At 45.3% G+C, this 72,089-nt stretch overlaps 1 protein-coding gene across 1 annotated transcript; it reads right to left on the bottom strand.

Moving 5' to 3' along the window:
* Positions 1-14,391: 14,391 nt before the first annotated feature.
* On the bottom strand, positions 14,392-55,485 carry Eif4e3 (eukaryotic translation initiation factor 4E family member 3). The gene is made up of 7 exons (XM_051154992.1): positions 55,306-55,485; positions 40,309-40,381; positions 28,952-29,046; positions 27,245-27,305; positions 24,234-24,300; positions 20,249-20,404; positions 14,392-15,118 (listed from the first exon to the last, which is right to left on the bottom strand). The coding sequence occupies exons 1-7, from the start codon at positions 55,428-55,430 to the stop codon at positions 15,072-15,074; spliced, it is 624 nt and encodes a 207-aa protein (XP_051010949.1). The 5' UTR covers positions 55,431-55,485; the 3' UTR covers positions 14,392-15,071.
* Positions 55,486-72,089: the final 16,604 nt, after the last annotated feature.

Here is a 72,089-nt window from a genome sequence, read left to right on the forward strand (position 1 = left end):
AATGAAAGTAGGGAAAATCAGAGATAGGAAATCTGTCACTTCTAACAGGATCTGCTTTTAAAACCCTGTACTGTCACAGATAAATACATTCTGTTCTCCAGGAGTTCTGTCTTTGGACTAATTATGTGTATTTGTCTATAACACAGGAGATTTTAAAAGTTTAAAACTAAATAAAGTATCCACATAAAGAGGAGATGAAGACTTGTTAGAAACAGGTCACGGCACAGTCAGAAGTCATCGATGCCACGAGCACCAGAGAACACTTCCACTGACTCAGGCCTGAGGCACATCAATCTTAGTTCTTTCCTTTTTATTGACATCCTAGGGCCACTGAGCCTCCCTCAGCCCATGAGCAAAGAGACACAACAGCCTATTTAGCAGAAAAAACAAAGGGGGGGGGTGGCAGGAGAGAAAAATCAAAGCCATTAACTCCTATTTTTCTACCCTTGGAATCTGACGCATACTCACATAGCCCTGGCTGCCTGGGACTCACTTTGTAGACCAGGCTAGCCTTGAACTCACAGTGATTTCCCTGCCTCTGCTTCCCAAGTGCTGGGATTAAAAGTGTGTGCCACCATGCTCAGCCTTTTTTATTTTCCTTTAGTGTTTCTTATGTCTTTTTGCCTCACCCTAATCCTTCCATGCCTTTATATATTTACAGGACTTCTTGCTTCCTATGAATATAACTTTGGATTAAAAAAATATTCTGGGGGGTTGGAGAGATGACTCAGCAGTTAAGAACACTGACTGCTCTTCCAGAGGCCCCGGGTTCAATTCCCAGCACCCACACGGCTGCTTGCAACTGTCTGTAACTCCAAGATCTAGCACCCTCACACAGACATACCTGAGGCAAAAACAGTGATGCACATAAAATAAAGTAAATAGATTTTTAAAAACTATTCTAATTTTTTGAGCCACGATCTCCTATATAGCCCAGGCTGGCCTTGAATTTTTGAACCTCCTGACTTAGTCTGGCAGGTACTGGAATTCCAACCACATACATCACAAATAGCCTAGGAACTGATTTGAATATTTTGGTGGAAGTAGGTGAGATGTTAGCTATGGTTGTTGTTTCTAATTGAGGAAACAAAAATGTATGATTTTTGTCCTTTAAAAAAATTTTTTTTTTTTTTTTTTAGAAATAAGTGTATGTGGCAGCAGGGTAGAATGGAGGTTATCTGAACTCTGCTCCAGAATATAAGTTTAAAATAACTAGTTAAGTAGCTAACACCTAAACGGGACTGTGACCAGAGAACTGTAGTACCATAGTACCAAGGTTTTGTAAGAAAGGAAGGATGTTCCCCATTAGAGAGTGCAGAACAGGCTTGCTGTGGGAGGTTCTTGCCTCCCCCCAGGATCTCCCTAGAGTCACACAGGTGGAGAGCCAGGCCAGAGCTCCTGAGAGACACAGGGGCTGGATGGCCACAGTACATAACACACATGTCAGAGAACCAGGCAAGATGGTGCTGGAGTTAGTTCCTAGGGAGAGGGAAGCGGAACTCCACGGATTTTGCTCTGTTGGAATCTGAAACACAGATTTAAGGTATTAAGCATCCTGGAATGGCACAAGCATTTTGGGCACTGCTGGCAGGAGTAGAAAGATACTTGGGGAAGGATGTTCAAGAAAAATGTCAGGAATGGGAAGCCTTGGGTCCCTGTGACGTCACTGTCTCCTTTAGGGCTCTCAACCCTCCCTGGAGTATGGATCCCTGCGGTGCCCTCCTGTGCCTGCTGCTGGCAAAGGTTCGGCTGCTACCCTCAAGTCCATCCTATACAACAGGAACTCACTGTTTGTTGTACAGACTTGTGCATTCTACCTGCTTATTTAAGGGAACATCTATAGAACCTTCACTGGGATGTGCTATGAAGGTAGGAACCCCCTTTTTTGGAAAGTCTTTTGGGAAAGGGCATAAAGCACCCCTAGAACAGTCAGGGGACCATATTCTGCGCAGCAGCAATTCTTCTAAATATAGAACACAGAGCAATCACACGAAGGAGGCAAGAGATGTCCTTGGATGCTCCACAGAACAGGCGGATGACAAAGCTGCTAAGAGGGTTTTGCGCTGAAATCCTGTGCTCCCCGATTTAGCAGAAGGCTCCCTCTGCTCCCTCACGTGAGTGGGTTGTGCAGCAGACCTGCAGTGTTCGCATTCTGAGGCTTGCCACTTCACCTTGTCCCAGGCCTGCCTTCACAGGTACATAAATAATTCCCTGGACTCCGGGAGTTTCTTTTTTTAACGCCCCCCCACCCCCGCGCACACCCCCACCCCCACCCCGCCCGCCATGGAAGTAAATTTCCTTATCCAAACTTGAGCTATCTCTAACATTTGCCAGATCTCCCGGGCCGATTTCTTTTCTTTTTTTAAACTCATCTTCGGCAGGAACATAAAAGGGGGCGATCCATAAACATTTCAGATTCTTAATATACTGCTTCCTCTAGGTTGCTCGAAGCGGAAACGCTGCTGCTCTTGAGCCGAGGTGGGCATCTCTCAAAGTCATCGGGAGGGCTCGCCACGCACTTGGCCACAGCTGAAATGTGTTTGAATAAGGCCCCTCCTCTTTACAAGGCCCGTTGCCTTTCAGCTCCAGCCCTCAGCCCAGGCAGGGAGGAAGATGGCTCTCAGACAGCCTTTTGTTACTGTAATCGGAGCCAGAAGGGCCGTATTGACTTTCGGCCCTTGGGGAGGTGTAGCTCTTTAGTATCTATCTCATCCAAGAAATCAAGTTTGATTAATTTGTCATCAAGCAAAATGTGTGATTCACTCAGAGCCAAGCCTTTGATGTCGAAGGATGGAAGTGGGGCTGGAGGCCCGGGGTCAGCAGGCGCATCAACAGTGGTATCCAGCGGAATAAGCACTTCTAGGCACACTGGCCTGCTCACGCTGACAAATGCTGCTTTTTTTTCCACCCAAGTGTTCTGAGTGGGCTCCTCCCTGGCAAGGGAGGGCTCCCTTTTGCTGTCTTCGTTAAAATGGCGTGATCAAGGCTACAGAGCAAGGAAGGCCTAGTAAAATGTTAAGCCGCTCCACAAAGCTGTGGGTTGGTAGGAGGTGACTTCGGCCAATCTTAAAAGCCTGCTGAGAGTGGGAGAGCCATAGGACTGAAGTGGTGTCAGCCGGTGCTTCCGGAATGACTATGGAAGGGGTCTCCCGCGGGGTCACAGCGCAGATGCTCAGTTAGGATGCTCTGGTCTTGTTAGCCAGTTCTTAGTGGAGTTCCTGGTTTGCTCAAAATGCATAAGGTAGTGGCCCTGAGATAGCTAAGCCTGGACTTCGTGTCACGGTTCTTGTTCAGATGCTATATATAAGGTTTATTAAGAGTTATGGGTCTTTAAATTACAGAGTGAGCCATCTTGATACAGTCCACAGCGTACGAAGCCCAGAGTTAACATGTTGGTGCACGGGCCTCTTCATGACTGTTACCCCTCAGGTGTATACATAAAGACCCAGTGAATTAGGGAGCAAAAGTCAGGGGCTCACTTGGCTTTTTAAAGAGGTCTGGGAAGTGCCAACGAATTACAAAGAGCCTTTGTGGTTACCGACTCCAGTGTCAGAGCTGTCATTAGAGAATTCTAAAATACTAATGAGCTCAGTGAAGACACTCAGCTTTAGAAACCTAAGGGTATTTTGAATTGACACAAAAGCACACTTTGTTTACGACAACATTCAGACATTTCAGCGAGTCTGTACTATAGACCAGGTATGTGGAACTCAAAAATGTTTGAGTTCATTTCTTCCTCTTCTTGGAGTTAAGTGGCTATATTTATTTATTTATTTTTAAATATTTATTTATTATTATGTATACAGTGCTCTGCCAGAAAAGGACACCAGTTCTCATTATAGATGGTTGTGAGGCACCGTGTGGTTGCTGGGCATTGAACTCATGACCTCTGGAAGAGCAGTCAGTGCTCTTAACCGCTGAGCCATCTCTCCAGCCCAAGTGGCTCTATTTATTATTGTTGTTGTTGTTTGTTTTTTTTCAAGACAGGGTTTCTCTCTGTAGCCCTGGCTGTCCTGGAACTCACTCTGTAGACCAAGCTGGCCTCGAACTCAAGAGATCCACATGCCTCTTCCTCCCAGTGCTGGGGTTAAAGGCATGCGCCACCATTGCCTGGCTAGCGGCTCTATTTTAACGCTACTTCTCAAGTCTCTAAATTCTAAGCTCCATGACACAGTGAGGACATGCTGCTTCTGTTTACACTTTCTGGGTCTAGAGCACCACCACTGATCAGCAATCACTTGATGACGGGATGAGTCCATATAGTAATATATATATATATATATATATATATATATATATATATATATATATATATATATATATATAATATATTATATATAAATATAAATATAAAGAGTTACGGGTCTTTTAAAAAAATTACAGAGTGAGCCATCATACGGGAATATGCTATAGAAATGCCCATGACTTTTCCTTTCTGCTGTCAGTGACTAAAATAAATGCATGCAGGAGCCTAGGGGTCAGATGGCTCAGTCAGTGAAATGCTTGTGCTGCGCGTTTTTTGACCTCAGTTCAATCTCCAGGGCACACAACCAAAAGCCGCTTGTACTAGTACATGTGGGGAAGGCAGCAACTGACAGGTCTATGGGGACTCACTAGCAAGCCTCTTGTCCAGGGAAGAACCACGGCTCAGAGAACAGGGTGGGCAGCAGCTCCTGAGAAGCACCAGAGGTTGTCCTCCAGCCTCCGTACGCATGTGATGCGCCCCTGTCCTCCAGCCTCCGCACACACGTGATGCGCTCCTGTCCTCTAGCCTCCGCACACACGTGATGAGCTCCTGTCCTCCAGCCTCCGCACGCACGTGATGCACCCCTGTCCTCTAGCCTCCGCACGCACGTGATGAGCTCCTGTCCTCTAGCCTCCCCACGCACGTGATGAGCTCCTGTCCTCTAGCCTCCGCACGCACGTGATGAGCTCCTGTCCTCTAGCCTCCGCACGCATGTGATGCGCTCCTGTCCTCTAGCCTCCGCACGCACGTGATGAGCTCCTGTCCTCTAGCCTCCCCACGCACGTGATGCGCCCCTGTCCTCTAGCCTCCGCACGCACGTGATGCACCCCTGTCCTCTAGCCTCCGCACACACGTGATGAGCTCCTGTCCTCCAGCCTCCGCACGCACGTGATGCACCCCTGTCCTCTAGCCTCCGCACCCACGTGATGCACCCCTGTCCTCTAGCCTCCGCACGCACGTGATGAGCTCCTGTCCTCTAGCCTCCGCACGCACGTGATGAGCTCCTGTCCTCTAGCCTCCGCACACACGTGATGCGCTCCCACATGTTCATACAGAACAACGGTAATGACGGCGTTCAGATGACCCAAAGCTCTCTCGAGACTGCGCAACAGTTACCTCAGTTGTAACCTTGGGTGCCTATCAGTCACAGTGGACCGGGAGGGGCTTACACTTCGCCAGGAATTTGTTCAGCCGAGAAAACATTTTCATACACCAAAACCTCCTTTGCACATTCCAAAGAAATGCCAATAATATTGTTGGGAAAGAATTAATTGGAAAATTTTAAACTTGCTCATGGCAAATCAACTTGGAAAACAGGTTCACAGAATCCAGTGAAGGGGGCAATTTGTTTTTTCCCTGTCATGTTTTCTCTGGCATAACGAGGCACAGTGCTCAGTAGAGAAGAGAGAACGGAGAAGAACAGTAGCTTTGACCAGAGTACTGCCACCAAAGACTCTGGTGGGATCCTAACCAGGTAAGCTGGGCCAGACCTCAAGAACCAAGTGAGTAGCTAGTCTCTTGGTACCCGCCACTCTTGGTGCCACAGGGATGGACCCAGAGAAATGCCTTCTGCTAACTCTCTCCCAAGTGCAGAGGCACCCTCCCACCCACCCTGCCCCCATCTTTCCTATGCTATTTGTTTCGAAGGAGCTGACATCTCCCTCCTAAGGATGAGGAAACTGTGATTCAGAGCAGCACAGTAACTTGCTCTAGGCATCACCTAATAGGATTTCAACCCAATAATTAAGCTCCCTGAATGACAGCCAGTTTGCTTTCTGACTGTTCACAACCAAAGCCAGGTTGTGTGTCCCAGGTGGGTTCAATTCAGAGCGTCTCCTACAGTCATTCCATTGCCTTAAATGGAATTTTTTTTTTTTTTTTTTTGCTAAACCTTTAATCAGGAAGGACACTGGTACTCTGGTCAAGAAATCAAGCCGTAGCTTCTCCGTTCTTCTTTCTGGTCTCTGATAGAAGCATTCACAAACACAAACAGCTAAAGGTCGCCAGAAAGCAGTGGGAGAGGGAGTTATGCCTGATCCATCTGTGCTGGGATAATCCAGAGTTGGCCGTGAATCTGTTTAAGGGCCTACACACTACAGCAGTAATTCTTTTTCACCTGCCATCCACAGCAGTCAAACGTGTTATTCTTGTACATTCTTCAGAGAAGAGTGTTAGGCATGTGTGTCTACAGATTGGGCACTCAATAAGTGAGACAGAGGAGCTTCAAATGTAAGTGTTTTTAATTCCCCGTTAAAACCTTGAGAAAATAAGCAAATGCATGGCGGGGGCCTGGGCTGGAAACTATTTTTGAGACTGATCTGCTCACAAGGATCTACTGTAAGAAGCAGGTGAGAAAATGTGTACTTTTGGGGGATGGGGTGAGGCATCAAAGTGAAGGTTGGGCCCCTGGTTTTCAGGCAGAAAGTTTGGGGATCCAGTTGTGACCCTTCCACAAACAATTTGACTTTAAACAGACATATGCTCCATGTGTCTGGGTCATTGCCTCATCTGTACCATGCATATTTTGGATGAGGCCAGCAACTCTTCCATTCTTTTTTTGAAAGCTATAGATTCTTTAAAACAACAACAACATGGGGGGGGGGCATTAGAAATATCGAACTTCTTGACTTTTGGAATCTTCAATTTCTATCAAGGCCCTAGTGTTAAAATAGGTTAGAGCCACAGTAACTCAGGAGAGTAATGAAGACACATTTGAGCTCTGCAACAAACTCAACTGTACGACCCTGGGAGAGTCCCTTCACCTGCCTTAGCCTTCACTTCTGCATACAGAAAATGGGACTGACAGTATGGGGGAGTCATGTATGTGCTTCCATGGCATGCCACTCCACACATGTTAATATTATTCCTGATACCATCTATGTTTAGGAGCATCTGAACATAGCCAACGCCAAAGCATGTTGTACTTCGCCCAGGCACTGACTCATGGGGTCTGCCAGGGCTTCCAAGACACAAGCAGATTTTGTGTTCGTTGGCAGAAGGGACTGCCACAGAGTCAACGTCCCAGAAATTGCTCTTTGAATCCCATAGACCTCTGCTAGCATTTTTGACCCTATGATGCTGGCTTTTTTTTTTTTTTTTTTTTTAAAGAAGACACATTAAAAAAAAAAAAACCCAACATCTTGTCCTGTGTAAGTGGGGTACTTTTGGGGTGTAGCTCCAAAGGGGATCCACCTCCACCCCATCATTCTTCAGTAGGAAAGAAGGATCACGTTAAGCCTTGCTCTGGGTCCAAACTTTATAGAACCCTGTATGCTCAGTAAAACAAATGGTTTCAGTTCCCCGAGCGGCACAGGAAATTGGGGAGTAGGAGCCCGTCCACATCCTCGCTGTGGGGAAGGGTACAGAGGCAGCCACACCATCTGTACAAACTGTGTGGAGTTCAACATGCTTACGGTTAGAAAGGCTTATGATTTATGTTTGCTAGTTAAATATGCTTATGATTTAAACTTATTTTCTCTGGCAAAGAATAAGCTAGTCAGCGCCATAGCATAGCCAGATGATGGGAAATAGAAATATATTTCAATGATATATATTTGAACTTGCTGATCCTTGTAAAAAGCTACTGTTTTCTTTTCTTCCTATAACAAAAGACCTATGAGCCTGTAGGATTCCAGAAATTTTTTTTTTAGTGCATTCATTAGTAAAAGCATTTTAAAAGTTTCTTTTGTTTTGTTTTGTTTTCTTTATGGTAATCACTACACTGAAAGAATCACTGGGAGAGAAAAGGCAGGCATGCATGCATGGTCTTGGCGTCTCAAACACTGTATGTGAGCTGGGAAGGTAAAGCCTGTGCTAACAAAACAACGAAAGTCAAGCTCCAAAAAGTGCCCACTAGATTATTACATAACAGAGCATGCACAGCCACAGTAATTGGACTCCAACATGAGGAGGCACCATGACATTTTAAAGCCTTCTTCTATATCATGCCCTGCCCCTCACAGATTTTGTTAACTTCACTATGTTAAAATTAACTGGGCATCACATACATAATCTTGAACTGCTTACCCCTACAGTGACACAGGAACCTGCAGAGGCAGATGGAAGACATGAGTTTTCAAGCATTTCTGTTTGCTTTGAAGGGATGTATTGTGTAAGCAGAAAGGAAGAGTCAACTTATTTTGCGTGGGTCGGTTGGACAACTGAGCCATGTGGGCACACTGTAGCACCCAAAGAGAAACAAGGGGATGGACTTAATGTAGTACTTAAGTTATTCTAAATAAAAGGTATAAAAAAAAGAATCTGAATATACAAAATATGTTTTTCACGAGGCCAAGCAAGATGAATCCTATGGCAACTGCATTCATTCCATAAACCAAAAAAATCAGGGATCACACAGAACCCACTGCACTGCAGCACTCACGGTGAGGGAGCCGTGCACACTGGAGCCCTTTGGTAGAAAGGTGTGCTGTGCACTGTGCTGGAATAAACAGGGCTATGACAACCACCATAATAGATATCTGGAATGTAATTAAGATAATGAAACTGCATGGGATTTTAAACATGGAGATAAGTTTTTTAGCTTTCTATAAGAACCCAAATCCAGAGTTAAGAATTAGTGGCGACAGATGAGCAAAGATTTCAAAATCAAGGCTTGAGAAAAAGTAACTCTTAAGCACACACTAAATTACTTTCCTAAAAAAAAAAAAAAAAAAAGGAATGTAATAAATTCATAGTGATAGAGTCCCAGATGCAAAACCAGCAAGGATTCTGGTATGAATAAACATTGTATCAAACATATAAATCACTACATTTTTGAGGGAGAAGAATACAGGCTTGCCTTACCTTATCGCTGCAAAAGGCTGGAATAAAAATTACTGGCTTATAGAGGCAACTTCCACGTAGCTGAACATCAAACACTCACAGATACAAAATCAAAAACAACTAGAACAGAAAAAGTTTTCAGTCTGACCTTAAAAATACTGAGCAAATCACTAGATGAGATCAGATCAAAAGGAAGGGCATTACACCAGCTTGTAGCCAGATGTGAAGGGGTCCTGGGGCTGCACAGGGGCACAGATGGTATAAAATGGGGTGGCGGAGGGTGGGGGAGGACTGCAAGCACATCGGAAACATGCGGTAAGCAAACCTGGTTTGGCTTACACAGGTAAGACGGCTTGAAAGAATGACTCCCTTTCAAGCTTCTTTCAAGCCAACTGATAAGATTTTTAAACGTGAGACAAATGTTGCTAGATACCTCCAGCTGAAGTGTGTGCAATGCGTTTAAATTTGAAATTCTCTTGTGTACTGACTCCAAGGGGCGGGGGGAATGCCCCCAGAGGGTAAGCGTAAGGGGTCATGGTGACTTAGTGTAAGCAAATACCAAGGAGCCAGCACCAACAGTGCTTAAGAACACATACAGTGGTTGAAAGCCTCATTGCCTGATTATAGCCTGAGAAACTTGAAGGAAATTCAATATACATCCCAAAACATCCCTGCTTAAGAATAGCAAGCTTATATGTGCATTAACGTATTTAAAGTCTTCAATAGCCCTCATTCATTATGTAAAGTGATAAAACTACACTCCATTTTACTCTTTTAGTAAAAACTGCCTTTTTTTTTTTTTTTTTTGCATGTAACAAGAGATACATTAATTTCCCACCAGAACCTCAGAAGCATTGGTTTTAGGATCATTTTTGTAACACAAAGTTGCCTGTTTAACAGATCACAAATAAACACTTCTTCCCAAACAGATGTTAAAAACATAACAAAAATAAAACAACAACAAAAAATCCAACCTTAATGTTCAAAGGTGAAACTCGAAACATTGTGTTTCATTAAACCATTCAGTCGTTTTTTTCTTTCAGGCAGCAACCAAAACAGTAACATGTAACACACATCCCTGTAAACCCATGATTTCGGAAGGACACAGAGCAATAGAATATCCAAAGGTCAGTTTATTGGATATTCTAACAAGCACACCTGACACACACAGATACAATGAGACTATAAATTTCAGTAGCAATGATGGACAAAAAAAAGTATTGACTTCATGATGACCTTTGCTTACCATCTACAAGCTTTGGGGAGTGTCTATTTGATTCTTTTTAACACTTGTATGTATTAAAGACTCCCTCCAGTTTAGTAACAGCTTGCCTAAGCTACGTTTAGAAAGTGACAATTAATTTTAGTGGAAACTCATTCCCAGGCTACTTTGATAGTCCTCTGAACAGTTTTGCGGTATTTTACATGCGCTTTTATAGCTCTGTAACATTCATTTAATCTTGTTCAATGATGCTGAACCCCAGATGCCATAAGACATTATAGAAAAGTAGTTACTGCACATATGGAGTAGCTACTTTTTTCTGAACATTAATTTTTCTTCTCTTAACAGGCTAAAATGTTTAGAAAAGAGAAAAGCCGTGGCTCTGTATTAAAGGTTTATATTATGGACTTCCAGAAATGGGTTACTTATGATTGCTGTGGTCCTAGCCATAAAGTTCTTATTTATGAATATCTTCCCTTTGAGTAGTAATGGTTTTTTCCAAGATTGTTGGTGCTCTACCCTGATATCACTGTAACCAGGAGAGTTTGGGGTGTGTGTGTGTGTGTGTTGTGTAGGGGTGGTCCTCATCAGTTACATCAAGAGGTTGGATATAATCAGAGGTTCTCAATTTCTTAAGGTCTAAAGACTTACATTAGCAGATGCCCAAAGCTCCAGGGTGTAGCTGGGGCATGTGCCTGATAAGCTAGCCTCCTAGTGGTCCTTCTGCATGCTAAGCAGGCAGACACACTGGTGGATGATCTCGAAGGTCCCTTCCACTCTCGAATTCTATGTCTTTGGGTTCTCTTTTAAATCTCGAGTCCCATTAGCACCCTGAAGGATGATGACTGCTTTCCGGCTTCCGCAGATTAAATAGAAGAAGTCTTCCTGCTTATCCACATGCAAAATAAGCAAATAAACAGAAAACTAACCTTCTAACAGTCTAGTTAGATGGCTAAGGGATCAGTTGGGGTTTTTCTTTTTTTTTTTCTTTTTAATATATTTTATTAATTTATTCATATTAGATCTCAATTGTTATACCATCCCTTGTATCCTCCCATTCCTCCCTCCCTCCCATTTTCCCCTTACTCCCCTCCGCTAAGACTGTGACTGAGGGGGACCTCCTCCCCTTATATATGCTCATAGGGTATCAAGTCTCTTCTTGGGTTTTTCTTATCTAGGGTGAGAGGGAGCCTATCTAGGTGCTCTAGCAGCTCACCTTCCAAATGATTTTTCTGTTTGTTCTCTGCCCCCCCTTTTATTCTGCAACTCTTCCAAACTCTTAAAGTAACTTGAGGTGATATATAAAGCACACATAGGCAGCCCTCTACTTTAACCTCATAAATTTGCATTCTTAAAGGCATTTTATAATTATCTAAAAAGAAAGAAATCCTAATAGTTTGTCATCATTAGCTAATCAAATATTGATAACACATTCCCTGTATTCTTATGTGTATTTTTTTTTTTTTCTCTTTATAATACTTAAAAGACCAAGGAGCGGCTGGGAGCTGAGATGTTTAAAAGTGTGTGTGGAGAATTCTGTCTGTGATTCGTTTTTATTGCCCGTATGAGGATTAAATGTCCATAATTTGTATGCTCCCTAAAGAAAGGTTTGTGAAGGCCTATAGAAGCATGCAGAGAGATCTTAAACTAATCTCCCATACAGAGCAGGACTCCGCTGCTGGTCTAGGACTCTCAGCTGGAAGGCAGCGCCACCATGTGATCATTGCAAATGCTGTCAGTTTCCTGTGAACAGGAAAGTTGGGATTCTTGGGGGAGTGGAGCATCTATCTGACAGCAGAAATCTACCTCCTCCTGTCACTCACACTACAGTGGTCTCTAGACCCCAAATCTAACACCATTCAGTCAGGGGAATGAGAAAGAATGAGCCGCTGTTGACAGGAGGATGCCCGCGTGTGTGTTGTTACTACAGCCAGAGTGGGTCAGAGGCTGGCAGACACATTGTCTTTCCTGCTTAGAAGCCTTTGTAGATTACAGTTCACGGACTTCAGTGCCCAGCTCTCCTGATGGCTCAGGCTTCATCCTTCAGCCAGCCACAAGTTCAGCCAAAGCTCAGCTGCTATACTGTATATTGTGTCTACTGGACGGGATCCCACCTAACGTTTAAGACTGCATATCCAGTGTAGACATGCTAAAGCGAGGGATGGGGGGTGGCTCACAAGGGTCTAGTGAACTGAACCTTACAGTTTCTCAGAGTCTTGCTTTCCTTCTCCTGTTTGTTCTCTGTCAAGGGGCTCATGAATTAAATCACAGCATGGCAGGTTTGTGGGTCAATTTGGAAATAGAAGACAGCTAGGGAGAAAGAGAAAATCTTAAAAACATTCAGAAAGCGCTTACAAAAGTCACAGAAATGCTTCAGGGACAAGTCTTTCATGGCTACTGCTTGTCCTGATTCCGTGCGTGCAACTCTCCTGATGCAGGCATGAGTCAAAGGGGACGGTTGGATGGAGGGGAAAACACACTGGGTTCAGCCAGATTACCTGGCTCTGCCTCACAGACTGAAGACTTACAGGAGAAGGAAGAAAGGCCCTGGCTTCTGTGCATCGCTCTGCAGAGCACACAGGGCGGCACCTGGCTGTAGGACTCGGCGGAAGGATCAAGTGTCTACTGGAATCTACACTTACCCCAGCAGTGGCCAACATGGCTGAACTGCTCTGACACCAAGTCACATGCCCTAAGTGTTGCCTCTATGTCCCCAGAGCATCAGCTTCTTCAAGGAGGCAATGAAAGGCCTTAAACTGCTTAAGTAAGCTCAGTTCTCACAAAGGCAATTATAGCTAAATATTCAATTAAAACCATTTTCAAAGTAAAACTTGACAAAAATCCACTCAAAGTAATTCAGATGACAGGTTCTGAACGCTAGGCAGGTTAAATCCTTCACATGGTCAGTGTTTTCCAAATACAAACAGTTGCAGAAGTTCACTGGGACAAAAAAAAAAAAAAAAAAAAAAAAAAAAACCCAAAACCAACAACAACAAAAAAAACCCTACTTTGTGTGCTTGTCATGTTTCGTGTTCATGGACAATAGAAACTCGAAAGCATTAACATGAGCCTAACATTCCTATTTATTTTATTTTATTTTTACTTCAAAAGCTACATACATGCAAAAATTGAACATGTCATCACAAATGTTTTAAATAAAGTTCAAAAATAAAAATTCCTCAAGATTTATTTACTTATGGAAATATATATGACAATTATAATAAATGAAGTCAATTATATTCTCTTTGCTAATCTACCAGAAAAATACCTATATTATAAAAGGGAATTTCATATCCAGAATAAATTTTAAATCCTTGAGTTGTAATTTTAAAACAAGTTTGGAAAGTGTTCAGAGAGATGCACATCTTTTAGACAATGGGGTTTTTCTAGAAGGATCAAATTCCCTAATGAATGGAACTTTTGAGAGACTTTTAAGCTCAGGAAAGAAGAACCTGCTAAACTCTAGTTATTCTGCAATGCGAGTGGAGGCCAGGACTTTTATAAACAGATGCTATGGAGAGCCATTCAAAACATCCCATCTGGATGGGGAATATTATTTACAAATGCATGTGGAAGGCTTAGAGCTGCCCCATCTCTCCTTCCCACAGTTCAAGGGGAATTAAAAATTAGCCCTTTTGAGACATTTAGAAGCTGCCGTGGTCTTGTGGCTGAACCCCCAGTCAGCAGGAGGGAGGCCCCTTCTCACTGAAAATTACCAGGGGGTGAGGCGAAGCTGAGAGGGAAACTGCAGCATTTGGGAGCAGTTGCGATACTGTGAGAGGTCTTCTTCTACTGAACCTGCGTTTCTTTGGTAGTATAATCCAGTATCTAACAACACAGTTAATAGGAGTGGGATGCACTCAGGTTCAACTGTGTGGGCGCCTAGGTGCTTCCTTCAACAGTGTGCAAACTGCAGGGAAAAGAGGTCGACGCTCAAAGGCGTCGATTTTCCGCAAGGACGCATAACAGGGCAGGAATGAGGGCTCACTTAACAGAAGATGTGAGAACTGATTTGGAAAGTCTAAAGTGGGTAAAACGTGCTGGAGCCCGGGAAGCAGCTCCATGCCACACAAGGAATACACTTCGCCTCCGCTATAAGCCAGAAGTCTCAGGACAAACCATGGGGCTTTTGTTTGCAAAGGCCAGATTGGGATTCTGCTTAGAATTACTTGCACAGTGGTCCCCAAAACCCTAGAGTTTGATTTTTTGAGCCTTATACTGCTCTTTAAAGGGGATTTAAGATGCGTGTGCTGTCAGTGAGTACGCTTTCCACGGAACTCACACACAAAGGAAACAATGCCAGCTCACAGTGTGCAGGCAAGTGTCACAACAATTTATCAGAAAGGGATTTTGCTAGGCAAGGCTCCCTCCTGATGCCCTGTGGCTTCGCAGGCAGTCCTGTGGCGATTATGCAGATGTTCCTTAACAAGGTACAGTAGAGTTACCCAAGGGGAACCCAATTCTTATGCCTCAATGAAAGGGAGTGCAGAAAACAATAATTACCCTGAAGAAGGAGTCTTACGGGGGAGGGGGAAGAGTGCAAAGAACAGAGAATTTAGAAAGCTTTAAAAAATTATTTTCTTTTTCTTTTCTTTTCTTTTTTTTTTTTTTTAAAGCAAGTGATATGATGGCAGAAACCCCCACGCTCTCCCCCAACCCCACCTGCCACTTTGAGTCCTAACGGCCCAGTCTGCAAGGACAGAAACCCACTCTAAATGGACCAGCATCGGGCTCCGGCAAGTCTTCTCTTCACTCTCCCTCCTGTTAAGACCGTTTCCAAAACCAATCAGCAAAGGACAAAGAATTCTTTACAGAGTGCAATTAGTGTTTTCCACGTCCACCTTCAAAAGCATGATGCTCTTCATGGGCTAAAGGACAGAAAAAAACAAAAAAGAAAAGAAGGAAAGAAAACTTTAAGCAAAGGATGGGCCAACCCTTCTCTCGGCACCTCATTCAGCTTCCCCAGATGCTGGCAAGGACTCAAATACATTTTTTTCCTTTTTTTTTTTTTTTTTTTTTGCCAGTAACTGTTAGCTAAGGCGTGCATTTCCTGAGAAACGTAATAATGAAAATTAAAACAAGGAATAAACAAGCTATGGGCATGCTGCCTGTTTCTTCTTGCTGTGCCTGGGGGGGATGACTCATCCACACAAGCTGATGAGGAGAGTATGTTGGGCTCTAGGCAAACGCTACAAGGAAAAGGAGCCCCACAAAAATGCATGGGAAGGGGGGGGGAGGGGAGCCTGTGACCCAAGACAGAGCCATTCACAAGCCTACCTTAAAGAATAAAATAACACAAAACAAAACAGAACCATACAAGAGGGCGTGGGAATTATATTATGCCCCCCTGCTTCTCAACACCTTCTGTGGGAAGTTTCATGGAACTGATGGATCTACTATTATCCCCAAAACCTTACCCTGCACCTCAGGGATTTTCATAGTTTGTCTCGTGGAATTACTAATAAGGAAGCTGACAATACAAAATATGCTTTTCAAAGACTTACAACTTCTTTAAACTGGGAGATAAGAAATGGGAGACCCCCTGAGACACCCAATATTAGCTGTAACGCAGAGGGCCAAGTTTGAGTGCACGGTGCCTAACTGTCACTATATGGCAAGGTCTGATACAGCCGGGGCTGGTAAGTCCGAGTGCTCACTTCACCTCCATAGCTCCTCCTGTTCTTGGTTTGTTTTAAAGATTTATTTATTTAATGTAAGTACATGAGTGCTGTATCTGAATGTTCACCTGCAGGCCAGAAGAGGGCGCCATATCACATTACAGATGGTTGTGAGCCACCATGTGGTTGCTGGGAATTGAACTCAGGACCTCTGGAAGAGCAGCCAGTGCTCTTAACCACTGAGCCATCTCTGCAGCTCCCCATTCCTGTTTTTAATATAGACTACCAAGGAGAGTGACAGCTGCTGTCCTTCAAGATCATCTCAGGCAGTGACTCCAGGCAGCAACTCATCTAGATAAGCCACTGGGAAAGAGCACCTTGGAACTCCCAGGGTGACTAGGGCTGTGACCTAACATCCACCCAAGTTTAACTGCAGTTCTCTCACAATTACAACTTTTAATTATCTAACTTTTAAAATATTTTCTTTACTTGGGTATGTTTCTGCATGCCCAGGTACACTTACATGTGAAGGGCATTGTATGGGGTGGGATGGAGGGAGACTGAGAGAAGAGGGGAGGCAGAGAATAATCCTGGCAGCTGTTTCTCAGATGCTGGCCATCTTAAGTTTTAAGAAAGGCTCTCTCAGTGGCCTGGAACTTGCTAAAGGCTAGCCTGGCCAGGAAACGCCAGAGATCCACCTGTTTACACCTCCCCAGTGCTGGGATTATAAGCAGATACCACCACACTTAGCTTTTGACTATTCTCATGTTTGTGACACTTTCTGTATGTGTATATGTGTCTGCGCATGTATGTGTGTGTGCGTGCGCGGTGTGCATGTGTGTAGATGGGATGTGCATGTTATGTGTGTATCTGCATATAGATGTATGTGGCGTGTGTATACTTATGTGGGGTATGTGTGAATGTGTGTGTAGTGTGTATGTGGATATGGTATGTGTGTATGTTCACGTGTGTGTACGTGTGTCGTATATCTTTGTATACACAGATGTGATATATGTACATGCTGAATGTGCACCTAGTTAGGCTGCTACAGATACTTGTGTCACATGTTTAGAGGCTGTGGAAGGACACTGGGTGTTCTGCTTTGTCATTTTCTGACACATTCCTTTGAGACAGGCTTTTTCACTGAACTTGGGGCAGGATTAGAACCAAAGAGCACGGGTGAGCCTCCTGTGTCTGTCCTGGTGTGTGTAGCAATGCTCAGCCTTTCACATGGATGCTAGGATGTGAACTCAGAGTTTCAGACTGTCATGGGTGCTGGGAACTGAACTCAGGTCATTTGCAAGGGCAGTATATAATCCTGACCGCTGAGCCATCTCCTCAGGCCCTAACCCTGGATATTTTTAAATGTGGGTTCCGGGGATTGAACTCAGGTTCCCCCTTGCAGAGCTAGCTCCTCTACCCTAATCTTGTCTTTAAGAAAGATGTTTTAGGGCAGACACTAAATAAAACATAGACTGGTCTTCAGTGAAATATACTATGTTTCAGGGCCAATTTGAGGAATCGTAAGATGACAGCAATGCTGATTTACAGATTATAAATCCAAAGGCAGTGATGATGCAAAGGTTTCCCTTATCTTTAGCTGTGTGGGGTCAGGATAGCCACAATTGAACACTTAAGTGCCAGTGGTCAGAACAGCAGCGGTGTGTACACTGCAGTACTCTGAGCATCTGGGCATGGAGTGCCATTTGTCATCCCTGGGGAAACTGGGGAAGCAATTAAGAGAACTGTTCTCAGATCCAAGAGCCAGCAGACATTTTAGTAGTAATCCACGCAATTCCTGATTGCTGAAGAAGCCATAGAAAATAACACAAATGAGTGCTTCTTTATGTAACCAGGTACTGATAGGTACTAGAACTTAATAGTGATATCATTTTCATGTGTCACAAAACAGTTTTGCTCCCCCCCCCCCCAATCACATGAAAATGTAGAGACCGCTCTCTGCTGCACCCACATGGAATGACGCAGGGTGGAGAGAGCAGAGAGGCTGGCTCAGCTTCACTTCTGGGCTCTCCCACGCCTGCCCTACACAATGTTCACACCAGATAAAGGCCTTTGTCTTTTAGCTTTCCAAGGAACTTAATGGAACTAGGGAGGGTGTGTGTAAATTGTGAGTTGCTCACGCAAATCACCAATCTGGATGGGGAAAAAGAAAAAAAAAAAACCTCATACTAAATGCCAATGTCCAGTTCCTCATCTGCCCACTGGAGGCCAGGACTAGATATACTAGGCTTCTCCTGGCCATCCAGTCAGCTAGCCAGCTAGCTTCTACAAACTCCAGAGCACCAGATTCCCATTAACCAGACAAAGGTGACATGAATTGGCCAGCCACTTCCAGCCTAGCTCACCCAGGACTGTCCCTCACCCTGTGAACCAGTTTCTGTCCAGATCTCATTTTTCCAGATCACTTCTACAACATGTGCTGGCCACTGTGCCAAGTAAAGGACAGTCTGCTTCATGTCAAATAATGTAGGGAATTTCAATTTTTTATTTGCACAGTCTGAGCTTTTAAATGTTAATGGGTGTCATTAAAAAGCGTTTTTTTTTTTTTTTTTTTTTTTTGCTTAGACCTGCAGCTAGCTCCTTCTGACTCACACACCTGACAATGTTAACTACCTTCAGGGTGTCTGTTCAGCTTTGATTCATCTGGCCTGGGTACAACTCCCTTTCTCCTTGCTTGGTGTCCCCGCACCACACACCCCAACAACTCCTGTCAGCCTCCCCACCAGCTAAGCAGGGAACCGCCTGCCCTTGGCCATTCTTATGTGACTATGCCTTGGTGCTAAAGCTGGGGCCTAGTTACCTAGAGGGATATTGACTTCATGCTGAGGTGCTGACCAGTTGGTTACCTGTCAATTTGTCCACAGAATTGTAAAGTAGAAGGAACCTTGGAGATCATCTGAGACCAACCTTCCAGATGCTCATGTGAGAGAGTGAAAGTAGGGTCAATTTTGACCGCTTAGGGTCACACTGTTGAAGTATAGCAAAAATCCAATGACTCCCAACCTCTCCACTACTGAGTCGTGTTGGGCAGACTCAAGTGTGGGCCCCATTTGAACTTGGAACTAACTCATATTTCCTTTTGCAGTTTCTGTTAGTTAGTCTTACAGACTGGAAACCATAGAACACACTGGAGACCTTTGGGTATCTGGGGTGAACTAGAGTTGCTATGTCCCTATGGAACAGGAATGGTGTCTGTGTGCCTGCCCTGTCTCCATATTGCACAGTCAAGAGCAGTTCTTCGGTATGTATTTCTCTGCCTTTTATTTTAAATTTTCCCCATGTGGATCCTGATCCTTTCATAGTGGCTACAGGAGTCCTCCCAGGGAGGCCTGAGTTTTCACACTAGGGCAGTGACACAGTTTTAATTTGCTTAGCCTCTTGACAAGGACCTAGACTAGTGAGACAAGGATAAAGTGTATTTCAGAGATTCTAAGATGCCCCTTCTCTGTCCCCTGCAAATTAAAAAACTTCTAGAATCAAGAGTGCATCCTGGTTTAGCTGAAAACCTTTTATTGTTTTCTTCTTTCTTTAAGTACTAAAATAATAGGGTGTGTTACATTCAAGAGCACCTTAGAGTCAATGAAATATAATAGTAAGAAAAAAAAATGGGTTAGTGACTTCCAGAACGATTTGAGACATAGAAAAATCTATCATGGATGTGTGTGGGGCTGTCTGTCATTTCCTCTAACTTGCTATTGAAAGTGTAGCCCATCATTTGACCTACCGAACATTGGTTCGAGCATGCTAGGATGCTTTCATTATGAGAAAGATGACTGTAAGGAGCACACAGAAGCAATGGACACAGAGCACAATGGAAACAATGGGTCCACACACTGTTCACACCAAGAGCGGTCTGCACCACCGCAGGTGAATTCTGGGTGACTCTGCCACAGTCACCATAATGAGGAAGTGGTAGCATTTCAACAGAACTGCCAATCACGCCTGAGAGTCCTCCATAGGTAGAGATGTTTGACATGATAAAACTCCTATGAAGGGATGATTGAGCATCTGCCTGCCAGCTCACTGAATGACTTGTTTGTTGTTGTTATTATTTCCAATAGAATATACTTTCCTCTGACAAATTTAAGATCAGGTTTAACTATATGAAATAATGAGCACAATGTATATCTGCTTTTCCAATTCATGGACTTAGGCATGTATAAAATCTCATTTTAAGTTTTGCAACTAAACTTGATTTAAAAAAAAAGAAAGAAAGAAACAAAGAGCATTGTGCTGAATTGTTTTCTGCATTAACAGAGTCTTGAGTGGTTCTACCTTCACCTCGTTTGCCATGTACTTCTATCTCTAGAAGTCTGGTGGAAGAATCTTGAAAATAGTGATGGGAAATGAGGCACTTACGTTTATAAAACACAGCTTTAAAGGGTACGTGGGGCAGGAGCTCATGGATCTTCTCCAGCACCGTCGCTTCGCCCACTACTGAGGCGTTGACGTTCCAGACCTGAATGACATCCTCTCGGTCCCGGACGCTCACACTGACTCCTATTACCTCGTCATCTGAGGGGAAGAGGAGGAAGGGCAAGAAGTTAGGAGACAACAACCAGGCAGCTCACACGCATCCAGGCACACAGCTGCGCCTTTAGCTGTGAGTTACAGATGAGATGGGGACGCGTCGCTTCTGTGGGGGACTGCTGGGGGACGTTAAACTCAGTACAGACAGACGCTGCGAGAGCCACATCGCATCCAGCCAGGGACTCAATAAACAGAGTGTTCAAGCCAAGGGAATCTTCCAGATAAGTAATTTTACCCTTTTCAACACGTTATCCAAAGCTCTCTGTCACTTTCTGACTCTGTTTTGATGAGGCTTTCTAAAATAGGTTGCATAATTCCCTGCCCTCTGAGAGCCAAGTGAACTCAGATGAACTTTTTGCTTGAAGCCTAGTCTTCTGTGTTATGAGCAATAAGGCTTTCTGTGACTTCCTGCTAAGCCTCTAGAGGTTTTGGGGCTGGTAGCACTATCTGCCCCGAACCTCGCAGGACCCAGACTCTGTGTCCTGTTGGCTCCTCTGTTCTGTGTGCTTTGTCTGCCCTTTTCCTGGTCACTCCGCCCTCTGGTGCTTCCTTCTAGCAATCACCCTTCTGACTGTGTCGAACCATGGACCATTAAAGAGCTCATAGCTACCCATTAGCATTATGGGTAAAAGAAGGCGAAGTGTCTTCTGAGTGACACTCTACCATTGCTGTCCAGTGGAGAGTCATTAGACATTTACCTACACTGATAATGTGGCCTTTTTCCAACATGGGGTTAGCACGGAGGCACTTGAGCATGGCAGCTGGACAATGAACCTACTGTTCCAGCATGCTCCTGTGCAGCCACTCTGTCCACACTAACTGGAAGCAATAGGTAGAAGTGGAGGCTTCTGACTCGAAGCTTTGCACGTTCATGGCACATCCATGAAGCAGAGACAGCCCCCTGTATCTGCATGCTCTGCGCCAACGAGTAGCACACAAGAGAGAGGCATTACCACAATTAGGGACTTTGATGTTACCTGACCCATACTGCCTGATTTGCCATCGACTGCAGTCTGAAGGATTCATGTCATCAGTTTTTCTACCTGACTCCTGGACATGTGAGCATGTTGGGCATTTAATATGATTTATTCAGTGGCACACCCGCCTACTCAGAGAAACCATTTACTGTGAAATACTTCCCTTTCCCCTCCATTGCCTTCTCCCCTTCCTTCCTCTCAGCCTGGTTTTCTTTATAAATGAATTTGGCCAAGGCTATGGTAGAGGGTCTGACACCTTGTGAACATGTATGCACGTGTTCAAGACCAGGCAAGACCGGACTACAGTGTTGAAGGTTGGATTGATGGCACCCAATGGAGGAGAGAAAGATGAGGGAAGATTGGAGGGCGAAGGACATTAATGTCCACTTTTTAATACGTAGACTCGTGACAAGGACGTGATTAATTCGTGACTTGCTGCTTGGCTCCACAGCCTGTAATGTGGGGACTTCTCTACCCATACACCATATTCAAACACAAGAAAAGCAAGACTGCATCTGCTCGTGGCCAACCCCAGAATCTGTCATCTCACCAAGATGAGATGAGATGATAAATTCCATGTAAAAATAAAATTACTACATAAAGAAAGAAGTGACCCAGTGTTCCACTCTCTAGAAGGGCCAGGACACCAATGACCCAGATTTGGGGGAGACATGAGTGTTTCCCAGTCCTTTGCGATTATCCTTTCACACACTACTGGTAATGGGGAGGTCACCAACAGATGCCAAACAGTGCACATGGTCATTATTTCAGTTTGGCTTGGCAGGAATAGCTGAGTGCAGCCCTTTCGCAAACAGTGTTGTAAAAAGCCCACAGCTCTTATGAGAAGGCACATCCATGGTGAATCGGCCAGCAACACCGGGGCTATGGCAGAGCCCTGAGAGCAGGAGACAGTGGGGCCAGGAGGATCCATTGTTTCAAATGCTCTGTGGTTGCCTCAAGTGACAGAAGAATTGAGCCTCTTTGCTCACTACGGGGTCTTTTCTATTACTTTTGACTATTCCTGGGCTTCTGTGTTTATAACTACACAGAGGGTGCACTTTGGGCTGGGCAATATAAAGTTGTTAGCTTCTCTCCATTGGAACAGAAGAAATCTGCACTTGTAAGACCTTTTCATCTTAACACACACTTTGTCTGAAGTGAGTAAAAGTGATGTGGAAGGCAGTACAGAAAGGCTGAATGGCAAAGCACCCCCACCCCCCCCCCACCCCAGCGAGGTGACTGTGAGATTGATCATGGGACTGTCAAGAGCTCTCAGGCAAGAGCTCTGTGACAAGAGCTCTCGGAGACAGCCTAAATCTGGGTGCCAACTGATTCACGCTGGCTCACAAAAAACAGTATCAAAACAGCAAAGGAAAGCAGATAAAACCCTGAACCAAAAGCAGAATAGAAGAAAACAAAAACAAACAAGAAAACACTCCACAAAACTTTACTTATCTGTATCCTCAGGAAAGGAGTGCCCCAAGAAGAAAAGAGATCTCAACACAAGCAGATAGCATTGTAAGAAGCCCAGAGCTCTTATAAGAAGGTAAGTCTGTGGTAAAATACATAACGTTTACATGGGGAATTGGCCAGGAACATCATATTCGCATTACGTAATTATTTTATTTTTACATGAAATTTATCATCTCATCTCATCTTGGTGAGATGACAGATTCTGAGGTTGGCCATGAGCGGATACAGTCTTGCTTTTCTTTTCACTTGTGTTTGAATATGATGTAGTTATAAACACCTCTCTGGATGCTTCTGTGATAAACTCAAGGTAAACAAAAGGGGCTCCCAGGGGGGAAGAGGTGCGACTGTGGCAGCGTTCATGGCTAGAGTAAGAGCCATGGTTCCTGTCATGGCTCTCTGAAAGCCACTGGGTGTGTCAAAGCCAAAGGCAAGGCCTGAAGCTAGAAGCTGAAGAACCTTGGCTGAAAGGTCCCATCTTTGTCTCCCTGTGTCCACCTCTCTGTGCAGAGACAGAAGAACAGGAAGAAGAAGATAAAACGAGATAGAAGGAAGAAACTATTCCTTTCCACCCACAGACCCCAGTAGGCATGCCAGGCACTGTCCCTTGCCGAAGATGAGGCAGCGACAGGAAACCTACTACAAACTATGCTAGCCCACTGATGAAGACTTTCCTTTTCTTTCTGACGATTCATACCTCATGAATAACTGTCATGAGAGGAAATAATATAAGCCTATACATATGTACACATATACATACATTTACGCATGTTTTTATAGATGTGATATATAGCCAGCCCTTGATATTTATGAAGAATAAGTTCTAGATCCCATCCATACCATGGATGCTTAAGTCCTTTATATAAAAGATCATTTGCACATAATGTTTATTTAGGTATTTATTTTGGAGCAGTTTATTTTTGCACACCAGGTGGGCGCTGTACCACAGCACTATATTGCCAGGCCAAACTTATTTTGAATCATCTCTTTTTTACTTATACTATTTAATGCAAATGGTGTGCAAGTCATCTGCATTGCGTTGCTTCTTGAATAACAAGGGAAACGCATGTGCGTGCTTAGTTCAGATACTGGTCACGTTTTCTACTGTTTTTGATCTGCGAATCCACGGGTGCAGGATCTGAAGACGGGAAGGGCTGACCGTACACACGTGTAATATGCACATGTGCTTACATACGCCAATCTCAGACCAAAACCCAAACTGCTGAAACAAGTCTAAAGTACGTCACAGCTACAAAATCAACACCTTGCAGGCAGGTAGAAGGACTACATGTGAACACAACGGTCCGTGAGTAACAAACACGAGGCAGGCAGACCAGGTATGGACAAGTGGGTGGTGGCCTCCTTACCTGCTGCTGCGCAGTCTGTGAACTGCTCCCCAATGGTCGCTAACAACAATTCTTTCCAAACTGTGGACTGACATAGGAAAGAACAGAAATAAAAACAAGGCGGTTTAGGCAATTACCACCACAGACGTGAACACGTACAAACATACAGGCATACATAGGTGCAGCTTGCAAATGACTGTGCCCACACAGACACACGTGATCCAGGGCCTTAACTGCTAGGGCCTGAACTCCAGAAGAACTGGGGGCCAGCATGCCTTCAACTCTACTCTCCTATGTCTTGTAACTCTTAAAGTGTACCAACCCATTACATCTGAGTGCCATTAGGAAAATCCTTCTTTGTTTTTCTCTTGCAATTGATACAATCCTTAAAATGTTACCAGCAAGATGTTACTCAAGTCAAGAATGTTAAGAAACACTGTTATTTACTGATGCTAGAGACTGGCAAAATTCCATTTGCTGCTGACAGGTTGTTTGCGCTGAGTGATAACTTTATGTACTACTGAACACACACAATTTCCCTTGAAATAATGATTAGCCTGCGTTCATTGCACTCTGCCTCCTGCCAGTGAGAAGCACCAGAGCTGTCGACTAATGCTGTCGAGTAAATAAAATCCACTCATCGGACACTGGAAGCTCAATGGCTCTCCCAGTTTTTCCCCTGGAAAAGGGTTAGGCTTCTCCTTGCCTTGATTCCTAGGATGTGAGGCCTCCCATAGCCTGGTCTGAATCATGAGAAGGGGCTCACTTTATTTTTTTGACCTGGGCAGGCCGTGGCCGTGAGTGCCTCCAGCCTCCCTCTGAGAAGGAATAACAACACAACTGACCTCACAGGGTTGTTTCAAGTATAACGTTTGTTAATAACTGCTTTGCGTAACTACTGCACCAAGGGGGCTCAACATTTAAGATTGCACCATAAATAGCAGCATGCATCCATATGCCAGGCACTCGGTATACATTAACTGTAACAATGCTTATTATTACATTCTAATGAGCTTGCAGCAGCTGCTTATCTTTTAACCAAGGCAACAACATCTAACCAGGGAGCCAAGGTGAACCTGTAACTCCCCAAAAGGCTTATGTTTCCTAGACCCCTTCTCCCATCTGTCCAGTTTTGATCTTGAGCCCATAGGTAATGAAGCTAAGATGGGAGCGGAGAGCATGGCATGCGTTCCAAACATGCTCTGTCTGGAACACAGGCCGTTCCAGCCTTCCAGACCTCTAAAGGCACGCTGAGACATAAGAGCCCAGGACCCTGGCTAGGCTAGACAAGAAAGTGTATTGGTGCCTGAATTCGGCCTAGAGCTGGCACGATGGGCCAGGACAACCCTGCCTTGAACAGTTTTCTATGGGTACAGGCATCATGATGACTTCCACTGGAATTCCAAGTCTAGGGTAAGTAAATAAAGCACATAAATAGGCAAGGTCCCGGGGTGGCTCCCCATCACCTCAAAAATAAGCAAGCAAATAAGTGAAGTAACACACATGAAGGGGGGAAGCACTGGGTGAAATCTAAGACAACTTAAGGGCATCTTGCCCTCTCCTCTTTTCTGGCCGCTCTCTCTTAGCAGGGCAGAGGGTTTCATACACCTTGCCTGACTCTCATTTAGCTCCTCCAGTGTTTTCCATGTTTGCAAGGTAATAATCAAATTTGCAGCCCTGACAAGAGCATCTGGTTGTAACCTCAAGTGTGGGCTCACAGGGAAATGACTCCTGCCCCATGTGTGTGGCTTCCCAGAAGCATTTTAACTCTTTGAGCATAACTGCATGAAAAGAATCTGGAAAAAAAAATGCCCTTCTGTCCATTTTATTTCTAATGATTTTATTACTCATGTAATTAGTGGGGTGTGCATACATGTTTGTGTATGTGTGTGCAGAGACATGTGGTGGCCAAAGGTTGATCTCTGGTGTCTTTCTCAGTCATTTCTCCATCTTATTTTTGAAAGTGAGGATCTTTCACTGAACTGGAGCTCACAGTTTTGCCTAGACCAGCTGGTTGTCAAGTCCCAAAGACCCTCCTTTCTCTGCCTCCGTATCACTGGGTAGCAGGTACTCACAGCCACACACAGCTTTTTCACATAGGTCCTGGGGTTTGGAACTCAAGTCCTTATGCTTCCATGGCCAGCAGTTTACCAAATGAGCCGTCTCCCAAGCCCTATTTTTGATATTTTGCACAGGGTCTCACTGAATACGTATTAAGATTTGAACTCATGATTCTCCGACCTCTATCTACACCTTCTGGGATCAGAGGGGCATGCTCCCATGTCCAGACCATTCTGTTTGTTTTTGTGTAAGAAATTTTCTGTTTCCCCAGGGCTTAATGCATGCTGCTTTTTTAAGGCATATTATGTTCATGTTACAGTACTGGGTCTACTCCTGGGGAATCTTGCTGAGGCATGCCCAGGTTCATGAACCTCAATAAATGGGGAGCCCCCTAAGTGTCCCTATTTTCTATGTAATGATCCCTAAGGAGGTACTTGTGTCTTTAGCCGGGATTGCAGAGCCTTTGGCAGGAAGGACCCTGCTCTCCTGTGGGAGGTCAGTTTGCATGTGTTAGGCATGATGAGGAAACAGCTAACAGAAAGATGTACCTTTGCTCTAAGGTGTGCAGGCTCTAGACCAGGGATGCCACTGCACCATTTCTGAAGAGTCACAATTACACATTTCCTTATTCTCTCTCTTTCTCTCTCTCTCTCTCTCTCTCTCTCTCTCTCTCTCTCTCTCTCTCTCTCTCTCTCTCTCTCTCTCCCCCCCCCCTCTTTTTTGAGACAAGGTTTCTCTGTGTAGCCTTGGCTGTCCTGGAACTCACTTTGAAGATCTAGCTGACTTTTAACTCATAGCTCTACCTGCCTCTGCCTCCTGAGTGCTGGGAATAAAGCTGGGCCCCCACAACACCTGGCTTTTCCAATTACACATTTTCAAGGTGATAGCATTAAGTGATCATCACCAATGTGAGAAAATGACTTTCTCTACCTAGGGCTGCCAGTTCTGGGAGATGATCAGCAGAGACATACCGTGCTGTCCTTGGGAACTTTCATCTTCCACACGCCACCCTTTGCATTACTCTCTTCCTCCCTACATCAAAGAACAACATTTAAAGTTGCACTCCATGACAAAGGAGTATTTCTATTTCCATTTAGTTTAATACTAGCTGTTGTGAAAAAGCGAAAGTGCACAGATATTTTTCAGTAAACATTCCCCAGCCCTGTGATTAGGAACAAAGGTAGAAGAATGCAAAAGTTCGGCAACGGAGATGAGAGAGGGAGCAACATGGAATTAGCTGGGATGGGGACAAGGGTGGGTGCAGGATACAAGGTCCCAGGGGCCCCCTGACTCTCTGGGAAAGGACACTTGATGCAACTGATTTGCAGGTGTAAAGACCTATATATCACAAGGCATATTCATGATATTGTCTCATTTAATTCACATGTAAACTTGGGGTCACAGTGTTCCTGTGATAGGCTAGGGTTTAATAGCCACAGCCTGTCTAGGAAAAGCACCTCAGTTTCCCTGTAAGAGGCATTCTGGTAGGGATGATTCCATACCCTAAGGGTAAAGACAAGCTTGTATCCTAGTTTTGCTTATAAGACTATTGTTTTTGGGGCTGGAGAGATGGCTCAGAGGTTAAGAGCACTGGCTGCTCTTCCAAAGGTCCTGAGTTCAATTCCCAGCAACCACGTGGTAGCTTACAGCCATCTATAATGAGATCTGGTGCCCTCTTCTGCCCAGCAGGTGTACATGCAGACAGAGCACTGTATACATAATAAATAAATACATCTTTTTCTTTCTTTTTTTTTTTTTAAGGCAGTTGTTTCTTCCACATCTGCATGATTGGCCAGGGATAAAGAGTTGACCCACAGTGAGTCAGAGGTGATGAGCCCTGGATTTTATTGAGCTTGGAGAATGCTGACCCTGATAAACTTGAAGCATAAATCACAGCTCACAGCTCGCAGCACTGGTTGCATTGGTCTGTCATCCCAGCTGTTCAGGAGGCTGAAGTAGAGAAGCGCAAGTTCGAGGCTCACCATGGTTACAAAGTGAGTTCCAGGCCAGCTTGGGTAACTCTGTCAGACCTTGTCTCAAAAAATGGGGTCGGGGGGGGCAAGAATGTAGATGTAGGGTGTTTGGCTTAGCACATGGTACAAGACTTTAGATTTAATCCCAGTGTTAAAAAAAACAAAACAACAACAACAACAACAACAAAAAAAAAAAACGACTGGACTTTGGGAGATCTATCTTTCCACAAACAGGAAAGTGACTGAAAACTCAGCGTTTTCAGTTAAGAAAGCAAAGGAAACACTGGGTCGGAATAGAACCTGGGAAACCAGATGTGTGGGACATCAGCCTTACCTGTAAAAAGTACTCGGCTACAGGGTCCAACAAAACACTACTTTGTTTCTGTTCAATTTAGCTTTCTACCTCTCACTAGGAGTGAGCCTAGAAAGAATTTCATTTTACTTATCAGTAAATAACTGTGAAAGGTTCAAGGAGATAAGGGTGTACTGGCATTAGAGGCTCCAGTCTGGCCAAACTAGCTGTCCAATGCCCTCAGTAGTACATCAAGTGATTAAGGAGGCCACAGCAGGCTCCTCTGAGACCTGGCCCTTGAGGAGCAGGGCATACTTTCTGCTAAGAGGCACACCACAGGTGAAAAGAGTCCTCATGAGGTTCACGGCTATCTCCCTCCTACCTTGACCTCCAAGTGAACCATACACACTTACCAAAGCGGTCGCCTCTCTCCTCTCATTAAGTGATAACTACATCTCAAAGGCAGGCTGGTCACTGGAGGGATGTTATTGTACACACTCCAGAATATCTATAAAAGAAAAAAAAAACCCACTTTGTTTAATATGCCTACTATTGATTAACTATGCCAGGACATTATAAAATTAATGTGTTAAAGAAAAAAATTGATTCTCATTAATTCCTAGCCACACAGAAAGTATTTTTCTCATTAGCTCCTCAGAGCTAATGTTCCTTCTAGATATTAGGCTAGGTTCTATTTTTCAGAAGGATGTACTCCTAAGCAGTGTGTACACATAAAACAAGAAAGGTAAAAATGCTCAGTACTAGGCCTGGAGTTAACTGTTTTAGATTTATTATATGTGTTATGACTCACCTGCTTGCATGCACATAGGTGCACCATGTGCATGCCTGGTGCCTTCAGAGATCAGAAGTAGGTGCCAGATCCCCTGGATCTGAAGTTATGAATGGTTGTGAGTCATCATCTGGGTGCTGAGAAGCAAACTTGGGTCCTCTTCAGGAGCAACAAATGGTCTTAACAAGTGGGCCAGCTCTCCAGTCCCAAAGTCTGATGTTAACAAAAATTGTTTTTCACTAGGATATTTTATTAAATACATAGATTTCAGTGGCTCTTGTCACAAGAGAATATAAGATATGTATGTTAATCCATAACCTTAATATGTATGCAGCTTACATCTTTTGTTTTGGAAGATTTGATTAGAAAGCTTACAGAAACAGCACATTCTATTCTACATTTCAATATAATTTTATCTAAAGATCCTCCATCAGTGGATTGGAGAGACAGCTCAGTGGTACAGAACACTTGCTGCTCCTGCACAGGACCTGGGTTCTATTCCCAGAACTCACATCAGGTGCCTTCCAGCCACCTGTGACTCTAGTTCCTGGGGTTCTGACACCCTCTTCTGACTCTGTGAGCATGTGAACACACATGATACATATCCAGATGGGCAGGAATACACATATACATGTAAATTTAAAAAATAGAAATAAAAAGTAAATATCCTCATCAGTTTTAATTTCATCAGGAGTGGCCACTGGCCATAAGTAAGTTGACCCTGTAATACTCAGCTTCTCAAAGCTGTAGGTCACAATCTCATAGGGATTGGAAAAAAGCTGGTGGCAGGGCAAGGTTTCTAGCAGGCAGCAACAAAATTAGTTCAAAATTAAGTGCTAACTACGTAATGAATCTGGAATGTCTCCTGGAGCATTTGCCTGTGTTACTCATGTAGGGTCACTACAGTCTTGTTTCTGAACACAACACAACATGTGTGCACTGTGCTTTCGGTCACAGAATGAAACACTAATGATCATGCCTGGAACAGCTCCCCTCAGGTCAGAGAAGACCATACACCATCACTGCAGCATTGTTATGTGCTGTACATATGTCATCTTCTGTTTTCATAGATGCATAATGTTTAATTATGGAGAACCATCACTTTTAACACTTTCCAACCATCATTCCTCAGCATGTAAGTATCAAGCTAGTATCTATTTGGACTGGACTGTACTAGAATGTGTGCTTTGAGGGCTGCGGAGATAGCTAAGGAGTTAAAAGCACTTGTTGCTCCTACAGAGGGGCCAGAGTCAATTCCCAGCACACACATGACAGTTCACAACCATCCAGAACTCCAGTTCCAGGGGATTTGATGCCCTCCTCTGACCTCTGTGGGCACCAGGTACACATATGATATACATGAAGACAAAACATGAATACACACGAATATAAAAAAAAATTTAGAATGTTTAATTTTTAAAAAATTGATGTTTCAATTGCTTGTTTGCATTTCACTGAAAAAAAAAATCATTAAGTGAAATTTTGGCTTGAGATTAGGACAGAATTTCCACTGGCTTTTGAAATGGCTATACAAACACTTCTGCCATGTTGTAGTAAATGTTTCTGTAAAGTGGCATTCTTGGAATTATAAAATCAAATGTCTACCAACTCTGAACATATTGAATGCACTCTTATGCCCTGTGATACCAAATATCCAGCTAAGACGAATTCTTTTAGATAAAAATTAAGCATGCCCATCTCATTGGTATGCACATTTGCTTTTATCCTGTATATGTGTGTGTGTGTGTGTGTGTGTGTGAAAGCGTGTGTGTAAGAGCGTGTGTGTGTATGTGTGCCAAGTAGTTGTTTTAAAATAAATATTCTTATGGTCCATTATCAGTAAGTTTAAAATGTACAAACCTACTTTATGTTCCCATATACCCAGGGCCATGTAAACTTGGAGATGCAAAGGTTCAGGAGTGGAGACAGTTCCAGAAGCCCTGCTCTAACACACACACACACACATTCTCAAGGGAAAGGGTCTTGCTAACAGACGTTCTGACAGGTGTGTAGGGAGGAAAGCCTTCACTGTGACCACTAAGCCGCATTTCCTTGTAATGGACTCTGCCAGGAAGAGGTCTGTGGTGTTTTGCCTCAGGTTGAGAGTGGAGAGGGAAAGCGGAGAGGGAGCACATTAGATTCTGCCCCCTCTCTCTTGCTCTTCCTAGAAGGGTCAGACGACAGCTCAGCAGCCAGGCTGTGAGGCACCATGATGCAGTACACATGGACTTCAGGTTCCATGTCTTTGCCAAGGCCTACACACACACACATACACACACACACACACACACACACACACACACACACACACACACACACACACACGGGAGGGGGGAGAGTGCTGAATTTAACTGCAGAGATAATAATGATGGACTGAGAGAAAACCAAAGGCCACAAAGTAAGCGTGGTAGACTTATCAGTGGGGAATCCACATCCGCACTTCAGGAGCTTTCTACTTAAATGGTGCTAATGTAGGCAATCACAAAATTAGCTTGGTGTGATAGTAGATCTTCTAACAGACTTGTGTCCCTGTGGCGGGATGATGCTGTCTTTGTCAGTGCAAACAAGACGACCCTGCAACACCTCACCTTCTGTCTGCTGCTGTTGCTGTGAGCACGCAGCGCTGGAACGCGATCCCCAACCCCCCTATTTTTTATACCACTAACCTATTTTCTTTGAGGATACTATTATATATTTTGTGCATATCTTTGTCCAGTCTTAGAAGTCGTAGACAAGTCATGTGCAGAGTCACAGAAGGAGGGACAACTGTTGACAATGTCTCCCAACCAGTCAGACGCCTGTATCTCCACTTAGCTTGGTGACGCACATAACTCCAGCCCGAGACTCTTGCTATGACCTGCCAATGGTCTCTGCAGAGTCTATGGACCAAATGACGCAAAACCACAAAGAAAGCCAGGAGGAGGAGGCCGCTGAAGGTGAATGCTTCCAGAGCTCCTCCCCTGACATCCCTGCCAGGCTTCACCAGGCCTGACCTTTCGCATAGCATTTGAAGTACTTAGAGAACCAGGCAGAGCACACATTATTTTATCTCAGGAAAGAGAAAAGGCCAAAGGACCCTGTTAAGGGTTGTAGCCTTGGAAGAATAAAAACAAGAACATCCCTGAGCTTGTTTACTTTGGGGAATCTGGCAGGAAGAAGACGGACCAGCATGATGCAATGGAGGACTCAACTTGGAAGGTGTTTATCCTGTTTATGCTTGAACACACAACGGGAGCAAAAGTTCCAAGTACTCCAGCGGGAAGGGACCCACTTAGAAAGCACATGGCACTGCACAGCTGTTTCCAAGTTGTTGCAACTTTCCTCTGTCGTCTACTGGGGGAGGAGGAGCTTGAGGGAGGAGCCAGCATTGCACACTCCTGGAACCCTGTTCTTTCCTGCAGGAGGCAAAGGACTGACTCACGGAAAGCTTGATGAGTCACAATAAATCTCCAAACACCTAACTGTTACTACAGGTTCAACTTTGCAAGTGAATTTCAGAAGCACCTGGCTTATAATTAATCCTCTTTGGCCTGCAACAGAGCACTGCAGTACAGCTGAGCACAATGCTTCCTAAGGAGAGTTGAGGGCCTCCCAACCCCACAGGGCCTTAGTGATTACCCAAGGGCTGGCACAAGTATCAACATTGGCATCATTCATTCAGTCAACATTTGTGGACGCCAGTTGTATGCAGGACACTGTGAGGGAAGTAAGTTCATGTGGGAGGGCAGCTGTGGTCACAGGGGCCACTTACTGGTTGGTAAGTTTTTAGCATCATGTTGCTCTTTTCCTTAAGGAACTAATGCAAGGCAGCCCTTGACCACTGAAATCTAACACATGGCCTTAAGGCACTGGTTCTCAAAGAGCAGTGGTAGCACACAACTTTAATCCCAGCACTGAGGAGACAGAGTAAGTTGGATCTCTGTGAGTTCAAAGCCAGCCTGTTCTACAGTGTTAGTTTCAGGACAGCCAAAGCTACACAGAGAAACTCTCAAAAACAAAAACAAACAAACAAACAAACAACAAAAAAGGTACTGGTTCTCAGAGAAGGCCCCCACCTTAAGCCTGTGTGCATGCATGCGTGCACAGTAGGTGTACAACAATTCTGCCTTGGGTGATTCATTGGCAGTATACTGACAGCCACTGGGAGGCTGACATAAGGAAGCAAGTCATGGTCAGACATCAAATGTGGCATTCCACTGGTTGCAGTCAGAACGGCTACCCTGCCTGGCAGTATTCTGCCACAGACAATCAACCATTCATTACCAGTGAGGTTCACAAGCTCCCTTCTCAGTTTCCACCTGAAATGTTCTGAGAAGTGAGAAAGGAAATGCTTAAGAAGTCTTAGAAAGATGATACTCATTGACAGAAAAGAATGTGGTGTTTGTTGAAAAATAAAGCAAATGAATCTGGAAAAAAAGGAAGTGGGGAAGGGAGGGAAGGAAGTTTGGTGCCTGTTGTTGTCAATATGACCACATCTGGAATGAACTAAAACCCAAAACAGGAGGGCACACCTGGGAAAGATTCTTTTCTTTTTCTTGGTTTGAAGTGGGTGTGTGCCCATTTCTAGTCCAGACCACTGAGGTAGGTATATATTTTTTGGTTGGTTGGTTGGTTGTTTTGAGACAGGGTAGCTCTGGTTGTCCTGAAACTCACTCAGTAGACTAGGCTGACCTCAAACTCACCGAGATCTGCCTGCCCCTTCTCCCAAGTGCTGGATCAAAGATGTGTGGCCACCACTACCCTGAAAATACACATCTTTGATCTTTAACCAGACGGATACCTTCTGCTGAAGTCTATTTAAGGACCGAGAGAAGAAGGAAGGGTTTTTTTCTTTGTTTGCTTGCCCTCGCCTTGTGAGTATATCCCTCCCTCACTGGCACTGGGGTCTACTTCTCTGGGATGCCAGTATATACTGAAGAGCAGCTAAGGCAACCAGCTTTGTGGAGTGAGCAAGTCCTGCATTCTCGGACTTTCCCATTCACAGCAGAGCACGGTCAGATTAGCTGGACTGCAGCCTGACAGTCATTCCAATTTATGACTATAAGTTCTGTCACTCTAGAGAGCCTGACTAATACAAGAGGGAATGAGGAAACGAAGAGAAAAAGAAAGGAAGAAATAGAAAAGAGGAGATGGAGGAAGGAGGGAGGAAAAGAGAAGGGGAAAGGTCAGGAGGGGAGGGAGCAAGGGAGAAAGGAGAGGAAGAAGAATGGGGAAGAAAGGAGGTAGAGAAGAAAGGAAGGCAGAAAAGAGGAAGAGAAGAAAAGAATGAGAGAGGGAGGAAAGAGGTGAATCGGTCAGGTTTTCTTCAGCGCTGCAGCATGTATAGACGCGTTTTTGAGCTTCCTGAGTTCAAGGCACTTACAGGGAGAAACAGAGCTAAGAAGGCAGCAGGCAGCCTCTTTGGCTGGACGTTTTTAAACTCACAGCAGAACCCAGGCTGAGAGCAGAGGTTTGCTGGTTTGCAAATGACCACAGAGAAAGCTTTGTTGATTTAGTCTGAGTTGAGGAGCTACAGCCCAGAGAGGGGAGTTGATCCTGAACCTTGAGAAGGTAGGGGGAAGGGCAAAGTCTGGGGAAACCTTGAGCGAAACAGTATACACCTGCTTCCTGGATGCAGCCGCTGGAGTTCCCGCTGAAGGTGTAAAAGACAGGGGACGATGACACACGCAGCTGGGGAGGCAGTATTCTTTTTAAAATAATTTTTAAAATTTGTTTTTACATGTACTGGTATTTTTGTCAATATGTATGTCTGTGTACCATGTGAGTGCACAGACCACAGAAGCCAGAGGAGGGCATCAGATCTCCTTGGAACTAGAGTTTAGATGGTTGTGAGCTGCCATGGAGGTGCTATGACTCAAACCCAGGACCTTTGAAAGATCAGCCAGTGATCTTAACCACTGAGCCACCTCTCCAGCCCAGTGGGTAGTCTTGCTTCAGGAGTTTGCCACAGCTACAATGCTCCTCTTACTCTGGGAAGGTAAAGGAAAGGCAGACAACATTCCTAACCCCCGCCCCTCCCCCACCCCCCTACCACCACGCTGGAGTCTAAGATCAACAGGGAACATGTGGGCAGAAGGACATGAAGTCTGGATGTACATGTACCCATCATAATCTGAGGTCATGGCAGGGCCGAAGGTGATGGGCAGCTGACACATGCCGGGTGTGCTTCTGCGGTTCATGGGTAAAAGAGAAAAGGACCCTCGAAAGACTTAACATTGAAAGACTCTAAGCTTTACATTAGACATATCTAAATTATTTGTAGTTCGTAAATAAAATCTCATTTATTTCCCATCCCCTAAACATACACAATGACCTCTAGTGCCACAGACACAGGACCATGAGCAATCTCACTTTATTCTAGTTCTCCATAACTGTGTTTGACTATAAATGTTGATTTAATTTTACATACAGTATATAAATTAGATGATGGTTGAGGAATCCTCTTATGCATGACATTACATTTGTATGAACGGTACCATAGCAGAATTGGCTTCAAGTCTTTGCCCCGTTTTTCCTGGTAGTTTTCTCTCTTTCTTCCCTTGAGGGGGCTCCACATCGTTTTGTGACAGGATGCCAGGCACCATTAGTCACTCTGTTATGACCAGGGTGGTGAATATGGTGACTCAGTCTCCTTGTCATCCCTATCAACCCTGACTTAACCTCTGCAAGGGAACAGTCCTTGTTCCTCGGGCTTTGGAGAATAATCTGCTGCCCTGGCTTAATGGCCTTTAACAGCACAGCACAGCAGGGAGGCTGACCTCTAGATAAGGGATATACACTGCTATTTTTTAAAATTAATAAAAATCCAGTATTGCGTGCATGTGTGCGCATGTGCAGACCTGCATGTGTGTGTGTGTGTGTGTGGTACACATATTTAGGTCAGAGGACAACTTGTGGGAGTCAGTTCTCTCCTTCCATCATGTAGCCTCTGGGGTCTGAACTCAGGCTTGGTGGCAAGCACCTTTACCTACGGAGGCATCACCTGGGCCCACACTCTCCTATTATTGCAGTTACACAGGATGTTCATGGTTTTTTTTAGCTTTAGTGGGTTTTACATACTGTTTATGAAGACGTTCTTGTTTTGAAGAATAATGCAGAAAGAAATTCCACTCACAGAAGAAACACAAAGTTTCTGTTCTCTCAGTACTAAGTTGCCTATGGGGTGTCCTGGGTGGAACACAGGAGAGGCAATATCAGAGGGGCAATTCCTGAAGGTGATAGCACGAACTAGAGAGATCCCTGATGGAATTCTGTAAAAGGTGGAATTAAAAGTCAACAGGCAGGCAATGCTGAAAAAAATGTGCTATAAGCCAACCCTCCCTGCAAATCACACCAGATTGGTATCTCTTGGTTGATCCCCAGGGTAGACTGGGCATGCTCAGAAACCATTCTGTTCTGGACTTTGCTCACTGAGAATGCAGAGACATGAAAGAAATGGACAAAGCCTGCATGTGTCCAAAGAGTGGAAAACACACTCAAGTGAAAAGTGGGATGTTTAAGGGAGATGGGGAGACAGCTGACACATTTAGCTCTCGGCAGAGAACTGCTGTGTCTGCAGCGCAGGTTCCCAGCAGAGGTCACGGGATCATCTGGAGGCCTCGCTTGCTCTATTCCTCTTGACACAGGGGAAGTCAAACAGAGCTGACACAGAAGCAAAGGCATTTCTGGCCTTAGAGTGTCTCCAAGATCTGCTGTTTGGGTCACGTGCCACCCAGCCTGTTTCCCTAGCTCACACAAGAGGATAACGACTTCTACTATCCACCACCTGTGAAACTTGGGTTTGCAGAAAGTCCTCACGGAGACAAAAGAGAGTACATCTGTTCACAGCACATGGTTCTTAAACTTCATCAAAACATATACACGGAGATGGGGCACAGATACCACCAGGCAAGCGTTTCAAGAAACGCTATGGCAGCAGAGTGAATTAGCATCAACCTACAGCCAGGGAATAAAGACAGCAGAGCAAAGCCTGTCGTCGCGTGCTCAAATGCTCTTGCCCTGCTAGTTCTTAAGTTTTAAGGACCATTCCTGGGGTGCCTAAGACAATCACAGGCGAGTAACCAAAAGCTATAGACAAGTCAAATTTGCTTCTGTAAATGAAAGGTTTTAGTGGTGTCGCCTGGTGGGTATCCTCTTGGCATGAGTAATTGTGAAGCTGTGGTATATAATAGTCTTAGAGGAAATATGACTTAGAGGTGTTTGCAGTGACCGGCCCAAGGAGCCAGATGATGAAAGGCAAGCAGACTACTAGCGGCGGCCACTTACTGTGCACTTTTACTTTAGTGTACTACCCCGTCCTCACCTCAGCATGATAAAAATCTCTGCTGTGATTATTCTTGCTTTGAAGATGAGCAAAGGCGACATACAGAGACTTTTAAAAAGTGTGCACATGCTACTGCACGCCACCTATGGCACTCAGACAGTGTGACTACGGTTCATCCCAGCCCGTAACCTAGCCAGCAAAGGGGCAGATTCCAGTACCCCAGTACCACCTGGCAACATGCTGCCACACAGAGAGCTGCATCTGGTCTCACTGCCCTCAGTCAGCCTCATGGAACAGTGCTATTCTCATATGAGTTGGATAAATAAGGAACTTGAGGTGTTTCACAACCTCTTTCTCATCATTGCCCCACCCTGACATCTTGAAGGAGCCCCTTCTAAATCAGCCACGAAAAAACAATTTCAAATCACAGGGAAACCCCATGTTTACCTACAGGCTGCATATCTATCTGTGCCTCAGACTCATAAAGACTAAGCTTTGGCCATGAGCCTCCCAAGAACCGAAGTTTTGCCCCACTGGGCATGTGCAGCCGCCACTGGCTACAGCTTCCTGAGACCAGTGTGCGGAGGGAGGGGTCGGGGAATCTGTGCCTGCATTCACTTCTCAGCCATTCATTCCATCCTCCATACTGACTGGGTGAAAAGAGGTCAGACACAGCAGAAGGCCGTACTGCATGCTTCCACTTGACTCTAATTCAGTCTCAGGTGGAGGGACAGACTAGCAGAACAGGAAGAGTGCTTGCAACCAGAGGAGGAGAGGCTGATGGGAAAGGGGGTGTGAAGACGCATTGGTGAGGGGCACATGCATGCTGGGTTTTAAACCATGGAAACCCCTCATCCTGCTAATTGTATCTCAATACAACAGAGCCACGCTCTCCTGAGTGTCAGCCTGGGGTCTCTAAATTGGCTCCTAAAGATCCTAACATATGCACTGCTGGATGGAAACCCTGCTGCATGCTGGCATGGGAGATGACCTTCTAGTCTCTGTCCTGGGATCCCCACACCCCATTCTGAGGCTCTCATGTCATTGTCACAAGAGAGTGGAGAAAGGAGGAATAGGTCAAAATCCCCATAGGGTCACAGAGCTTCCTCAGCCAGGCAGGCCTTAACATCAAGTGCTTTGTGGTTTAGAAAATGACTTCTGGGAAGATTACAAACTCACCAAACAGAAGCAAAGAGGAAGCGCTCCCAGCTCTGAGGACTCTGGTTCTGTCAGCAGCAGCTCTTGTGCTGCTCCACATTACTGTACTTAGACCTGAATGGTGACCCTAGAGCAACACTGTTAGTTTGCTTTTCACATGTGTATGTCACTTTCCCAAGAAGATAAGAAATGGCCTGTGGTTGGGCCTGTGCTCATACCATTTACTGTGTCATGGCTGCTTACCACCCAGGTTCCTGGGGCTGTGTTGGCAGCAGGGGTGGGGGTAGGGGGTGGAGGGGGTGAGGGATGGGAGTCTGGGGGGAGAGGAGGGAGGAAGTCTGTGCTACCTCCACACAGGACACAATCAGGATGCCTATCTAATAGAATTACCAAGATGTAACAAAATTTAAGGGTGCAAAAAGAAAAATGCTTATAAGCCAGGATATGTCGCTGGCATGTCCTTTGATGCAGCCTCAAAAGCCTTGTATCTGCAGCTAGACAGAACACCATGGGTCTGCCTCTGACATGAACTCTGCCATTTGATTACTGTCTCTTGGTGGAGAGGCCCTGTGAGAACACAGAGGAATGGGATGAGGCTCTCCAGATGAGACCTGATAGACTGTGGTCAGACGGTGGGGGAAGAGGACCCCACTGGTCAGAGGTCTATGGGAGGGGAATAGGGCAGAAGAGGGAGGGTAGGTGGGGACAGGGAGGTAAGAGCAAGAGAGAAGGGATTACAATTGAGATGTAAACAAATTATAATAAAAATAAGTGAAATAATTTTTTAAAAGGTGGTGTCACCTCTAATCCCACTAATGTTGAGCTGAGGGTAGAGACTATTGGATCCCTGCCAGGTGGCCTAGCCTACTTGGCAAGCTCTAGGCCAGTGAGAGACCATGTGCTTGAGGAATGACACTTGAAGTTAGACCCTGACTTTCATATGCACAGATGGACGGATGGACGGATGGGCACACACACACACACACACACACACGCACGCACGCACGCACGCACGCACGCACGCACGCACGCACGGACACATGCACGTACCCCACACTAGAAAGGAGGGAGGTAGAGGGAGAAAGACAGAAAGAGACACACACAGAGAGACAGAGAGAAGTCAAATAGAACTAAGGACTTGTTGGTGGTCTCTGGAGCATCAAGTAGCCTGCCAGCTACAGTGGAAACACGGTCATACTCAGTGAGCAGTAGAGATAGATATCACGGTTACACCGGTTACACCGAAACTCAGGGAACAGAGAGGCAGAGTGTGGTTGACACACGGAAGCTTCCAGGGAGCACAGATGCAGGTCTTTAAAACCTTCACTCTTAGCTGTGCATCCTCTTGCTTCCCCTGAAGACCAGTGATATATTTTGGTGACGAAGTTTTAACTAGGGCTAGAGAACGCCTGCCTCTGGGGTAGATGGATGAACAGTTGCTATGGAGATGGACCTAAAAGACAGCTCCAGGGCAGAGCCCTGAGCAAGGGCTGCCCAGGCAGTAGAAAAATGTCAATTTGGGTGGTTGTCTCACATATATCTCTCCTTTCCGCTCTTACCTGCACTGTTTGCACCGTGTAGATTTTCTTCAGATTCGAGGCGCACTCGGCTGCTGTGGCACCAGGGAGTGATCTAACGTCAGGAAAATAACAAGCAAACAAATCCAGTCAGTGACCGTACGATAGTCCACCATGTAACTATGCGGGTTTTGACAGTGTGCAGGGCCAAAGCCTCAGAACGGGGCATGTGGGGATGCAGGCTAGAATTTAAATCCTTTTCTGTGAGGGCCTGAGTTTGCTCCTCCTGTTAGGCAGAAATAGTTATTCTGTGGGAATTTAACAGATAAAAAGGGTAAAGCGCCCAAGAAAGGGATCAGAAACTTTAAAATCACGTAGACACATGCAGGCATTGCTCAGATAAGAAACTGCTGCGCCGACGGCAATTTAGATGCAGGCTTCTCCTCTGGGTGAACAGTTTTAAAACCCTGTAACACCCTGCTGGTAAATACCCACGCACCCCTGAGAAACAAAGGACCATTCAGCTATTTTAGCAACTACTAGTAACACTCAGTCTTGGTTTCCTCTTTAAATTCTTTGCCTTAAAACAAAATACTGTCAGTAGTTTCTCCTGAACTTGTGCAAATAGCTTTTGTGAACTGTATGGCCAGAATGCATTAATCTCTAGTTTCTATATGTTCCACTAGATGGCAACACACTACAGGTTTATTCTCTGAGGGGAAAAAAAAACAAACCCAAAAAGATCGCACTTTGACTGGCTTTCCAAGTAGAGTTCCTGGGACTGGCATGAGTCAGTCGCTAGGTATGTGGGACACCCTGTTACCACTATACTGTTTCTCTCTCCTTCTGCTGACTCAGCAGTCTGTGCTCAAAGGCAATGGGATCGTCAAGGTAGCAGGTTTAGTGACATGTCACCCCACAAACACAGCTCCGAAGCCCTTGTCAGCTGTGGGTGAGGAACCAAGGGCTTGCTAAGAGGGAAAACACCCTGCTCACAGCTGACACACTAGGATCTGGAGCCCATGTTAAGAATACTCTTATTCTTCACCAGCCACTGACCCAAGTGACCCTAGGAGTCCCAGGGCTCATCAACACGGGACACTTTCTGGAGATGTAGAGAAAACCCACAACAGCTCTGAGGCAGAGGTGAGGACCTGGCAAAGGCCCTAGGGACATGACTCCACTGCCTACATTCTGGAACCACGGACCAATAAAACATCAGAGCTGGGGAGATGGCTTCCTGGGGGAAATGCTTGCTGTGTAAGCATAAAGACCTGTGTTCAGATCCCTCGGCAGCCATGTAAAAGCCAGGGGTTGTGACAGACATCTGTGACCCCAGTGCTGGGGGAGAGGAGACATGCGGGTGCCACGGGCTTGCTGCTCAGCCATTTTGCTAAAATGGCAAACCCCAGGTTCAGTGAGAGACCACCCTGTCTCAAAACATGGTAGAGCGCAATTGGGACTGATACATGACATCAGTCTCTGGCCTTCACACGTGCACACGGGGGCTTGCACACATACACACATCACACGTGCACAAATCAAAATACCTAAATGCATTTTTGAATATAGTTCCTTCATCTAGAGGTCAGTAAGGAAGCAAGTATAGAGTAGTTTGGGGGCAAAGATGCTTTGCCATCCACTATACAGGTTAAATTTAATACATAAGCCATGAGTTTATAACTATTTCATAGATGTTTGCAAATTTTATGGCCTTTATGTTTAAAAAGCAAAGCAAAACCACAACCACAAACATGGCTGCCTTTTTGTGTCAGATATTACCTAAGTTGACCAGAGTGAGCAGTGACGACAGACACATGGAGACCAAACCCTGATGATAACAGCAGTTGCCTGGACCTCAAAGAAACCCATCAGGCAGCACGGATGGTCTGGACTGTGGTTACTAAAGCCTCTACTTGGACAAAGATAGATATCTTCATAAAGCAGGCTGTCATGCTTGCAGATTATAAAGAAATTAGGAGAAAAAATTGAAAGTACACAACCTCTTTTTAATTTGCATGGCACAAACTGTTGGAAATTCTGTACCTTTCACATGAAAATCAACTGACACTTATTCCAACTAATTTCTCTTTCTTTGTACCCTCTATCTGATTGCTCTGCCAAATTGCCCAGCAAATAAATTCCTAGATCCTACAAACACTAGAGACAGGACTTTGCCCCTAACTGCACTCAGAAAGGGGGCAGGTGAGAACCTAAGGCAGGGAAGTGAATTCTGCAGTGTTTTTTAATCTATGGAATAAAATTATATATTTGATTTTTCCACTGATTTTTAAAGCCCCTCTTCAATTTAGGATAGCTTAGAGTGAGCATTACGTGAGTGTTCTCTTCAGACACCATCATGTCAAATTGCACAAATCCAGCATGCAGGTGGCAGTTACTATTTAACGTCACTGGTGCGTGCTCGGCCTCTGAGGCTCTGTTTAAGGCCCCTGTTCCTGCTCTTCCTAATACTCCAGGGTAGGAGACAACTGCACAGGTTTCTTAAGGTCTGTGCTTCACTGTCCCTGTTTAAGATGCTGAGTTTCCAGCACTCAGGAGAAGCATCAGGAGAAGCATCTGGGAGGAAGTAACTAAGATGCACTCACCAGTGGAAGACAGGGGAGTCAGTAGTGTAAGGTAGTGGAAGCCAGTGGGCTGTGCCAGGCTCCTGCTGCTGCTGAGTGACACACTCCTGCAGGGGCCCCTGTAGCCTGCACTGGTGCTTAAGACTATTTTACAGTGAGCACTCTGGGGCTGAGAGGCATGGCAACTTCCCAAAGGACACAAACATTTAACAACACCAGATGACGTACTTGTGATGGTTGCTCCTTACCCCATACTGCAGAGCTGCCCAGTCAAGGTACAGCGATTACAAAACCTGCATCTCATCTATGTTAAGCACGTGAGGGACAACTGAGCTTCACCCAGTTCTACGCTTTCATTTCTGTGTGTGCACTGGTTTGTGCGTGTGTGCACCAGGTTACCCATCAATCACTCTCAACAAGTGCCTGGGATGCTCCTGTGTTCTGCTGCGCCACTCTGGGATTACAGGCATGCTCAGCACCCATTCAACACTCAGGTCCTCATGCCTGTATAGGGAGCACTAGCTTTACAGCCCACAGCCCACGCTTGTATTTCCAGAAGTATAAAACAATAACTCACTTTGTCTCCTCTCTCTGCCTGCCCCCCACTCTCTGTGCGTGTGTGTGTGTGTGTGTGTGTGTGCATGTGTGTGTACTACGCTCACCCATATGTGCACATGTGGAGGTCAGAAGCTGAGGTCAGGCATCTTCCTCTGGCAGCAAATCTCCAGGGTTTTCCTGTCTCCGTACCCCAGTGTTGGTGCGGGGTGGAGCTGGTTACAAGCGCAGGTGTGAGGATCCAAACTCAAATCCTCATGCTTGCACGGCAAGCCCTTTAGCTGCTGGGCATCTCAGCCCCATTCACTGTCACTTCTTAAGGTTATGTTTGGTCATGGTGTTTGATCTCAGCAGCTGTAAAGTGGACAGTTTACCAGTGACTTCATGAAGGGAGCTGTGACTCTGACCTCGGTGGTCTCATCTAGGTGCTGCTTGGGCGGTTTTGTAGACATCTGTCTTGCAGACTGATACAACAGCGTTGTCAGAACTATGCTGGCTTGGCTGGTCAGTGCAAGTTTGGTCACTAAAACACTCTGCTATGTCTCAACCTCAGCCCTGAACCTCAGGCTTCCTTAACAAGCACAACTGGGACATGGCCGCAGAGCCCATTTTAGAAAGGCAAACAGCCAAGATTTTCAAGTGACCTGCCTTGTAAACAGGCCAGTGTGCACTGGATTTGCTGATCCAAATCGTCTCATCTGTTGTCATCTACTGTGCCTTTTTTCTTCAGTACTGAGGACTAGACCCAGACCCTCACACAATACTAGACATCTGGGCTATGTCCTTAGCATTACAAAAAATCATTTTGAGGTAGAGTCTCACTATATTGTTCAGGCTAATCTTGAACTTGAAATCCTTCTGCCTCAGCCTCCTAAATAGATGGGACTAGATGTATAATAGATTTCAAGCAACAGACATTCTCACTAAAACCACATATGCAACGCATCTTTATTATATCTTTTTACCTTACCAATATCCGACATCTCATCCAACACACAGAATACTAGCCAGAGCCCTCTGCCTGCAGTGTAGGGTGCTCATCTGGAATGGCAGTGACCTGGATGACCAAAGGCAATATTGGGAGGCATTTTGTGCTGCTATAAGTAAGTGGGTGAACCTCCCATAATGCACAAGACACAGTGGCCCACAATACAGAGGCTTTGGGTTCAAAATCCACAGTGCAGAAAGCCCTGGTGAACGAGAGCGCCTCGGAGGATTTAACACTTAATCATACTACAACAAACATCCATTGCTGCCTCTTTTGGAGCTGAAAGCACAGTGACGATACTCTAAGGCAAAGCCCTTGTCCTGTGGGGTATGTGTTCTCCACATGACACCTCTGCTTTCTGAATCCCCCGCCCCCCCGCCTGCCCCCCTCCCATCCCAAGCTCATGGAGGCAATGAAACAAAATTTGGACCTGTGTCATTTTCCCAGAAGAGAAGATACGGGAAAGAAAGCTGACTAAGGAGTACACGTGCCAACTGTGGCCATTTCCAGAGGACCACAGATGTTGCCATCAGGCAACCTGGGATCAGGCCTGTATCACTCCAGTCCCCTGGGATCTATACAACCCTCCCTGCAAAGGCAGTGCAGAGAACACAGCCATTGGGGGATGAGAGTCTAGCTCCTGAGTTGTCCTATCCACATCTACCTGTAATGAGATCACAGCCTCCTTGTACTGAGCGTATGCCAGCTCCGATTCTCAAAGCAATTCAGTCAGGTTGATATCATAACCAACACTTTACAAATCAGGAGGCAGGGACCCTGCATGTTCTTTTTAAAGTAGCAGAACTAGATTATTCTTCATCAGCCACCTCTGATGCCACGGCTTTCCAGACTTCCTCCCAGGGCTACAATACCTCTCAATGAAAACTGAGGCATGGCTGTTGGCAGGGTGGCCCACAGAGCAAGGATTATGGGAAATTCCCTCCCTTCCCCCTCTTATACCACCTGCTCTGCTAGGGCCCACCCACCGTCCTTGTACATTCTCCATCCTTTGGTACGAGAAAATCCTAGATCGTTGCTGAGGAGTAGGCATTGGAGGAAGATAACAGACCCAACAAAGGCCACTGAGGAGAAGGAGTAGGAAAGCTATGGAGACTAATTAGCCTCCATAATCAGCAGCTCCCATGTCAAGCCCAGTTCTGCCGCCAGCCTCACCCTCTGCTTTGCTGCCTGGACACATGAGTTAGTGCTGGGTAGAAGTCCCTCTTATGCAGTGCATGTAAATGCACCCAGTCAGCAGTAGTTACTGATGTTACTCTCTGCAGACAGACAGACAGACAGAATAGGACACAGATAATTTGAAAGCCCTGATACAGACCCACAACAACCAAAAACAGAGAAAAGGCCACACAAAGAGCTGAGAGCCTCTTGTGTCCACCTGCAGAGAGGACACCCACAAGACTCTCCAAGCCTTAGGCTGCAGCTATGGTGGAGGCTTTCTCTGCATGAACTTTGTTAATCATGAAACCGTTGGTTAAGGCAGAAGGGATCTGGGACCTGCTAAATCAGTGACTAATGTGATGTCAGAGAGCTATTTATGTTACCTAAGACCAAATTCCAAGCTCCCTTTCCTTCCTTCCTTCCTTCTTTCCTTTCTTTCTTTTTTTTTTTTTTTAAGATTTATTATTTATTATTATGTATACAGTGTCCTGCCTGCATGTACACCTGCAGTCCAAAAGAGGGCATCAGATCACATTATTGATGGTTGTGAGCCACCAAGTGGTTGCTGGGTATTGAACTCAGGACCTTTGGAAGAGCAGGTGGCGCTCTTAACCTCTGAGCCATCTCTCCAGCCCCTTCCTTCCTTTCTTAAGGAACTTAAAAAATAATTTATTTTTATTTTATGTATATTGGTGTTTGACTACATATTCTGTATGATGGTGTCAGGCCTCCTGGAACAGGAGTTACACACAATTATGAGCTGCCATTTGGGTCTGGGATTGAACCCAGGTCCTCTGGACAAGCAGCCAGTGCTCTTAAGCACGGAGCCATCTCTCCAGCCTCCTCCCTAAGCTCTCTTTTCATAAAACTCCTGTGTCTCTAACTTAACAGGATAATACGGAATGACTCATAAGATTTTCTTTATAAAATTGATGCAAGTTTCTTCTCATTTGGAGCATCAGGAGGAGGCAGGGAATCTAGTAATACTGGACCAAGTGTTCTACTTAAATGGTTCCCAAGCACAAAAGCACCATTTGCACACAAAACGTTAATCTGCTATTTACAAACCACATTTACTCATTAAGACTCTTCACAAGAATACACTGTCTTCACTGACATCTCAACTGTCTGATAGCATATTACCATCCTCCTTCCTTCCTTCCTGTCTGCCTTTGTTTTTTCTTTCTTTCTTTCTTTTGGAGTTACAGTGTGCCAGTGACTGACAAGATTACATGTCTTCTGCACGTGCACATGTCATGTTCTGCCTCCACTTGGCAGATAAGATCACTAAGACCAGGCTGGTACAGGAACTCACTAACTGACACACAGCTGCAAGTAGCAGAGCTATGGTTGGCTGACATCCTGCGTCAGTAGTAAGCCTTGAAGAGACCCTACATGGAACAGGGACCTAACCACCATACCTTGCAGTCCTCAACTTGGTCATTCCGGATGAACACTCTCCATAAAGGTGTGTCTTTAAAGAAATGGCCACTGCAGGTGGAGCTTGGAGTCAGTTCCTACCAAAACAATCTTACCCATGGCCGTGGCACCACTCCCCAGCCATCTAGATACTTGGTGAGGCTTCTCGCAAAGCAGAAGGGACATAAAGGTTTACCACACTCAATTTGCACCTTGGTTACCTGAGGTGTGATCAGTCCACAGGCAGCAGCACCTGGGAGCTTGTTAGAGGCAGGGTATGGTCTCTAGGTCCCAGACATGCTAAGCCCCTGGGGTTTCCAATACTACTTCTAGTCATGCTGGCCCAGTTTCATCTAAATAAAGTCATCCCCCTCCAAAAAAAATGCACAGTAAAGCCCAGCATGTAGCAATATCATATGCAAAATGCAAAAGTTACTGTTCTTCAACCTTGCCCAAACACATCACCAAGGCAATGAATCGTATTGCTTGTCATGGAGGATGGTCCTACCCAGGGGCTTAGATGTGTGGTTTCAGAAAGGATTCTCTTTGATCTCTACATTAAAAAACAAAACAAAACAAAACTCGTTCTCTCTCTCCCCTCTGCTGTGACTATGTACATGTGAGCATGCATGAGTATGGACTCAGATGTGCCATGCCATACGTGTCATGCTTAGGAGACGCTTAGGGGCTGGTCTTTACCTTCCACTTTGAGGTTAGCTGGCCCGAAAGTTTCTGGGAATTCTGTGTCTGCCTCCTATCACCCTGTGGAGGTGTTGGGGTCACAGAGGCATGCTCTCAAAGTTGTCATGAAGTGAGTTCTGGAGATTCAAACTCACAGCCTAATGCACAGCAATTGTTTTACCCACTGAGCTGTCTTCCTAGTTATCTCTGCAAACTGTAATGCAGGGGGTCCTTGGCTGAATCATCTGACGCAGGCCTCAGTGTCCCCATTTGTGAGATTAAGAGATCACCACTGCATGATATGACACACGAGAGAATGAAGCCCTGTTCACTGTTCCTATTCCCGGGGAAGCAGTGTCTGTCAGGGGCTCAGGAATCCGGAGCCTGTGGTCACCCAGCCCTATGTTTCCACCCTGCTTCTGTCCTGCATGGCCATGTGACCCCAAGGACGTGCTTCTCTGGACCCCAACACTTTCATCTATAAAATGTCACTGGGACGTCCATTGCAATATCTTGAGGATTTTGTGCTTGAGTGTATATGGCACTTGGCTCACTGTTTAACACACAGAAGTACTGTGTATGTCACATTAAGAGCCAAAGATGGGAAAAGACAGTTTATAACTTTATATAATACAATGTCTCCAATGATATGCTCAGTGTGCATACACTTTGTGAAAAACATGAATGATGACAATATTCAAACATCCTATAGGAGATGATTTCATTTTAGCCAAGAGAACAAATCCGAAGGGGAAAGACTTCAAAGCCAGGGATGTGTCTGCTGAAATCCAGCCTTCCCAAGCAATTTACATCAACATCGGGCTCAGCTGTCAGAGGGAAAACACACACAGGCCCAGTACCGTGATTAAGTACGCCCCTTGCACATCATTCACTCCATTAAAGATGATTTCATTTTAATCACTTTTAGATAGATCTGTGGCTTGCGGCTACACCAGTTTCCTGTTTGAGAGTCACACAGAAAAGGAGGCTAAGCTTGTTGCTGACAGTTAGCAATACATCTGCTGAAGCTGTCTGCATTACCTAGGCATTCTACGTGTTTATTGGCTTTGCTTTCTCCCTGCTTCCAAATACTTCCATGCCTGTTCTGCAGTAGCCATGGGGTTCTTTTCATCTGGACTTTACAATTAATCCTTTGGAGCCAGAAGTCAAGTGGAAAGGAATAACACAAGTTCACAGACCCCACTAAAACAGACTGACCCCTGAATCATCCTCCTGCCACGTTGCTATTCTTGCTGGCTAGCCTGGTGTACAGAGTGAGTTCCAGGACAGACAGGGCTACACAGAGAAACCCTGTCTCAAAGCATCTGTATTATAAAGAGTGGGGAGACAGCTTTTTTTTTTTTTTTTTTTAGCGGTTACTACCAGTCATGGATGTGTAACTTTTCAGAGTGAGAATGCTGAAGGCTCTGGGACATTCTGCAAGAAGCACTCACTGGCCCACAGGTGGAAAGGGTGTGCCTCTATCCCCCAGAGTAGGGCACTGACTGCCAAACAGATCGATATATATATCGAACCCTTTTACAGAGATAAAAACCCTCAGCCACTCAGAGAGTTCGTAGACATATAAGAGCAAGAGCAGGGGAGGAGTTCAATGTCAGTCAGTCAGTCTCTTCCCACGTCCTCTGCTGACCTCATCCTTGCAATCTACTCAGTGAGGAGAGATTATATGGGGGGTCTCCTTTTGCAATCCTGGCCTCGCCTTTGTGCGTCAAAGTTGTGGTTATGGAGTACACCACAAGAGTGCATTATGATACATCACATCCTGCAGGGTGGATCCCCCAGAATTCCATGCCTCTCAATTCTCTCACTTGAGTTGCTCTTGAGGTGGCCTTCCGGGGAAGAGGTAAGGCCACACTGGCAACGGCTGTACTCTCATCTCTCTAATTATAAGTTATCCGCTTCAATGTGTTCGGTTCATAGAATCAATGCATATGGCAGTGACATTCCAGTTTAGAAACAAAGGGCATTTATGACAGGTTCACCTTCTGTGCCCAGAGGTCTTGCTGAGTGGGTCCTGGGTGGGGTGGAAGCTAGTATTTTAACACAGGCTGGTCGTTCGGATGTAAGATTAGAGAGATGCGCTTTCTGACACCCAAAAGTGGGGCAGCTAAGCTGGATGGGGTGGAGTTGGTAGTAGACGTTAACGATGGCCCACTTTTGTGATCAAAACAGAAATTCAGGGCTGAAGAGATAACTGAGTACTTAAGAGTATCGGCTGCTCTTCTAGAGGACCAGGGTTCAATTCCCAGCACCCACATCACAGCTTACAACTGTCTTTAACTCCAGCATCAGGTGATCTGATAACCTCTTCTAATCCCTGTGGGCACCAGATATGCATGTCCACAGATATACATGTAAGTAAAACACACACATAATAATAGTAGCAACAACAACAGAAGCTCACAAATACAAAGTGCCTGCTATGTGCCTGGCTCTCCCTTAGGTCACAGACCTGAGACATTATCATCTCACCATCAAGAGTAAGAGACAAATGATCAACTACGCATAACAGGGTGCCTGCCTAGAAAGAAACTCTGTGAAGGAACCAAAGGGTAACAGGCTGTAAGCATCATGACCCAGGAATAATGCCGGTTAGCCTGGTCCTCAAGGTAGACTAGGAACCATCCTGCATCCCAAATGGCAGGAGCTCATGAGACAAAGTTCACTAGCAGTGAAGTCCCTAGTCCACCCAAGACAAGCATCAGAAGTTTGCTCTGTTACTGGGGGTGGGGAGTGGGAATGGCAGCGCTTTGAAACTGGAGAAGGTAATAGCCATGTCAAAAGGAGAGTTCTGAACTAAAAATGGCAATGTACTGTATTTCCAGAGAATAAGATGACTTTTTAACCCTGGAAAATCCGTGCCAAAGTCGGGGGTCATCTTACACACCAGGTACTTACCTGCAGCTTGCTTCCCCTTGCTTCATATGTTCGGTGCATACAGTGGGGGATGCCGCAGCAGGTCTCTTCCCCCACCCCCACCCCAGCCCTGCTCTGTGCAAGGAGTATGAAGCACGGAGGAACAAGCTGCACACATCTTCCTGTACCTGGAGGAGGAGAACATGAATGTGGATTGGCTTTCCACCAGAACCCGCCCATTTGACTCAGAGGGCTGCAGCATCTTCTGGTTAAGTGTGGTGCATGCCTTAAAGGGGTAGTGTGGGCTGGCATTGGCTGCTTTTGGTATTTAATAAAGTGCCTGGCTGTCTGTGCCCTGCCTGCAAATAGATACATGCCCGAGTCTGCTGTTGCGCAGGGTGTGCATTGGAAGAGGGGTAGTTATATACAGCGAATATATTCCGAACCCTATATTTTAACTGGAGAAGTTGAGAGTCATCTTATATGCCCAGTTGTCTTATACACGGGAAAATACGGTAAATTGGTACCATAACCTGTAAGTTTAGTGTTTTCCTTAAAACCAAAACAACTAAGTTTCATTTTGTTTTATTCAAATATGGCTCATGTCTAAAGCCAGCTGTGGCAGTACATGCCTGGAATTCCAGCACTCCAGAGGGTTAGGCAGGAGGATGGTGAGGTCAAGATTAGCCTGGGCTGCATGGTAAGACCTCATCTTGAAAAACAAAGTGAAACAAAACCCACTATGACTGACATCTGACGCCCTCCCCAACTACACACATACCTCACTACTGAGGGCCTCTTTGGTAGAAGTTCAGATAGAAATCTAGAACCTCACTTCATCTGGACCACATGTACCACAGCAGAGGTGTGAGAGACATAAGTAAACTCTGCTGAGTGCATGGTATGGTAGAAGCCATGACGGGCAAGGAGCCAGATCAGCTGTATGCTCAGAAGGGTTACCTCCCAGACAGGGCATGTCTGGGAATAGGCTGGTATCACAGCAAGCTGCTATGTTCCTGGAGCTACAGCTGACCAGAGCCAGCAGAAAGACTGAGAGGAGCTCGTGAGGAGCAAGGGATATCTTAGAGTTTGGTGAGTTTGCTAAGGGTCACTAAGACTACAAAGGCACAGATACGGATGGAGCAGGGTAGGAAAGAAGATGTTAAGGGTCAGACAGAAATGACAACTTTGAAAAGCTGGTAATATGGTGGGGATGTGAAGCAACACGGGTGAGCAGAAAAGGAAGGCGTTGGAGAGAAATCAGCCCCATTTTGGAGTATTCAGGAAGGCACCCAGGCTGCATACCTCCTGGCTCTTGGCTGTGCAGGTCTAGACTTTAGAAGAGAGCTAAGTGTTACTGACAGACATGTGCCAGAGTGAAATGAGCCACCACAGGAAAGTGCAGTTGCTATGGAGAGAATTCACCACCACCATGAACACTATGCCAGGTCTAGGAGGTGAGAAGTGAGTGGTCAGCATCAGCGCTCTGCCCTTGTGATGGAGATTCTAAAGACAAACCACACTGGGGGCTCCAAGTGCACATGTGAAGGCATGTGTGCCCTTCTACATCAGTGGTCAGGGAAGGTCTCGCTTGGAAGGTGATGTAGGAGCAGAAACTGGAAGGATGCAAAGAGCAGACTATAGACTTGGGAAGGCAGTCCAGACGACAGCGACAGCAGCAGCAGCAGCAGCAGCAGCAGCAACAGTATGGGAAGAGGCCCATGCTTAGGACACTGGCAAAGGAGCAAGGGGGACGGAGGGAAAGCCATGGAGCATTCTTCTGATTGTAGTCTCCCAGGTATTCTGCAGTTTCTGCTCTGGCCAAGGATGGTTACAGATGACTCCAGGGTTTGGAGGCTGCAAAACTGGAAGGATAGAGGTGGCAGGAACTGTTAACTGTTCATATCTAAGCTCAGAAGATATGGGGGGGAGTGACAGCTGTGAGGGCAGCTGAGAAGGTGGCATGGGGCATATGCAGTGGAGACGGGTGGCAGGCTCTGCCTATGGTGACCTGTCATTTCCTGCTTCAGCTAGTGCTGAAAGCCTTCCTTGTGCCTGTGTGAGTGTCTTGTGTAGGAGAGGCCCAAGGGCTGGGTCCTGTGAGAATCAGAGGGAAGGAGGTTACCACACAATGACCAGGAAGCATGCAGAGACACTAGTGGGAGTGGAAAGAAGAGGCAAGCAGACAGAGTGAAGCACCCAGCTAAGGGAAAGAGGTCTCTCTTCATCCTGTGCACTGATCCATGCTTATACTCTTAGCCACTGAGCCTGCTGATTTTTCAAATACATTTTTTTGTTTTCTTTTGCAGTTGACTACTTAAAATGCAAATAATTTCTGAATGGTTCTCCAGTCCGTCTAATGGGGAAATGAGCTTAGTATGCTGGCTTCCTACTACTGAATCCAGCTGCTCTTAGACAGTGATCTGCACATACCCATGTGGAGGCCAGGGTTCAACCTCAGATCTAGTTGCTCAGGAATGCCGTTTGCTTTGGTCCTTTCCAGACAGGTTCTCTCACTAGGCTGAAACACAGGCCAAGTGAGGATACAGGCAGGGTGGCCAGTGGGTGTCAGCGATCCACCTGCCTCTGCCTCCCTAATCCTGAGATTATAAACACAGCATGCATACTTATGAGTAATACATCACTATGCCTGGCTTTGTACTTGGGTCCTGGGGAGGGGCAGGGGAATGCAGGTGCTCATGTCTGCACAGCAATTTACCAACCCAGTTTGCTCCTCTCCCCCATCAGTTGAAACTTATTAAGCTCTTACTCTATGCCAGGCACCTGCTTGGTATTTTACATCCATAGCTTACAATAGCCCTGTGCAATAAATGCCACAGTTGTGTTCACTTAACAATGAAGTGCAGCGGGGTGAACCTGGGAACGGTGTTCATCATCATCATCATCATTACATAGTCAGCTGTAAGGTGGCACTGCCTAAGAGACAGGTGCCAGAAAGAAGCTCCAGGTGGCAGGGGGCCTTTGGATGCTGTGCATCTCCAGACTGAGGGAAGGCTGCCCTGCAGGGCTCTCATGAGAATCTCACTACTCTGTGCAATGCTGCGCCTGGAATTCCAAGTTAACTGTGGGAACCTGAGGTGTTCATCCCGAGTGTGCCTGGGGGTGGGTAGAGCCTCTAAAAATAAGTATGGTAGATTCTCAGAGAAGAAAAATAAAATTCAATAAAAATTATGACATGATGGATCAGGCACAATGTTGAACCCAGTTATAATTTCTAAAGTAACACAGTGTTTCTATTAAAGGTTTGGACACTACAGAAATAACATGTTTCACTTACTGACTTTTTTGATGGGGAAAAAAGTGCAAATCAATATAAGAAATACATAATTTGTGCTTTTACTAAAGCAGCCTATTCTCAGGTCTGTCCTCTCTCCACCCAGGGCTGGGAATTGAACCCAGGGGTCTGATTCATGATACACATGTGCCCTACTACTGAGCTACACCACCAGCCTACATATTCTTATGTCAAAAAACATTTTGGGCATACAGCACTGATACCTTAATAGCCATCAAACATGCCATTCTAAGTAGACTAAATTTTAATCTGCTGAGAGTGGAGCTCTCAGTCCTGTTTCTACTGGTCAGCATGTCCACAGGTTGGACCACCTTGAAAACAGATGCCAGGTAACAACTCTACAGTTAGAGGACACCTTCGAAAACACAGACATGACTTCGCTCTGCTAATGACTGCCAAAACCCAAAGCCACTCCGGTTAAGACAAATTCTGGAAACTCAGAATGAAAGTGAAAATGTTTTACAAATCTCCGGCACCCCCAACTTCTCTGCATCTCCAGAAAACAAACTGGCTTCAGATATCAATTCATAGGGGCTAATCCACCAGGAAAAACAAAACAAAACAAAACTGTTTTACCAAACAGGCATTGGTGCAAAGCTTGAAAAAAAAAAATAAATAAATAAAAGGACAGCAGTGTGGAGTGTAATATTTAAGTATCTCCGGAAACTCACAGACATTTCCTCCTAATTAAGCCATGTTAAACACAGTTTCATCAAAATTCCCACACATTTTGTAAACAACTTGAGCTATCACTCCGCGTATCACGTGTTAACGCGTGAGAGCATGTGTTAAGAACCGTGGCTGTCCACGCATCTCCACACAACAAAACTAGTTGTCCTACTACCACTAAGGCACAGTTCTAGGTCCTGGGACTCTGCATGCATCCCAAGCCAGCCCCTGCTCTGTGAATCTCGCTCAGGGCAAGCGATGGAGGGCCAGATGACAAACTGAAAATAAGTTCACACTGGAAGGACGCGGTGGCATTGAGTATGGTGAGGAAAAACAAGGCAGGATGGAGATACAGCAGGGTGTGAGAGTTTCTATCTTAGAGATGCCGCTGAGGCCTCTCAGAGGCGAGGGCACCTGGCTGTGACCACAAAGCTATCCTGTGCCACAGAAGCCTCAGTTTACTCCCGACCCCCTGCCGGGGCCGGGGGACGCAGGTGCCCCTAGTGAGGTCCCAGGCGAGGCCGAACGCTTCCCTGCCTTGGGCCGACTTTCCCCTACTGTTGTCACCGCGAAGGTCGCGTCCGGAGCAAGCCCAGCACCCCAGTAATACTCGGGGCAGCCTTCCCCGGCAGACCGCAACTCCCTGCCCGGCTGGCTGGCTGCTCTCTGGGGACCCGCGGAACTCTTGCTGCGCCCGCGCGAGGCCCTCGGCACCGGCGCGCGTGGGGCAGGGACGCGGCCGAGACAAAGCGGCGGGGCGCGGCCCTCACCTGTCCAGCCAGAAGGTCCAGGGCGAGTGCAGCGGGACACCACCCGGCTCCGGCTGCAGCGCCGAAAGCGGCAGGCCCAGAGGCTCGCTAGTCCCGGGGGGCGCGGCAGCCGGGGGCAGCGCCATGTTCTCCGCCGCCAGCCAGGCCGCGGACAGCGGGACCCGAGAGCCTAGTAGTCTCCCGGCGCCAGCCCCGCCCCGCCCTGTGCCCCGCCCCGCCCGGGCCGGCCTCGGCCCTGCCCTAGCCCAACAAAGGCTGGTGGGGCCCACGCCCGGAGCAGGGGACCCTAGAGAGAAGGGCAAGAGGAACAGTCACCCGGCTGGCACCACAGCTGGAGCCAAGGACAGATGTAAGGTCCGGCCAAATGGATCAGTGTGGCTGGAGTCTGTGAGTCCAACAGTGCAAGGGAGGAAGGAAGAGATGGACTGACATACCAGCAATCTGAAGGCTGGATGGGAAGGCTGGCAGATGGCTGGAGGAGGGACAGAGGGATGGAAGGGCAGATGGAAGCACAGTTGGACGTGACAAATAGATGGAGAGGGGACCAATGGCCAAACAGATAAAGAAACTCCAATGTCTGAGAGTGCAGAAACAAGGTATTAGACAGAAGATAGAATCGGGCAAACTAACCGAGGCTGTGGAGTTTTATAGAAGCTAGTGGTGACGATAAAGTTGCCTAACAGAGTATATTATAAGAAGGGACCAGGGTTATCTTTCTTCCATCTCTGTAGCCACTATGTGCCCACAGAATGCCCAGCTTCCAAGAGAATCTTAAAGTCAGCTAAAGTTCTCCAGGTCTGTCTCCAAGCATAGCAGAGGAAGGGGGAAGGAGCTGCAGTGCTGCACACACAGCCTACACTTGTGAAAAGGAAGTCAGTGTAGCCTTGAGACTCCTGGGTTCACAATAATAGGAACCATCAGGGGAGGCTTCTCCTAGGCCTCTGTTACCCTCTTCTACATGAGAAAGGTAAAGGCCTGGAGGCATGCTGGAAGCCCTGGACATCCTCTTTTTTTTTTTTCTTTTCTGTTGTTGTTGTTGTTTTTGTTTTTTGAGACAGGGTCTCTCTGTGTAGCCTTGACTGTCCTGGACTCACTTTGTAGACCACGCTGGCCTTGAACTCTCAGCAATCCACCTGCCTCTGCCTCCTGAGTGCTGGGATTAAAGGCGTGCGCCGCCACAGCCCGGCCCTGGACATCCTGTTTAACCTGAGTTCCACATAGTACCTTTCCGGGCCTCAAAAAGCTGGGGGCATGGAGTTAGTGGTCTAGTTCATTTTCTACCTAACAGCACTCGCTTTCTGTTTGAGGAAGGACACTGCGGGAAAGGGCCTTTACAGCTTCATGACAGGTTGTCCTGAGCCCAGGGCAGGGGTCCTCCCCACTAGCTAGCCAAGGCAAGACAAAACGACAACAACATAGTCTGTGTGCTTTGCGAGCCTTTCTTGGAATGTAGCTTCCACACAGCACAAGGCTCTGGAAATGTGTCTCTTTGAGCAAGTCTTCCGTCACCGAGATACCAAGGCCCATCTGGTCACACGCTTTTGTTGTTTACCCTTTCTTTAACCATTTCGAGAAAGTGCATTTATGGTACCATTCTGAGAGCTTTGCCCTGTTAGCTTGCACACCCCTTAAATAATGTGATTCTTATAGATAAGGGGCAGAATAAGTAGTTAGGTTAACCCCAAGGTCGCATGACTAGTCCATGGCAGAGCTGGGATTTGAACAGCTGTGTTAAGACTCTAGAGTTGAGGGTTTCCATTGACAGACCCTCCTGCCCATCTGAATGAAAACGAAGACCCAGGGAGTAAAAATAAGTCATAAATGGGAGGGAGGTCCCACTCTCCCCCAGGACAACCAATCTGTATCCTAGGAGAAACTGCTGCTAACAGCTTCTGGAAAAATACACATCTGTGCACACAAGCACACATCTCAATTTATAAACTGTATCTCCAACCCTTTTTATAGAAGAAACAGACACATTTAACACCGACCCTGCACTTTGTTTTCTTATTTGACACTATGTCTCTGAACATCTTCCATATCAAGACACACAGGTCTACTTCACAGGGGCGTGTGACGAGCACTCATTGTAAAGAAGCAGCTCCCAACACAGTGTACTTCCTATCCATGCTCTTTTATAAGTAAATCCACCCTGGGCATCTTCATAATTACATCCTCATCCATACAGACTCCCTTCAGAGTGAGTGTGGAGGATGAGAACAGCTGCCTGCATTTAAAACCCTGTTCCATGTTGCCAAGTTGTACAAGATAAGCACATATCCATGTATGTGAGTTATAAATAGCATCTGACTCTGAAGACTCAGACTCACTAAGTGACATTTATCTGTATGGAATTCTAAGGCATCAGTAGAGAGGATGGCTGCTTTCTAATGATCCCAACTAGTCAAGATGTCGCAGTGTGACTCTTCCTCACACCCTGGAATAATCACGCGGCCAGGAAGGACTAGCTTTACATTTCTATCCGAAGCTCCTATAAAACAAACAGCCACACAAGAATCTCCTTCCAGGACTTAGGAGCAGAAGAAGTTCGAGCGTTTTTCAGCCCTGTCTATCACCCCTTTGCTTTGGCTTCCAAGGTGCTCAACATTACGTGTGCCACAGGATCGCAACATGGATATTAACCAATGAAGAAGGAGCGCCTGTATCTTTATGTTTACTTCTACTTATCTTTTAATGGCCTAACTGCATGTCTGCATCCTATGCTGTGAAGGCCTGGAATCTATTTTGGAAGTTGGTGATACATGCTGAATAAAATATAAACGACCTTAGCGTAATCAAGAGCTCAGGCAACGTGGCTGAGGTGAGGAGAGGCGACGGTGAGCGCTTCTGCCCCTTTCCCACTGAACACATGTTGATTCTCATTATGCTTAAAAATTAGACTTCAGTGGAAGCAAATTAGGAACATTTCACTTGGATTCCCCACTTTGCACGTAGACGGCCGTAGACGGCAGGAGCCAGAACCTCTGGGTAGACAGAGCCCTTCGAGTTCCCTGAACAAGCACACGCTACAGAGGAAGTCCAAAGAGGAAACTCAAGGTCCAGAAAGGTGAGTTGACTTACCTGAGGCCACTGCTCTAGGACATGACAGAGGCAGAACTAGGACGTGGGTCGCTTGAGGTCCAGGCCAAGGTGCTCTCTCATTGCATAACACACAATGCAGGTGCCTTGGGGTGGCAGGAGAGAGAAGAAGGTGACCCCACAGCCCCTAGCAACAAAAACAACAGAAAGGACTTGAGGCACTCATAAATAATTAAGCAATTAGCTGCAGCAGTGACTCCCCTCCCCTCCAGTATCCAGTCACCAAGGCAACTTGGGCAGGGTGCCTGCTGGTTGCCTGGTAACAGTGTGGTCTGTTCCCCTGACATGCTCCCCTAGGCATCAAAGGATTTGAAAACGGGGAAGAACCTTCAACAGGGACCAGCATTCCAACCCCTTCATTTTCCAAATGAGGAAATGGAGGCCCAGAGAAGCTGGGTAACTTGCCCAAGGTCACACAGCTACTCAGAGGTGCAGTCGGGCTCCATTTCCATTCGCCTTTCATTAGTGTACCAGGGATGCCCCAGGAGGACTACAGATGAGAGAGACGCTCTCTCTATGGTTCCTAGAAGAACAAGAGAGTCAAAGCCAGTGAGCAAGCAAGCAAGAGACAGAGACCTTGAGTGCTCATGTGCAATTAGCAGGAGCTGGTAATCCCATCAGCCCAACTTTCATCATCACCATGGCAACATGGGTGAGGCGGGTGCTGGTTGCCTAGTAACAAGTGGTCCTCTCTCTTCCACTCATATCCGGCTCCCTGGGAGGCACAGAAACAGTAGAATGTTGGAGTTGGAAGGGAAGGCAAGGATGCTAACTCAGTCCCCTCCTTTAAATAATGAATGATGCATGAAAAGACTATGCCAGTCATATAGTTCAGCGCAAACTACTGTCATTCCCTTCGTTTAAGCACTCTTAGAGCACAGGGAAGCAAACCTTTTACTCTAAAGTCAGAAAGAACATGGGTATAAATGTCTGGTGCTTTCTTTGGGAGGAGATGGTTCCAGGTAAACTTTGAGTCTCTAAAGCCAGAAATTCCAGACACAGGTACCAAGGTTCCACACGTGAGCAATGGGCATTCCAGCAGCCCAGATTCCACAAGCTATCATCAATTGAGAAAAAGTGCACATGTCACAAAGATGCTGCCAATGTTCCATCCAGTGCATGCTTGCATATCCGCTATGCAAATGCCACCAAATTGCGATCACCAGTGAACATAGAAAGGAGGAATCTGTGCTGCAGTAACCAGGGGGTGTGTAAGACACGCCTAGATCTGGAGTCACATGCTAGTTGTTTGTTGGATGGATGCAGGCCCTCACTGGCAATATGCTGTTTACATTGCTGGGCTCCTTCTCTGAGGCTGAGAAGTTTCCTGTTTACAGCTAGTGGTGCTATAAATACACCAGCCTGCCTGTCTTCCACCTAGGAACTCCAAGGAAAAAGTATGTCTGTGGCCACTAGGTGGCAGAGCCCAGACTCTCTAGTCTCAGGGTGCTGGAAGGCACAAACCTGGGGCACATACCTGCATAAGCCTCCAACAAAGCCACTGTTTACAGTTGCTCAGTCCTGAAGCCTTGGCTTGGAAGAGTAGGGGCTGTGGTGGGGAGGTGGACAAGAAACTAGTCTAGGACTCTAGTGGGGTGAGGGGAGACTGTAATGTGCTTTAGCGGCTCTTGCTTTGCCTAAGTCCGAACCAGGCTTTAATTACAATCCATGGACATTAAAATTGCTGAGCCGCATATTCCTCACCCAAGACAAGGAGATGGTAACATTAGCTCCCTTTGGCATGACTGCCCTCTTTTATAAGCTGCACTCAGTAAAATCTCAACCAGTGTTACCCATCCAGGTTCTGAAGGTTCCTGAGGGTCTGATTCTGAGCTGCAAATGAAGAGAGGTAAAGGAAATTGTACCAAACAAGCATTTGCCCTGTGGAGCCTGAAGAAGCATTTGCCATGAAGTCCCTGAGAGCATTGGTCACTGAGAGCAGAAAATGTGGCATCGAAGCTAGGGCATTTTGAACTCCATAGCCACTCACCTGCCAGCTGTGGGCCTTGCTCTGTCTTCCCCACATCTGTGTATTTGGTCTTCCTTTTTTCTCTAGGATGCCACTCACTCCTGCTCCATATTTTTTTGACTGTCATCATAGGACGTCATGGGCCGATACTACACCCCCTTAGCCAGCCTCCCTACCTTTAACCCCTGTCTGAACAGCTGACACAGCAACCTAGAGCCAAACCTCCAAACACTGATCCTATCATACCGTAGAGCTCTCCAGACTCCTTATCATGCTCAGGACAGACTACACTCTTTCTAGGACCCAATAGGACCTAAGTTCTTTGTGCCTGTTCATCACAGAGCTGCGTTATTTCCTGTCCCCAGAACTGCCCTAGGGCCACAGGACATCTGTACACCTGTCCCTCTCTTGACCCACCAGTCCCTCTGCTCCTCATAGCTGGCCCTGTCTCTCACCCCAAGCCTTCACTTAAATGTAGAATGTTTCCTTTTCTTTTCTTTCTTTCTCCTTTTTCCTTTCTTTCTTTCTTTCTTTCTTTTTTTGTTTGTTTTTGAGACAAGGTTTCTCTGTGTAGCCTTGGCTGTCCTGGACTCACTTTGTAGACCAGGCTGGCCTCAAACTCACAGCGATCTGCCTGCTTCTGCCTCCCGAGTGCTGGGATTAAAGGCGTGCGTCACCACGGCCAGCTAGAATGTTTCTTTCAGAGCCCATGTCACAAGCTTTGGGAATCTACAGTGCACTCCCCTACCCCACTGGAATATATGTTCCTAGAGGGGAAAGCTGGGACCCTCCTCCTGTCTATGTCCCAGCACCCTGCACAGGTCTGCCACCTGCTGGCATCACCAAGACTTGGGTAAGGAACTGAAAAAGGTTCACAAAGTGTGCTGACTGCCTGACTTTGACTGTCCACCCTTCCCACTTGTCCATGCGCCATGGACAGCATGTTGGTCTCCTACAATATGCTTTGTTTTAGTCCTTCTTTATTTAAGGCCCCAAATGGCTGTCTCTCACAGGCTGAGGTCTCAGTTCTCCAGTCTAGCATCTGAATCCTTCACACCTCCTCCCACCTTTCCAAATTCAGTTGCAAGTCTATTTCCAAATGTATGTGGATATATACACATGTGTGTATATAAATAGGTGTGTATAAACATACCTTTATTTGCATATTCTTGGAAATATGTAAATATATTGAATATATTTGAAAATATATGTAATCCAAGCAAACCTGCCCATTCCCTCGGTGTGTCTAAGCTTAGCCTTACCATGAGCTCCTGGAGACAGGCCTGGCCCCTTCCCACTCCAGCATGCCAGTTCTCAGCACCCATCTGGCTCATGGGAGAATCAGAGCTACTGATCCTGTCTGCCTACTCTACACTGTGGTACTTACATGTCCTCTGTACTACCTGAGACTTTTCCTTTCTGCCATTCACAATCTCTAACCATCCTCCTGGGGTCAGGAAAAGTTCCACTGTGGGAGATGAGATACAAAGAGATGCAGAGCACTGCCAAGAAGAGACACAAAGTGCCTGACTTAGGGATGCTTACTCTGGCGAAAGGGATGCTGGGAATTAACTCTGCTTTTGTTTTGTTTTGTTTTTTGTTTGAAAATTGAGCCCTGATACTTTCAGATATAATGGTCATATGTCCAAGGTCCAAGTAAGGAAAGGACCTTTGCTGTGACTGCACAGTGGTCTGTCACTGTTCCCTTCTGTCTAAGGGGACAGTTCCTGCTGGGGCCAATCTTCCATGGACTTGGCTGATGGGATATGTGTGTTGGGGGGGGGGTGGTGGTGTGTAAAGGCTGCATAGCATGAACAACCTTCTCATTGCCTAGGACTGTCCTGGTTTGAGCTCTGATTGGTAGGTTCCAGGATCCTTCCCTGGAAATCTCGGCAAACTGGAGTGGTTGGTCAGCTAGAAGCAGGCCTGCAGGTCACCACCAGTTCCACCCGATTTCACAGCATGACAATAGACATCTTGATTCCAAAAATATAAACGTGCTAAGCAAACATATCAGGAAGTGACACGATGTATTAGAAAATGGCCAGCTGATCCATGTTTCTCAAAGCCACAGCAGCCAAAGCCTCTGAGGTGAGAGTTTGTCTCTGAAGACCTCAAAAACAGAACAAAACAGAAACTATCATGTAATGTTTATAAAGTGGGTACTTGGCAAATGTCTGAATAGTGACCCCTGCAGGAGGAAGATGCCCTCATCAAACCACCTGTTGAAATAGTCTGTTAAATCACACATCTCTTTTTTTCCCCTCCCTGTGGCAATGTGTGTGTGCATGCATGTGTGGTGGAATATGTTAACGTATGTGTGTGTGAGAATAGGCCACGGATCAACAGGCGCCTTCCTCAGTCCAGCTCACTTTACTTGTTGAGATAAAGTCTCTCACTGGCCCAAGTATCACTGACTCAGCTAGGCTGAGAGGCCAGAGCAATCCAGGGAGCACAACTCTGTGCCCAGAGTTTTATGTGGATGCTAAGGACTCAGAACTTATACTTGTGCAGGCAAGAATTTAACCAACTGACATATCTCTCCAGACCAGCCATTTACTTCTAAAGAGCTAAGCACATTAATGCTTGAGAATTCATTATCAACTGATGAACAGTCAATAAGTAAAAAAACACAAATCAAGATTTAAAATGGAGCTACACACAGACACAGACACACACATTTGTGTAACATTTTCAGGACTGTAATTTTCATGGTAAGCACCAATTAAGAACTATGAAGATGATGGCTGACAGAGTCAGGAGATGGAGCCTCTACAGTTATTAACTCTCCTGACTTGGGACAAATTATCAGCAGGAGTGAAAATCTAGAGAAGTCTGGAGGTCTGGTGGCGTCTCACTTCTTCTTATTTTCACTTGTTACACAGCATATACATACTGTTGCATTGTGTGTTATTGCTTTAAAATTTCTAAGAGTGGTCACTAACTCACTCTCAGGGGCTATGTACTTACAGCTCCTGGTGTGGTGGTTGGGGGTCTGTTACAAAACATAAGGCCTGATAGACAATGAGATACCTGGTGGCCCTCTGCTGATTTTGCATCGAGTGTTCAAGCTGTAAATTAATGCTATAACTGACAATGATTTGGGCATACCAGAGAATCATTTTGTTCTTCCTAAACTCACTGGACCCTTCAGAACTAGACTGAATTCTCCCACATTTTTGTTCAACTCCCTCCATCATTCCTAAAGTACCCAAGGGTCGTGTTTTCTTATCATATTGGACTTAAATATTTTATGTTACATTAAACATGATCTTGTCGATAAAATGTAGTACCGTTAGTTTTCAAAAATTTGAAAAGGCATAGTTAATGATGCAAGTGATTCCCTATTTTTCATTTTGAGAGAAAATCATTAACAGCACTCTCCTTGAAAGAACAGAATTTAACTGTAAGAGGACACAGCCCATCCATAAAGACAAGTCATAAATTAGCAGTGGAGAGAGATGCCTCCTCTGTAGAAAGTCCAAACGGAAACCAACAGTGGACTCATCCTCTCACAGATCAAACAGTGTCTTCATAAGTTAGGCATGTGGCTGTTGATTTAATTTAATAGGAAGAAACCAGAAAATGGTGGTGACCTGACTTGTTGCAATGTCCTGGTTTCCTGTGCGGATCCGTGTTTGGCTAGGGAGGCCCCTCCTTTCACTGTAAAGGAAATTTACCGCTAACATGGGCTTCAGGTACCCTAACTCTCAAAAGTGGCCCTGCTAAAGGAGGGGGGGAAAGCCCTGAATAGAATTAAATGGTTGGAATGAAGAAAGTGGTCAAGTCCTTTATCAAAGACAGAATCAAAATACTTCTTTTACTAGGCAATCTGGTAAGTACAGGTTGTCATGGAAACCGGATGTATTCTGATTATAGGAGGAATGACATTGTTCATCTAACTAGGTGTTCATCTCTTCTAAATGGGGAGAAATTGTTATAGCTGAAATCCATTATATTTCCTTCAAATCTGCATTAAAAACAATCATTTTCTTTCTTTTATACAGGAATGCTCAGACACAGAGCCCCTCTCTCATAAAACAGAGAATTAAAATTACTTGTGAAAGAATTGGTGTGTAAATAAGAAGACATAAAATGAAAATGAGTCCTGTAATATAAACCCATCCATGCACCGTGAAGGGCTGGGAAAGCGGGAGCCAGACAGAAGAATATAAAGCTCCTTTACTCACTGCAGGGCAAGCTTTTCTTCAGGAGCAACTAGTTTTAATAGAATGACTCAGGCCAGAATAGCTGCCTGGAAGTTAAGGTGACTTGTTAGCAGGTTTGATGTTATCCCTGGATTCCTAGTGGATCCAAGAAGGGGAGGGGATGCTGAGCTGAGTGGCAGCTGCCACTCCCCACTGGTAGCTGAGAAGCATGGCACGCAGGCTGTTTGTGAGAGACAGCCTGAAGATCCTTCTGGATCAAAGCAACCTAGAAAAACAATCTTTCTTTTCATTTCCTTTTTCCAGGTTAAAAATAATAATAATTTCTTCATCTCTTCCACAAAAGAAGGAAGAAAAAAAAACCTGTATGTGTGTGTGTGTGTGTGTTTTTTTTTTTTCCAGCTATGCAGAGATATCAACAAATCCCTTAGGCAGGCACTTAGGACAGTAATATGTTACAATAAAAATAGGAACAGCTCCGGCATATATGAAGAACACTTTAAACTGCACAAGAAAATGAATGACCTGACTAGAAAAAGAACAAAAACTCTGGACACCTCACTGAAGACATACAGGCAGCAAATAGAATATGGAAAGATGCTCAACACTCTACATCATTGGGAAAATTGAAAATTAAAACAACAATGGCCTAACTTATCAGAATGGCTAAAACCTCAGACTTGACACAAACAAATGCTGGCAAAGCTGTGGAGCGGTGGGGACTCATATTCACTGCTGGGAATGCCAAATGGCACAGAACCTTTGGTAGAGCCCAGACGCACCCTACAAAGCAAGGAGCCATCTTTCCAGAAGATCAGTAAACATCCCTCCAGTTCTTTGCATTACAGGCTTATAGACAAATGTTTACGGCAGTTATACTCGTGAGGGTGATAATCCAGATGAAACCAAGGTGGCCTTTAGCAGGTGAGTTCACAGTGGAGCAGTAGTGACTAGTAAAGAGACATGTGTCTGTTATTATTAAACCATTAAAAGACATGGGCGAGTATCAGGTCCACTTTATTAGTTGAAATAAACCAATCTGGAGAGGTCACATATTATACGAACTCAAACCTACAACACTCTGGAAATAAAAACTGTGGAGACAGTTAAATGTCAGTGTCCTGGAGGCTCATGGAAGAAAGAAAGAAAGAAAGAAAGAAAGAAAGAAAGAAAGAAAGAAAGAAAGAAAGAGATGGACAAGTAAAACACGGGGACTTTCAGGGCAGTGAAACTAGTCTCTATGCTGCTGTGATGGTGGACATGTGTCATTACATATCTGCATAAACACGCAGAAGTTAAAACCAAGAGCAAAGCTTAAGGTGATGATGTGTGGCAATGCTGTAATATTTGTGTGTGTGTGTGTGTGTGTGTTCACACACCTATGTACACTCCTGTGAATATAAGAAGAGGACATATCTTACCATATTCCCTTGAAATTGGGTCTCTTATTGAACCTTGATTTTGGGGGGAGCTAGGCTTCTTAGCTAACATGCTCCCAGGATCCATTTCAAAGGATGCACTCTGGTGGGAGACATGGCATCATCGAAGGAAGGGGTCAGAAGCCTGTTAGGGATTTTCTGCCCAATTTTGCTGTGAATCTCAAACTGTTTTAATAAGTAAAATGGCCAGCATCTCAGTGCATGCCAGAAGGATATACTGAGGAAGCAGAGGTCACAGGATCATGAGCTGGAGGCCAGCCTGGTCTACGCCCTCAATGGTGCTGGTTACTTAGCACAAGCATGAAAACCTGAGTTTGGAGTCCCACGTCAATTCTGGGGCAGCTTGGGCACTTGTTACCCAAGCACCGAGAGGTGCAAATAAGTGGATCCTGGGAGCATGTTGGCTAAGAAGCCTAGCTGCCCCCCAAAATCATGGTTCAGTGAGAGACCCAATTTCAAGGGAATATGGCAGGGCACCCAATGTCCTCTTCCTGCATTCACAGGAGTGTGCATAGGTGTATGAACACACACACACACACACACACACACACTTTTCCATCAGTACATAAACATCTCCCACACTCATTTATCTGATCCACATATCACCTTTCCCCTTTTAATACTCTGGACTCTGCAGATTTTAATAGCATTCTCAACATATAGCAACAAGTATGGACTCCAAACCCAACTCCCTGCTCCCAAACCTGACTTCCCAACCCTTGCCCATTCCTCAATATGCCAGCATCTCCATGTCTTCTGAGAAATGAGCTGGGCTCTTGACTTGGGCATGTATTCTAATCGTGTCTCCGAGCATTTGAAAGAGCATGGCAGGGGAAAGAACCTCTGTGTCTAGTGTATGTGGATGCCTACCCCACTGAGTGAGCAGTAGAAAGCTAGTTGGTATTTATCATAAACTCAGTTGAGTCATCTGCTGTAGGAGAAGAATTGTTTACATGTCATAAACCCACAGATAGAATCTCGATTAGGATTTGATGGTATGGCTCAGTGCTTGCCTGGCATAAAAAGGGGAAATGGGAAAATATACTCAGAATTCATTTACAGACTTGTATGAAAATTGCATTATGTTTTCAGCATATTAAAAAAATCAATCAATTAATTTTTAAAAAATCTCAATGAAGCCCAAGCACAAAGGAAGGAAAAATTAAATCAAGGCAGAGCATAATCAAGTTGCTCAATACTAGACAAAAACTATGTGGAAAAGAAAAGAGCAAAGTTAGAGAGTTCTTTCCGTAGACAATAATCCGGGTACAAAGACAGTGGGATAGTAGAACGTCTGCTACTTAGTGAGAAGACAAAGCAAGACTGTATGTCTTGGACTCCACACCACATACAACACTGTTCAGTTACAAAAGCAATGAAATATCTGCCAGGAAGACAGAGTGGGCACACTTTCCCGATTCCTCCCATCCAGCACACCAAGAGCCCCTAATGATCATAAATAAACCACAGGATGAGAGTGAGGAGGGGCAGAGGGCAGGCACCAGCTGGGGCCTTGCCATACAGGGATGCTTTTGCTGCTGTCTCCCCTTGCCCCTTACTGTCCACACTTGAAGCTGGAGACACTGGCTCCCAGAAATGCCTATGAGCACAGAAAGAAGAGCTGTAAGAAAGGCCTTTCTCTAGACAGAGGAACAGGAAGGGAGGAGCTGGCAAGCGAGGAAGCTCACAGACAGCAGCAGCCAAACACAAAGGACACAGCTGTCACTGTGCAGCTACCCAAGCCAGCAGCACCAGGAGGGAGCTCAGACAGTGAAACCCAGCAAGCAGTAACATGAGTTAAACAAACCCAGAGCTGAGGAAATTGCAGTCTGCAAAGTGGTAATGAGCTTGTCTTGCAAGTGTGAGTTCAATTCCCAGCGCCCAAGTAGAAAAAAGGAAGGAGCGATGGCCTATGCTTGTAATCCCAGTGCGGGGAGGTGTGCGTGAGCAGATATCTGGACTACCTCTGCCAAGCAGTCTAGAGATAGAGACAGATAAACACTAGCCTATTTGGTAAGTTCCAGGCCAACAAAGTTCTCCATGGTACAACCTGGGGAGTTTTTAAAAAAATTATTTATTTATCACATACACAGTGTTCTGCCTCCATATACACCTGCACATCAAAAGAGGGCACCAGATCTCATTATAGATGGTTGTGAGCCACCATGTGGTTGTTGGGAATTGAACTCAGGACCCCTGGAAGAGCAGACAGGGCTCTTAACTTCTGAGCCATCTCTCCAGCCCGACAACCTGAGGAGTAATGGTATGCATTCATGCGTGCGCACATTTGTGCATGCACAAACACACACACCAAAATGCTATTTAAAAGAGATATTTCAAACACAACAATGTGAATAAACTGAAAGGAAAATAATGAAAAAAGACACTGTGTAAGCAATGAAAGTGACTGTATTAATGTCAGCAAAAGAAGAGCAAAGCTTATTGGCAACAAGGAAGGGAACAGCACACGGGGAAACATCCCTATCCTGGAAGATGTCTCATCCTGAATACATCCTAAATACTCGTGGCCTAAAACTCTGGGCTTCAAATCCTTAAGACACGTGGAGCTATGCCTGATGGGCATGAAAAGAAGCAGACCACCTACAACTACACTTGGGGATTTGATCCTCCCCCTCCTGGTAATAGGTAGGAAATCAAGGATAGAAGGAATGAACAACAAAAGTAGCTAGTACAGCCTAGCTGACATATATAGCATTTTCACAGAATAGGCAATATTTATAATAGCTCACTAAGATAAGTATGTACTAAACAGGAGAACAAACCTTAAAATATTTAAAAGAAACCACTAACATAAATATAGTAAGAAAATTTAGGGGCTGGGGAGACAGCTCATCAGTGCCTGATGTGCAGGCAAAAAGGGCTGATGGCCAGCATAAAAGCAGGATTCAGTCCATTGGCTAGATCTGGGTAGGGGTGTGATGTTTACTGCATGTATTATTGGCATGCTTGATTGGTGCCATAGCTTGAGCAGGACGCCTGGGCCCAGATCTGCCCATCATAATGCTCTTCTTGTAGGTTTCTAGGACCCTCTGGATCCTTCTATTTCCCCAATTCTCCCATACTTCTCTCATCTAGAGTCCCAATAGGATGTCTTCACATCTATCCCACTTTCCTGGTAGGTGAAGACTTTTATGGGACATGCCCCTAGCCAATGGACAGGACATTCTCCACAGATGAGTGAAGTGTGGGGACTGACTTTCACATGAACTCTGGTGCCCCATATTTGACCACGTCCCCTTGATGGGGAGACCTGGTGGCACTCAGGGGAAGGATAGCAGGCTACCAAGAAGAGACTTGATACCCTATGATCATATACAGGGGGAAGGAGGTCCTCCTCAGTCACAGTCATAGGGGAGGGGAATAGGGTGAAAGTGGGAGGGAGGGAGGAATGGGAGGATACAAGAGATGGGATAACAATTGAGATGTAATATGAATGAATTAATAAATAATAAAAAAAAGTGGAAAAAAAAAGTTCAGACCATTGAAACCCTAGCTGAATCCCTATGCCTAACCAAATCGGTGAACTCCAGGCTCACCAAGAGACCTTGACTTCACAAATAGTAGAGAACGATTGAGAAACATACTGGTTGTCAACTCCCAGCCTTCGTGTGCACACATGCATATGCAACCCTACACACATGGGTACGAACCACATCAACACGTACATATGTCACATACAGAAGGAGTGTATTTCCATATGATTGAAAACAGTATTCATATGGAGAAAAATAGCAAAGAAATTTAAAATGTACATATACATGAACTGATGTAAGACAAAAACATCTGTCAAAGTAGCCAAATTGCTGCCCGGAGCGGGGCAGGGTATTCATAGTACTAGATGCCTATACTAGAAAAAAAGCAAAGGTCTCCATCAACAGCATAAACCCTTACATCAAGGACCTGGGCATGGTGGCTCACACTTGTAGTCTTCTCACTGAGAAGGCCAATAGGCAGAGAGATGACCACAGAGTAATCTCAGACCCGCCTCATTAAAATAAGGATGGAAGGAAGGAAGAGAAGAGAGGGAAGGGAGTCAAGCCAAGGCAGACAGAGGAAAGGATAAAGAAATGAAATCAAGAGCATAAAAAGAAGAGAGGAAAAAAAATCAACAAAACTTACTTAATGTGGCATTCATAGAGAAATTAAATTAAAAGAAAAATGAAAATAGGGGAAAATCAAAGAAAAACACGAGAGAAAGATACTTTGAAGTATGCAAAGCTTAGAAAGTATCACGCCCAGAGGAGGAGTGCTGTTAGAAATGTCACAGAGCCCTTCTGGAGGACGGCAAACAAAAGCCCACAGCCGGTACCCAGTGAATTGCTAACACTGCTAGGACATTCAAGTTTCACAATGGACATAACAGAAAGCTGGGATAGCCACACAGGAGATGCTTGAGGATGCTGTGGTGCTTTCTTGTGCTGTGCATGAGGACTCAGAAGAGCACCTGAGGGCAGATTGTGGTAAGTTCCAGATGTGTGCTGTGAACCTCAGAAAAACTCCAAAGTTGCAATGAAGCATAGCAAATAATGCAAAATATTGAACTTCAGGAGAGCAGAAAAAAACAAGCAGAAAGCAAACTGCAAGATGGGTTTAAATGTTATGATATCAATATTCTCATTATATGTAAACAGACTATATTCCAACTGCATGTTAGTGATTGCTAAACTGCATAATAACAAAGCCTCGAGCAGAAAACTACCCACCAGACATCACTTCAAAAAGACTTAAAAAATTAATTACTATAGTTTCCAACTATATAGATGGGAGTCTTTCCCAGCCTTATTTATTGTAAAATAATTTTATTGCAAGACATGCTCAGGATATGATCATAAAAGCAAGCTACAAATCAATGTAACTTCACAGGCTTATTATTCTACATAATGCATAAGGAAAAAATACTAACTTCCTGTGAATGAGAGGGAGAGAGAGAGAGAGAAACAGAGAGACAGAGACAGAGACAGAGAGGGAGAGATTGTGTGAGTACTTCCCTATTAGGTCTGATTTACCCTGAAAACAAACAAACAAACAAACAAACAAACAAACAAAAAACAAGAACTCTCATGAATATAAATGCAAATATTCTAACAAAATGTTAACAAGTATAACACATGCATATCTGTCTTTTCCAACCTAATACTTTTATTGATTATTTTGGAATTTCACACAGTGCACCCTGATCACGATCACTTACCAGGCCTCCCAGGCCCACCCCATATCTCTTAAGTGGCAATACATCACAAGTGGAGTTTATCCTAAAAATGCAAGGTTGCTATAGCATATGATTTCACGTCACAACAAACTAAGAATGTAAGTGTGGGGCTAGTGAGATGGCTCAGTGGTTTAGAGTGCCTGTTGCTCTTACAGTAGGACTAGGGTTCTATTCCTAGCATCCATATGCGGAGTCACAAACACCCATGACTCCAGTTCCAGGGGATCAGACAGCATCTTCTGACCCCTTCATATTGTGCTCATGGATACATGCAGGCAAAACACTCACTCACATAAAATAAACATATTAGATCCTTAAAGTAAATCCATAACACTATTAATAGATGCAAAGAGACATCTTTAAAACCCGACTTTTATACCCAAACTTTAAAAAATGGAGAAGCCTCCTACCAAAGTCAGAGTGGAAGGAAACTTCCTCACACATAGGCATTTACAAAAACTCAGTTAATATTATACTTAGTCGTGACATACCAAGCACTTTCCCATTGATATAAGGGAGACCACTGAGCTCTGCTCTCATCACTCGTTTAGCATAATTTTGGAGCCTATCACCAAGACAATAAGATAATGAAAAAATCATAATTCTTAGATTGGAAAAGAAGTTGAAATCACCTTCAGTCACAGGCAATAATCTATACGTAGTAAACCCTATAGGGCTACTAGAGAGGATGAGCAAAGTTTCAAAATACAAGAACAGTTTACAAAATTCAATCCAATTTTTATACTAGAAATAATTAGCTGAAAGGGAAGATTTTTGAAATGCTATTTATAATAGTTTAAAAATATGAACTGCAGCTGGGGTAGAGGTGATGGTGGCAGTGGCGGCAGCGGGCGCCTTTAATCCCAGCACGTAGTAGGCAG

The sequence above is a fragment of the Acomys russatus genome, chromosome 13 (genome assembly GCF_903995435.1).
Source record: "Acomys russatus chromosome 13, mAcoRus1.1, whole genome shotgun sequence".
In the NCBI taxonomy this organism is placed as follows: domain Eukaryota; kingdom Metazoa; phylum Chordata; class Mammalia; order Rodentia; family Muridae; genus Acomys; species Acomys russatus.

Excerpts from the sequence above, each read along its gene's own strand:
- Eif4e3 (XM_051154992.1), bottom strand. The coding sequence starts at position 55,430 with ATGGCGCTGCCCCCGGCTGCCGCGCCCCCCGGGACTAGCGAGCCTCTG. Across the intron at positions 40,382-55,305 it reads TGGACCTTCTGGCTGGACAG|ATCACTCCCTGGTGCCACAG; the intron begins GTGAGGGCCGCG and ends TCCTGACGTTAG. Across the intron at positions 15,119-20,248 it reads TAAAGCTGTGTTTTATAAAC|CCCATGAAGAGCATCATGCT; the intron begins GTAAGTGCCTCA and ends TCTGTCCTTTAG.